We start from the raw sequence: 53,623 nt of genomic DNA, 5'->3' as shown, positions 1-53,623 counted from the left end.
ACAGAATGAAGACAGGTTCTCGTAACATGGATGGCCTCTAGCCCAATTCCCAGTGCAGTTCATGTTACCATTTGAAACCTGGTAAGCCTGGCCACTTCTGCATTCCCGTTGGTGTGCTGGTCTTTGAAATAACCATTCAGGGCTTACAACATTCTAGGGCTTCTCCAGCCTGCATCTCCAAGCCTTTCCAAATCCCTCTTATAAACCAATTTTAATGGCTTGAATACCGCATGGTCAGGTTTAGTCACAGCATTCGACTAAACCTTCTCTGGTTCTAATTTGCTGTATTGATTGTATCAAGGCTGTGATCAAATACCTAACAGAAACAACTTAAGCATTGTGTGTGTGTGTGTGTGTGTGTGTGTGTGTGTGTGTGTGTGTGTGTGTGTGTGTGTCACAGTTTCTAAGGATTTGGTCCATGGTTGCTTGGCCCATTCGCTTGGCCAAAGCATCAAGGAAGCAGAAGAGGAGCTTTTCACCTCATAACAGAAGGCACCCACGCTGGGACCTAAAGTTTCCAAAATCATGTCACCAGCTGGGAATCAACTATTTAACACAGGAAGCTGTGGGGGACATTTTATATTCAAACCGAAATAAAGGTTTTTCTTAAAGTTTTTTTAAAAATTATTATCACAAAGGTGATGTACAGAGGGGCTATGGTTACATAAGTCAGATAATGAGTATATTTCTTTTTGTACAGTGTTACCCTTTTCTTCACTCTCTCCCAGTTTAACTCTGGACCCCACCCACAAGTTGTATTGTTCATTTTCCCTTTGACTCTCCATCTCTATGCCACCCTTACTATCTCAAAGACAAGAAAACAAAAACAGTAACAAAGAAAGAACCTCTTTACAGTGTTTTATATCTGTGTAGGGTTAAGTTCTCTTGGGTTAGCAAGAAGCTTTGCTAAGAATAAGCTGCCTCAGTCCTATTCAGTTCAACTTTTCTGGACAAATTCCTTTACTTAGGATATAATTCCACATGCATACTAGAGAAAATATTCTGTCATTATGTCATTTTTTCCAAATGTGTTGATATCTGGGCTTGAACTCAGGACCTGGCTCTCTTGCTTAGCTTTTTCCACTCAAGGCTAGAGTTCTACTATTTGAGCCACACTTCCACTTTTAGCTTTTTGCTGGCTAATTGGAGATAAAAGTCTCATGGACTTTTCTGCCTGGGCTGCCTTCAGATCACAGAGACTGGTTTCAAGCATCTTGAATAGCTAGGATTACAGGCTTGAGCCCCACCTGGGTCTGTCATTATTTCTTGCTTTTGCTTCAGTTGTATGAGTTCCTTCCTCAGGAAGTTCGATAATTTCAGATATGATACATAGAAAATAAAGACCCATCACCCCTCTCTTCTTCATCATGTCCCTTACTTTGCTTTCCTCCTCTGCTTCTTTTTGAGTCTCATGCTCTGATTTACTTTTCTGTAGTGTCATCTTGGCTGCTTGTTGAACTACTGGAACTTTTCAATCCCCCTAGGATTCTGTTAAAAACATATTTTTTTAATTGCAAACCTAGGAGCATTTTCAGAAGTTCCATGATTACTTTCTTGTCTCCCTAATCCCACTCATCTTCTAGATGCACAAGGACTCATAAATTTCCAGTCAGGGGATTATAGGGATTTTATGCTTTTTATTGCCTTTGGCATCTTGAGTGTCCGTCAGAGGCTAGCTATGAAATTTAATCACTGAGTAGCAGAGTGCAGCCATGAGTTCTCTCCCATTCCTGGTACCAGTGGGTTGCCACTTACTGAACTATCTGTTAAACTGAAATCCATCTCCTCGTACCTCATCATACAGTTCTTGACCATGCTAAAGAAACAGAATCTCTAGAAAGAACAGCGCCCCACTGGGCCTGCCTCTAGGGCCTGCCAACTATAGACTGAGATGGCAATGTATGTGTGTGGGCACCCCTATCTGGTTGCTGTGGGGGATCCATTTCCTCCAATGTACACCCCCCAGGATAGAGGGCCCTGTTGAGCTCCAGTGCACCCTCAAGCTTTGGCTGGCTGACTCCCTCCTTTCTTCTTGGTTTTAGGAGCAAACTCCCTGGCATACCGTATGGATGGTTCTGGATTTTTTTTCAGCCCCGTGTCTTGCATTTAGTTGAACATTGCTTGTAATTCACAGAACCACCTCTGGGCTTTTCTTGCTGTTGTCTTAGGCCTAAAATTGTTATTATAAAGGTGATGTCCAGAGGGATTGCAGTTACATAAGTCTCTCCCAGGTTTTCTCTCCTGTCCCCACTCACAAGGTATAGGATTCGTTTCCATGTAGTGAGCACCACTGCTGTATTTGTTCGCCCATCGTCCCTCCATGTGTGTGCCTTGCCTTAGGGATTTTTCTGAGCGATTTGATAGCGATTGGTGGGGGTGGGGAGGGGCTCTTAACCAAGCATCATTTTAAATCTCTAGTCCTAAGAAACCTCCTAGGTAAGGAACTCTGGGGGGGTCACAGCTCACAAAGCACTGCAAGGAATGGAGGGAGATCAGAGCCTCCCTGGGATCCCTGGGGTGTGAGAACCGACACACAGTGCGTCACAGCACATTGTCACGTGCACCGGGTCTGAGGTGGGCTGTGGGCCGTGTTTCCCGGTCCTGACTCTCAGTAGGGACAAGGCAGAGGGCTTCAACCTCTGGAGTGCTCTGGCTTTGTTTACAAATCAAGGGATTGGTCTAGAAAGTTTCCAGTAGGCCTCCCACTCCAACATTCATCATTGCCTTTGAATGCTGTGATTCCGTGGGATAGTGCAGAAAATAGGGATCGGCTGACCCAGGGCTGACCGATGGGTTCTGGCACAGGAAGAACTCGGCCTCCCAGGGCCTGGCTTCCACGCCAGTCTCCTGCCTGTTGTTCCCAAGTCCTTCTTCTCTGGCTTGTCTCTTTATCTGTGAGGTCTCCTTCAAAGATGGCGGCCCGTGCACTGTGTACATGCGTACAGCGTGGGTCAGATCACCTTCCTGGTGAGTGTGTACACATCCAAGGAAACAGAAAAATGGATTTCGGGCTCCCTATTCACAAAACTTCCCTCTTTCTCCTGCGACTGATTCATGTGTTGAGCCATAGGCAGTCGGACATTGCCTCATTCTGGCAATGAGACATGTTCCTTCTGTTAGGCCAAGTTTAGACAAGGACTCCAGAGGCACAAGTGAGTAACTTCTGACACATCGGGGTATACAAAGACTCCCCTGGCTTCCAAGACTCCGGGGGGACCTGGCCTGGAGCCTCCTGTTCCCTCCAGGTGGATTATTTTTCTTGTATTCTGAATTCCAAACCTATTGCCTGGCAGGCAAAAATGAGTCAGAGCCCCTGGAAAGAGCTGCGGGGGGGGGGGGGGGAGGAAGGGATGGGAGCGGGGAGGGCTGTGGGTGGCACCCTGCTGTCTGACAGGGCTGAACTTAGGTGTGCCCTTTAGGGTAATGGGATAAAGATTTCAGAGCTCAAAACACTCCTGAGCTCTGCCCTTCCCACCATACTATTATGGGATATCTCCTTGCCCCCCTCCCACCAGGATAGAAGGGCCAGTTAGGTCACTGAGCAGATTACAAAACATGGCCCACACCAGACATGCAGGTTCATGCCAAATCCACTCCATAGGTGTAAATAACCTGATTGGCCGCTGACGGTCAGTGGAGTAGACAATACCAAGCTCTCCCACATTTGGTGGCTTCCTCCGGTGTTGTCTCCCAGGTCTCTTGTACCAGTCACTCGACCCTGTCTGCTTTCCTCTGTTTCCTGCACCAGTGGCCCCTATGTCCCCACCTGTGTCCCACCAGATTAAGAAGCCTGTCATCACCAGATACTCAGATGGTCTTGTAAAACTGAAAAATAGCTCAGGGTACGCTAAAGGGCTGAGAGGGTGATAGGCCTGAGAAGACAGCCAGATATGTCAGCGAAAACAGCCTCCATGCATGGTAAATATTTATTGAGCGTCTACTACGTACCAGGCATTCTTCTGCAGGCAAGGCATAAAGTAGTAAACAAAGCAAAAGGTTCTTACCCACGTGGAGTTTTCATGGGGTGGGGAGACATGCCATAAACAATCAGTAAGTCAAATTGTAGCAGCTGTTAGGACAATTAATATAGCTGGACAAGAGTGTTTAGTTAAGGCCCTTTAAAATGAGATCTGAATGACAGAAAGTTCTACCTGGCTTGCTTGAAATCCTCTAGCATGGGTTCAGGCTGTAGAAGAGAATACTGTTCTTAGCCACAGGATGGGGCGGGGTGGGGGGGGGACAGAATGGCTCCTTTGAGGCAGAAAGTCACAAATTCAGTCTCGACACCATTGAACAACTCTGCCTTGTCAGAGGCTTTTTTACTGTGTGTCAGTGGGTTGTCTGTGTCACATGATCTCCCTGACTCTGTTTCTCTCTTTGTATTGCTTTTATTCTCTTTTATACTAGAAGGCCCTTCCCATATACCCCTAGATTCAGAGGGTGGGGATCTCTGGTCTGGAACTCATGAAGGTCCCTACATCTTGGAGTAAAATTTTTTAAGTTTTATAAGTCTCTTGCAGTGTCTGGGGACCACACTACATCAGCGTCACTAGGGCAGGAAACCCTAAGCTAAGGACAAATATGGACCCTGGTCCTCATCTCTGGCCTTCTTTCACCTGTATGAACTCAGCCAGGACCTCAAGGGCTCACATTCACTAGCTTATTCTGGGGTCCTGGGGCCTGGTGAAGAAATCTCTCCTCAGGCCAATGCACTCTTTCTTCCCTTGGATCTCCTGAATGAGGCCATCAGAATAGTGCTTTTGTGTAGATTCAGGATGTTTTGACTCCCATCTGATACAGAATGGGCTTCAGGTTAAGCTAATCCCTGAACTCCAGCTGTACATGAAAGACCAGATACCATCCTCTCCTGACTGGGTCCTGAGTGCAGTAAGCATTGCTGTCTGCAGGAAGCTCTGAGCCCCAGGCTTCTCCTGAGGCTCCCGGTTCTTGTTTTGTAAGGCCACCTGTCCATTCTAACCAATATTCTCACTGGCTTTTGATTGTGTTGGCTTCCTCCCCACCGGAGAGAGTGATAACCTATCCCATATGAGCCACAGACATTCTTGGTGCAGATCTAGAGAACAATCACCCATCTTTCACATGGGCAGGGTTTGTAAGCATCATCATCATCATCTCAGCCTTCTCACCTCATTCATGTATTTCTAACCCTATGTTTTCATTTAGCTCTTCTCCATGCATGAGTGGATTATGTTTAGGACCCATAAATAGAACTGAATAGTCCATTTTCTTTCTCTTTTTTTGCCAGTCCTGGGGACTGAACTCAGGGCCTGAGCACTGGCCTTGGGCTTTCCTCAAGGCTAGGGCTCTACCACTTGAGCCACATCACCACTTCCGGCTTTTCTGTGCACGTGGTACTGAGGAATTGAGCCTGGGTCTTCATGCATACTTGGCAAGCACTCTACCACTAGGCCAAGTTCCCAGCCCAATAATCCATTTTCAAAGAGGGTCTGTTTGAAGAAATAGAAATTGCTCTAATTGAAGAAATACATCTCAAAATCTCTCAAACATTTTATGTTTTACTCCTGGAAAATTACAAGGGGGGGGGGTCTAAGGACATGCTCCACATCAGTTTTATACATGTACCTGATAGTTCACTGCTGCCAGCATGATTTTCTTCAAAACTCTTACCTTTTCCAAAATTCTTCAATAAACCTACAGCCACATGGCTTACCTTCTTCACTTATTTCCAGCTCCTCCCTCCAGTAACTTATTGTCTGTATCTGTGTAGCCCAATTTAGTAGTTATTAGAAAGGAGAATACTAAACATCTAAAAGATGCCTTTTGTTGTTGGTAGTGGTCATGGGGCTTGAACTCAAGGCCTGGCCACTGTCCCTGAGCTCTTTTTTGCTCAAGGCTAGCACTCTACCACTTTGAGCCACTTCCAGTTTTCTGGTGGTTAATTGAGGATAAGAATCTTGTGGATTTCTTGACTGGGCTGGGTTTGAACCACAGTCCTCAGATCTCAACCTCCTGAGTAGCTGGGATTATAGACATGAGCCACCAGCACCCAGCGAAAGGTGACTTCTCAACTTTTAGGCATTTAGGCTGAGGCAAAGACAGACACATACTGAGAAGGAAACAATACAGCTTATTGTTTCTTAAAACAACAACTGTAGAATGCCTAATAGCTTTAACTGTTGAAAAGATGGTGTTTTTCTTAATGTACTGAGTTTGAGTAACAATTTCACCTGTTGTGAATTTCACCTCTTGTTCATTTTTGTTATATGGCTACTAGAAAATGTTACATGAAGGGGCTCAGTGTATGGCTTAGTGGTAGAGCACATGCCCAGCGTGTGTGAGACTCTGGGTCTCATCTATGACCCCACAGAAACAAAGCAACAACAACAAAAAAGAAAAAGAGAGAGAGACGTTGGAATTACATGTGTAGCTCATGTTATATTTTGAGGGACAAGTGTTGTCTGAGATTACCGACAACTCCTTAGAAGTTTCCTTCTTTTCCTTCTTCATGTGTTATGATTTCTTCTGCGTTTAGTACCTCGATTCCAAAATATAGAAGCTCCCATTCGTGCCCTTAAAGAAATAAAACTTCTCAAATAGGAATGACAATGGAAAGAGGCCCTAGACTCTGTTTCATTGGTGAGAAGGCTCCTTCACTTCCCATAGTGTTCAATCCACAGAGCTCACATAAGACAGCTCCTTTTATTTCATTTTGACAAGCAGTGTTTTCCTACTTTTGTTTTCTTCGTCTGGGTGTCTAGCTATCCTTCCATCATCATCAACCACTTAAAATGTACCACGTTTTCTCTGTCTCCAAGAAGGTTGTCCTGAACCATGAAAGCCAGCCTGCCTGAACTCATGCTTCCCAGAAATTGTCTGAGTGTTGGAATACACAACCCAAAGCACTTGGTATAACCTTGCACTAAGAGGAAGAAAGTCAGGGCCAGGAGTTTGGCCTAGTGGTAGAGTGCTTGCGTAGCATGCACGAAGACCCAGGCTCAATTCCTCAGTACCACATACACAGAAAAGCCGGAAGTAGTGCTGTGGCTCAAGTGGTGGTGCCTTGAGGAAAGCCCATGGACAGTGCTTAGGCCATGAGTTCAAGCCCCAGGACTATCAAAAAAATAAAAGAGGAAAAAAGGTCACTGGGAAAATAATAAGGTAGTTTGTTCTAAGCTTTGAATGATTCTTATAATCTTTTAAGTCTGGTGTGTGTGTGTGTGTGTGTGTGTGTGTGTGTGTGTGTGATGGATTGGAAAGCAATGCACATTGACAGCTAACAGGAAACCTGCTCCAATGTCTGAGTGTTCACATATGTGAAACAAAAATTGAATGTGGGAAGAATGCATGCAGTCGAAACGAATCAGGGCTAATAAATGAAAGGGGATCTTCTACTTGGTAATTATTCTTCCCGGGTTAATAAGGAAGAGATTTATTCCGGCTGGCTGCAGTCAGAGATTTAAAAGCTAATTCCTTGTTGTTATCAACCTGTGGTTTTGAAAATCAGAAATGAACTTGAAAAGTGATTTCCTAGACTCTCTAAGAAAATTAGAGGGAGAAGATTTACTTAACTGTACTTCCTTCCTTCCTCCCTCCCTCCCTTCCTCCCTCTTTCCCTCCCTCCCTCCTTCCCCGCCTCGCTCCCTCTTTTTCTCTCCGTGTTTTTAGATGTATTCATACTGGAATTTGCAGTCTTGCATTTTTTTTTCTCAGGCCTGTACCTAGACCTAAATACACCCCACCTACTGTAGCTGGGGTGACAAGTACATGTCACTGTGCCCAGCCATTGGCTGAGAAGGAGGGCGGTCTCTCGAACTTTTGACCCTGGCTGGCCTTAAACTGTCTTTCTCCCAATCCCTCCAGCCCAAGTAGTCAGGATGTGAACCTCTTCATTCCTCTCCATATGAGTTTTTTGCCTATGTGCAACACATACACACACAATTCTAGGAACTATTTGTTAGTATCTGTGGTAGTTTTATGTAGTTAATAGTTCAGACAATTGCTTATGCGTATTTATTGAAAAAGAGGAAGTCAAGTGTTATGTAATTAAACAGACTCTCAACATTTACGCTGATATTTGGTAAGTTATTTCCTCTTCTTATTGTAAGTGTCTAATTCATGCTTTTCTCAATAAATGGCCAAACTGCAGCTCTCATCAGAAATTTTGGATTCCGTGTCTGCATGTTTAAGTTCTTGACTTTTGGAATCATTTTCTGAAAGTTCTTTTGTACACAAAGGCCAGCTCAGGATTGAGATACCTCCCTATGGCTTGTCTCCCCGGAGATGACTGTTCAGGCAGGTCTTCACAAGTTCCTCAGGGCCTGGCCCAGGAAGCTCTCTTTTTATTTTTCTCCTCTAAGGCGAAGTCCCTATATGAGAGCAAAGCCTGAACTAGAAGCTATACAGCCTACTGGAACCATTCCAGGCACTGAAGCAAAACTTATGGAGGAACCATGAAGTCACTTGGCTCTGGCCGGGACCCTGATGCCAATTGCACACAGCACAAAATCCCAGGGGGACAGGAACATCCTTTAAGGGCTTCCCCACCCCTCACTCTGAGGTGTTCACCCTCAGCCAGGTGGAACACTGGCCTGCATGTCTTTTAAGGATGTCCTAGGAAAATCTCCCAGAAGCCTCTGCAACTTACTCCAAGCCTGATGCTCAAATCCTAGGCCTGTGGGATGCTGTCTGAATAGCACACACCTAAGCACGACACGGAGAGACTGGCCCACTTGTACCTCTCTTAAATAACTCCTTTCTTAGGTTATGTGTGAGGAAAGCAGTGGTTTCAAATATTTCTCTTGGGATGGATGGCTTAGAAACTGAGATGATGATACTGGGGGAAAACTTATCTGGCTCTTTAATAAATCCTGCCACGTACCTAACAACTCTGATACGTGAGAAGATCTTAAGCATCATGCATATGGCAAGGCATGGTGTTCCACCCTTAGAATCCCTGCACTTAAGAGGCCAAGAGAGGAGGCTCTCAGGTACAAAACCAACCTGAGCTACATAGCAGGTTTAAGACCAATCAGGGCTATTTTGAGAGACTCACACAAAAAAGCCAAAGACTTGACTGTGGTCTAATTCCTGATACTTAGCAGGACCCTGTCCAAAACACAGGCTGGGGAGAGCCATGTTGAGAATGGATGTAAGTGAAGAAGGAGAGAGAGCCTGGATTCCAGAACCCTGGAAAGAAAGAAAAACACAGTCCCTCCCTGTGGGCGGCATCGCCACTGCTGCCTGAAGTTTGCAACTGGGAAATTACTTGATGATTTCCATAGCATGAAAGGAAAACGGGGGCAGCGGCCCAGCCCCAGATGAAAAGAACATTTCTCATGGACTTGAGTTGAGGCCAGACGCCGCCTTTCTGAGTAAGGAGGGAGCAGTGATCAGAGAACATGTCCTTTGAAGTTTGCTGTCCTTTCTGCCGATGTGGTAATGAGCCCATCCTGTTCCACTGAAGAGTAAGGCTGTTATTTAGAAGGAAGCCACCCTCACCCCCCTGCATGATCATGGCTGCCAATGAGAGAAAACGGGTTCCTTGTATAAAGGCAATGTTTATGTTCCAACGATCAATGCCATTTGTCTCCGTGATGGGTTTGCCCATTCCCCCTCAGACCTGCCTACAAACTTGACTTTCTCTGGGGATGAGAAAATCTTGCACATCCAGGATTCGGGCTAGCTGGGAGGGCTTGCCTCGGTTGCTAGCAGATGTTGCCCTTCAAAGACAACTAGCACTTTCAACTGGAGGACACCTACCTCTCAGAAGAGATAGAAAGTCCTACAGGAAGTCCTCTTCGGCATGGTGCAGGTTCCCAGGATAAAATCAGGAAATACTGAAGGTGCTGTGTAAGCAAAAAGTGTCCAGTGAGACAGACTTACTCGTCCCTCCTAGAATTAGATTTATAAGAGAAACGGCTGTCTAGAAGGCGGCTGGTTATATGTGGGTGTTGAATGAACAATGCGGCCATGCTATCTCTACCAGGCCTAAGTCTGTCTTGGCCATTGTTGACCCTGAGATTTGGCTGTACTTTGAGATCACAAAAGCATGGCACCTGCTCATCCAGCTGTGCTTACTTGTCCTGATCTAAGCACTTGACAGGTGCTAGCTCCTCCCCACAGCCCTCCACATATCGTTATGATACCCTACTTACACAGAATACTGACGCATAAAGAAATTTACCCAAGGCAGGTAAAGGAGAGGGACAAAGTATAGCAGAGGTTTTTTTGTTTGTTTGGTTTTTTAATGCATTGCATAGCAACGCATTCCCAAGTTTTTGAACAACAAAAAACTTTAATGTAAGTACACATTCATTTATTTAAATACATGATTTTAAAAATTATAGGTACATTTTTAAATGTGCTGGAGGGAGAATTGTTTGAGGAGGTGATTTGTGGACAACATATTTGAAGATCACTGATTCACAGCCAAACAGCCTTGACTCTTGGCTCAGTCCCTACGAGGTATTGGCCAAATCCACTGGATTTGGCCCTTTTTTGAGGCTCTGCCCCTTTTCTGTAAAAATGAGGACAAACATCCCTTCTTAGCAGGCTTGTTGAAAAAAATCAGATGAGACAGGCCAAGAAGTGGCTGGGCCTGCAGCCTGCTCTGGGTAAACGGTAAGTGTTACTAGCAGATTGGCATCTGGCAAGGTCATCTTTGCATGTGGTAGGTAGGAGCTCTTTGAAAGTGAATGCTTACCCCCCCCCTTAGTCATCGTTCCTTAGACATCTCATGGGTGGCAAGGAAGACAGGGAGCAGGCAGGTAATGTAGCCAGGTACCATGCCTCTGTGACCTTCTCTTTGCAAACTCCTTCAAAGAAATCTCTTAGCTCCTCCAGGAAGCCTTCCCTTTCCAATACCGATTCACAATGACCTTTGTCTTTTTACCATTTGACCGGCTCACACTGGGTACTTCATAAAGAAGGGGTTAATGAATGCAATCTCTGTCCTCTAGCAGTCGAGTAGAGAGATTGGCCGTACCACTGATTAGCACTGTGATGGGAACAGAACAGGGCTGCCCAGAGCAGGGGCTTCTGCTCGCCTGAGAACACCCAGGAGAGCCTGGAAGAAGCCAGAAAGTAGGACAAAGTGTTACTTGAATTCATGTTGGGTCCAGGGACCTGATGACATGTATGTTGTTGAACTTGATTTCTTGTCCTCTCTTGGCTCATCTTAGACCAGGACGTGTCTCTGAACAACCAAGGACCCTGTATATCGCTAGTGTTGACTGCTATAGTTACTTGACTATGTAATACTCACAGCCAAGTCTTTAACAACAACTCACTAATTGTTGAGCTTACTGGAAAAGGAGTCCTTTCAGGAACTTTTTGAGCTCATGTTGTATGCTCTCTGGACTTGGACAGGTGTGCATAGGATACAGTATGGCCACTGTGACCTATCAGAACCCCATCCTCACAGCCCTAGGACACAAAACTCCAGAAAGGAATGCTCTGAAATAACCTTTTATTCATGGTTTCAAAAATAATCAGAATTATTATAGGAGCCTTTCCCCTGCAAAAGATGGGGGGAGGGCGGTGCACCCCCAGGAACCCTGGGGTTGGGGCTCTGACTCTGTCACGAGAATGGTAATGGCGCAACTTGTTTCAGCCTGCATCTCTTCTTCTGGACCCCAGAAGAGCAGGCTCAGCAGCAGGAATGAAAGAGCTAGAGTTTCTAGTCAGACTCTGGCTTCATTGTGGGCAGGGCAGATCCAGTTACCCATGGAAAGCCTTTGCCTTCCTTGATGCTCCTTTGGCAATGTACGCTTTCCTCGTGTACTTAACACCCTTCAAGTTCACAAAATTAACTCCTGCAAAGGACTCAGGGAAAGAAAAAAAGCAACACCTGTGTTTACAGACAAATCAGACCCACCTGGGACTGGATATTCTTTTTATATCTGAATTGTGGGACATTCCTGGAAAACCAAAGTCCATGACATTCTAGGAAGCAGTTAAAAACTCCTTTGCTCTTTGTTTTTGTTTTGTTTTTGCTAGGCCTGGGGCTTGAACTCAGTGTCTGGGTACTATCCCTGAGCTTCTTTTGCTCAAGGCTAGTACTCTACCAACTTGAGTCACAGCACCACTTCTGGCATTTTCTATGTATGTGGTACTGAGGAATTGAACCCAGGGCTTCATGCATGCTAGGCAAGTACTCTACCACTAGGCCATGCTCCCAGCCCTCCCTCACTCTTAACACCATCTGAATGCCACAGCTGGCTCTGAAGTACTTGTTCATTGATACCTGTCTCCCTGACAACTGTACCCCCTATTTGTGTGCTGCAAGAGGTCACATTTCTGTCAGGCAACTTAGCTGTTTCCACTTTCAGAGTTGCTTTGCCCCCTGTGGCAAAGTCAGCAAATGAAAACAACACAAAACAAAAAAGAGCAGAAAGAGACTTGTCCAAAGCCAGAGGAGAAACAAAGCTGGGCCCAGCCAGCCTGGCACTCAAGATCGCAGGTTATACTTCCCAAGGTCTGTGCTCAAGGGTAAAGAGGATCACACACAGAGGCTAGCCTCTCCGATCGTGCCAGGACCTAGCACTTTCTAAGTTCTCTGCTGAAAGCAGGTCTGCTTGCCCTTTCATTTGTCTGTTTACCAAGATGTCTTCCCTGACAGATGCCAGGAATAACTGCCTCTCCACTCACCCTTCCAAACCCAGAGAGGAAATAAGTGTGCATCAGGCAAGGACAGGGGCCTGAGCTAATGACATCACGTGCGCCATTTCCAGTGTTGGGATGTGTGCATCCCAGATGCAGCTCCCATCTTATTTATTCTCTCAAATTCCTTCCACAAGCACAGAGTTTCCCACAACTTGGTTTAGGGGAGGAGGTATCTTGCTCTCATCCACTCTATGGCCTGTGCCAGGTAACCACTCAACAAGGGCCTGTGCTCCCAGCCCAGTGAGTCCCCTGAAAAGAAAACACAAACAAGCTGTGCTTCAGGGTAGGGGGCCAGTAGCCACCTGCTGTGTTAGCTTTGGGGAGGGGGAGGCAGGGGAGGCCAGAACTTTCATTAGTTATTGTCCTGGAGTTAATATCACGCCAGGCTCTCACATCTGGAAGCAGTTATGGAGAAAGAAGAGGCATGAGAGCCTGAGTCTCATGACCCTGCAGTCTTTTGCTGCCTCTATTTATTAATTCACTGGCTCAGAGTGATCAACTCAGTTCCCCCAAGTACATAATATGGGAACTAATGTAAAACGTAAGCCAGGACTGTCACATTGTGAGGAAGATGGGCCAAGGTCTTATTTCAGGGGCTTGGGTGGGTTTTGTATCTAAATAAACACGTGTTTGAAGTCGCCTGTTGGGTTGGACTTTAATCTTGAAGCCAAGCCTTCGTGAGCCCTGCCTTGAGCTCTGGGTCCCTCCCTGACCTTGGCAGGCTCAGCCGAATCTATCTCAAGGGCTGGATAGAATTTATACTTACTGGATTTGGTCATACAGGATCTGATATTTGCACATCATACAGACATACACTTGTCTCTTTCTTGTTTCCTTTAAATCATAAGCAACTGGGAGGTTCATAAGGAGCCTGAGCTGGGGCCTTCCTGTAACAGCAGCATAAATGTCTGTCTGGTTGCTGGTGGATGTCTGAAGATGTAAATAGGATCCATTACTCCTTGGGGCCTGCTTCAGGAATGTTTGGATTCTGAGTTTGAAAAATGGGTCTGTTTTGGAGAAGGACCTGATCAAGTGTTGGACACCTCAGAGACAAAAGGATAAAGGGATGATGTTAAATAGAAATAGCAGAGTGGCTTTTTCTTGGCCAATCAGAATGAAAGCCCTGAAAGGCAATTCTTTGAGGCATCACGCGTGTGTCTGGGGAGTTATAAAGTGCTATCAAGAACCAGGAAGGCAGCCCAGGGATCCTGACTCTAGTGCTAACCCAGCCTTGGGTCTCTGCTTGATGATTTGCAGTCTACCTTGCTGACTTGGCTTCCTTCTTAACCAGATGATGAATCACCTCTTCTGGGAAAAATCTGGGTCTCTCTGGCTCCGCCTCCTGACACTTTCCCTAAGCCCCCACCCTTGTCTGCACCACTGTGGGGCTGGTACTTCCCTTTGGAGATCTTTCTGCATATAGCCCGGTGTGAGGCACTGGTTTCATCGTATGTGCGCCTGGCTCCCTGCAGACCAAGGGCCTCCTGCCAGACCATGACTCACTCCTGTCTGGAAGCTGTGTGTAGCCCACTGCCGGCTCGTGACGTGAGCTCAGGCAAGTGTCGTGAGGGGGGTTGTCTGAGCACTGTAGTATTTTTAAATGGTTGAGTAATAGGACGGACACGACTTCTAATTTGACTGTTACAAAATGTGCAAACTAACTTGCATATACTTTTTCTGTGGAAGTTCACATTTACTCTGTTGTTGTCCTGCGATTTATAGATATAGATATAGATATAGATTACGCTGAACATTAATTAAAATGACTGTGCCATTAGTTTGGCTAATTCTGATGCAGATAAATGATAGCAGATCAGTAATTAAAGAAAGGGGTTCTTTTTTTTAAGGTACCTTGTGACACACACACACACACACACACACACACACACACACTTTCCACTTTTATTTTATACATTTTATGGCACTTTAAGAGAAACAGTGATGGCTTAGTATATATGCATCCATCCCTGATGTGAAATACATTAGGAAAGAAAACGATCTGCCTTGCCAACCCGAGAGTCAGATAGAGGTCATTACTTCATGTACAGAAGGCTGGAGAGGAGTCTAGACAACCCAAGCTGAGTGATGGAAGCTTGCTGGCTCCTGCTTCCTTCAGTGTGTTTAAGAATCCCACAGGAGCTGAGGCTGTAAATTCACACCTGGGGCCTAAGGGGGGAATGGTGGTGGTGGTTGTGGTGGTGGTGATGATGATGATGATGATGATGATGGATAGGATGGAGATGAAGAATGTTCCCTTGTCCATCTGCAGAAAGGGAGCAGGTGGTATTCATGCAATGAGCAACGTGAGAGCCCTTTCAAAAGACATGCAACTGTCTTATGTGGAGAGAGGGCTTGGCAGGCATGGGGTTGGGTAAGACCAGCCCCGGGGGGGTGGGCAGTCAAATGCTCCCTTCAAATGCTGACTCTTGGGTTTACCAGCTTAGTCACCATACTAGCAAGTTCCCTGCCTCTCCAGCCATTTCTACTTCATGTCTAAAACAGTGCAGAAAGCAACATCCAACCCCGGTGTTTAGCTCTCAGTGCTGGAAAGCTAGAGTTTTTTATTCATAGGTTCGAATGCTGTTTGTGTACACACCTGCGCAGGTCTACTTATCTCTTCTGATTGCATCCTGACCTCATTCTCCAACTCCACAATTCTTCCTCAGCATAGCCTGGTCCAGAGGAACTGTTAACTGTCTTCTTCACAATGCTTTCGTTCTTCACTGTGGGGCCCTGTGTGGTTTGTGCAGAGAACAGGGTTTCCCCCATTCATATCCCAGTGAGATATCAGGAGTCCCATGGATGGAAGGTTAAGAAGGAAAATGCTGGAGAAGGCAGGGGGAGGGGCTTGGTACAGGTAGCTGATACTTACGAATCTGCCCTTGGGCCTTGTCTTCTCGTCTGGACCTCAGAAGGGGAGTGGAGGGTCCAGAGCAGTCCAAAGTGGACATCTGAGGGCCCTCTATGAGATTTGATTTTTTTTTAATGAGATTCCTTTGTATTCTTTAATCCTGGACAAAAGCACTCTGGAACTAGATAATGTCAGGATTCAAAGATGTTAATTCATGCAGGTCACATGTTGTGACTCTTGTCTCTTGAGCTCTCTAGCCTGCCCTGATTGCCTTCTCTAGCCCAAGGTCCAGGGCATTCTCTGGTGCCGTGGATGGTGTCAGGATAAGAGAATATTTCTGGAAATGTTTAGACTCAAGCTGTCAGAAAAAAATGGCTGCAGAGCCAGCAATCACAACTGTTCCCCCTGCCTTCCTCGTGCTGGTCTCTGCCCAGGAAATGAAAGAGCTTTGTTCTACCCGGGCTGGATGTTGCACCCAGGTTGTGACGTTGGAAGCACTGATATGGGGAAATCTTGCTCCCCATTTATGCTGGAATTGGACCCCCACACCATGGAGCTCAGGTCAAAGCCTGGTTCATTTCAGCCTTTCCAGTCTCTCTCTGCCTGATCCAGAGGACTACGCCTAATCGTTTTGTCCAAGGCCTGCAGGACAGTGGTACTTAAAGCAGCATCCACCCAGGTCTTCGTCCAATCCGGGCTTCTCTCTGTAAGGAAGGGCCTCCCTAAATCCTGCCAGAAAGGACTCAGGGAAGACCTCTGAAAACCCAGTTGGCCAATCCCATCAGTGGATCTGCGACGATTGAGTCAGGGGCTATACCAGAATCACAGGAGCAAATGCATGTACTAAAGATGAAGACATACATTTGACTTCATAAAGGAGAGAGAGGCTCCATCAGTGGGAATGCCAGATAGAAAAGGTCAGCTGAGAAAACAGCAGCTCCAAAAGGCGAAGAAAGATGGGAGGTTGTCTCATAGTTTAAACAAACAGACAGAGAGCCTGGCTTTTCTTTCTTAAATAATACAGGCCATCGGTAATGTCCCAAGAGAGCACTTTTTTGGTAGACATATTTTAGGATGATACCACAGGCAAAATTGGCAAAGATGGATACCTCAGAGTGGAAGGATGCCAGGGGAGATGACGAAGATGTAGATGTTCAAGTGGTAGAGCGGGGAAGAGAAACCTAGAGGAGGAGTTTAGGAAGAACAGCTGTAGAATTTTTGTTGTTATTGGTGGTGGTGGTCCTGAGGCTTGAACTCAGGGCCTGCGTGCTATCCCTGAGCTTTTTTTGCTTAAAGCTAGCACTCTACAACTTTGAGCCACAGCTCCATGTGGGTGGTTTACTGGAGATGAGATCCTCTCAGGGAATTTCCTGTCCAGGGTTGGCTTTGAACCTCAATCCTCAGATCTCAGCCTCCTGAGTAGCTAGGAATCCAGGCATGAGCCACTGCACCCAGCCATCTGTAGAATGTTGGTGGTTGACCACATGTAAGGATCAGAAAGGAGCTGAAAGAGGCAAAGCTGAAATGCAGCCCCGAGTGGTACCATTGACAAGAACGGAGAACCAGAGGAGACGAGCCAGGGGGGATTTGCAACCTCCATGTGTCTTGGCACTGGGCTGTATCAACTTCTTTGAGGCTGTTGCCTGCCTTGTAAGAAAACCCCAAGGACGCAGAGGAAAGGGGTGGGGAATAGTTGACTCCACAAGCCAACAATTAACTGTGGGCATCACTCCACCAAAAATATTTGAGGTCAGTCAATTAAAGCATCCCCAACCCACCCACCCACCCAAAGAGCCTCTGGATACTTCGCAGATATTGTAGCATTGCCAAGTCAATACATCTCTTTTATGAAGCGTCAGTTTCCCTGGAAAACAAATTTGGCTTCTAACCAGCAAGTAACATTTGGCAAAGTTCTCATTCTGAAAAAAAAAAAAAGAGCTGAATTCTGACAGCTGCCCTGTTTCCATCCATTGGAAGGCCTGAAGCTAAGATTTTTTTTTTTTTTGTCACAAACCTGTGGCTCATCCTATCCCTCCTCCTTCTACCACCTTTGAGAGGGAAGAAGAATGGAAGACAGCTCAGACAGAACCCAGTTTTTTTTGACTCTGTTCATTGTGTGGCAAACACTGAGACAGTGAAACCTGGAGAGAAAAAAAAGCCACTTGGCAGACCCAGCTTGATATTTATTCACATAGGAGCAGGCCTCAGCATGAGCTGAGAGTTCTTCTGTACTTATTTCACTGGTAGAAATGTGCAAGCATATTTCTTTTTCCTTTCCTTTTCTTTTTCTCTTTCTTACCTTCTTTATTTTTCCCCCTTTCTTTTCTTTCTCCCTTCCTCTCCCTCTCTCTCTTTCCTTTCCCTTCCCTGTCTCTCCTTCCTTCCTTCCTTCCCCTCTTTCTTTCTCTGTCTCTCTGTCTCTGTCTCTCTCTGTCTCTGTCTGTCTCTCTGTCTCTGTCTCTCTCTCTGTCTCTGTCTGTCTCTCTGTCTCTGTCTCTGTCTCTCTCTCTGTCTCTGTCTGTCACTCTGTCTCTGTCTCTGTCTCTCTCTCTCTGTCTCTGTCTGTCTCCCTTTCTCCCTCTCTCTCTTTCCTTTCCCTTCCCTGTCTCTCCTTCCTTCCTTCCCCTCTTTCTTTCTCTGTCTCTCTGTCTCTGTCTCTCTCTGTCTCTGTCTGTCTCTCTGTCTCTGTCTCTCTCTCTCTGTCTCTGTCTGTCTCTCTGTCTCTGTCTGTCTGACTGTCTGTCTCTCTCTGTCTCTGTCTCTCTCTCTCTCTCTCTCTCTCGCTCTCTCTCTCTCTCTCTCCTTCTCTTTCTCTCTTTCTTTCTTTCATGCTGGTACTGGGGCTGGAACTCAGGGCCTATCCACTGTCCTTAGCTTTTTCTCTCAAGACTGGCACTCTACCCTTTGAACCATAGCTCCACTTCTGGGTCTGGCGTGAGCCACCAGTGTGTTTCTTTTTGGTCGATATAAACGTAAGGAGAATCTTACTCCCCTGACCCTGCAGGATTGGACTTCTCAAACTTTGATGTGGGCACACATGATGGATAGAGGGAATTTGGTAAAAATGCAGGATCATGATCAGTGGGGTCACTGCAGAGGGCCTGGGATTCCACACTTCTAGCAAGTTGGGAGGTAAGGTAGACACTGCAGTTTACGGACAGTTTAAGTGGGAAGGTTGTGGAAGATAGTTGAAAATAATCAAATCCTCCAAGACAGTACTATAACTGTCTCTTAATTTTAGTAACCTGGGATGTTTCTGTCTTGAGATAATTGCTCCATGTGAAATGTTGATCTAAGTATTGTGTGTTAACCAAGAATGGAATCCCTCTAAATGTGATTGTTAGACTCTTAATTTGGAGAACTCATGCTAAAACTCACTTTTCTTTCTCCCTATAAAGTCTCGAATTTTTAATACTCTCTAGGTAGCTTTATAAAGCAGATTTGAAAGGCTAAGTGTCCTTTGGAAATGTGTGTGTGTGTGTGTGTGTGTGTGTGTGTGTGTGTGTGTGTGTGTGTGTGTGTGTATGCTGGTCCCAAAGCTTGAACTCAGGACCTTGAGCTCTTCTTACTCAGCCTTCTTGCTCACAGCTAGCACTCCACCAACCACCAAAATGGATAGCATTTTGCGGGTTAAGTGCAGATGGAATCGTGCAGATTTTTCTGCCTTGGCTGGCTTTGAACTTTGATCCTCCAGGTTCTCAGCTTTCTGAGTAGCTGGGATTGCAGGCCAGGTGTGAGCCATAGGTATCCAAGCTGGAAATTATTTGGATAGTTCATCTAACTCTCCTGGTACTCACATAGTCACCGGGAAGCTTGAGGGGGTTGATTTTGATACAAATGCCACCAGCATTCCCCAAAAAACAGTTTTTCTTAGGGTTGCCTAAGGGGAACTTGTCAGAACCACTAATTCATCTTGATGCTTAAGGACTACTGCTACCAGGTTATTTTCAAAAACTAAATATTTTTTGGTGGTAACAGGGTTCACTCTGCACCCTCCCCAACACACACCAGCCCTTTATGCTTCTGTTATTTTTCAAATCAGTTTTTTTTCCACTTTTAATCAAGGCTGGCCTTCTCCCATCTTTTCCCCACCCCCTACCACCATGAACTCTCCTTAAACCACCCCCCACATAGTTGGATTACCGGCAGAGGCCACCACACCTGGCCTAAAAGCTAAACAGTTTCTGGTGACCCGCTATATGCCATGGAATGGGAAAGTACTCATTTTGCAAAGTACCTTAAAAAAAAAAAAAGTCTAGTAATTATTGCTCCAAACAAGCTTCTTTTTCTCTTGTTTAGATTTTCTACCAGGGAAAGAAAAATGTTAAAAGCCTCCTGAATGAAGGGTTTGATCTGTGCTTGCCCTGGCGTCCCTGGGGCTGAAGAGGCTGAAGAGGCCTTGTTCCCTTCTTTGTCCATCTCCAGAAGCAGCTGCTGAGGGGACAGAATGTTTTACGTCCACAGGCTTCTGCTTTTGAATGGTTCCAGAGAGGGGGCAGATGGGGCAGCATGAGGTAGAATTTTTTTTTTTTAAAGTATCTAAACAGTAACTGAAGTAGTACTGTAATCTCTTCACGGAGCTCATGGAAAAACTTGAGTCATCGAAGGTTAGTTTCACAGACACAGGGAATGGAATCCAGTGAGATCACGTGACTTCGCCCAGAGCTCCAACATCGAGGACTGTGGGTGCTTTCCAGTGTCTGAACTCAAGTTCAAAGAAAGTGTTTTTGCTCTCAGTCAATTCAGTGAGCATAACCCTGTATCTTCGTTCACTGCTGCATATACTGATTATTGGAGAACAGTAAGAATAATAGGAACTCATAAAGGTTGGCAGTTTGGGGGCTGAGTGTTTGGCCTGGTGGTAGAGTGCTTGCCTAGCATGCACAGAGACCTGGGTTTGATTCCACTCTACCACATACACAGAAAAAAGCCACAAGTGGTGCTGTGGCTCAAGTGGTAGAGCTCTAGCCTTGAGAAAGCCCAAGGACAGTGCTCAGGCCCTGAATTAAAGGTCCAGGACTGGCAAAAAAAAAAAAAAGATCGGCCATTTTACTTGAATTATATTGTGTAATCAACCCTAGAGGTTGTGAGGAAGGGTTTGTCATTGTCTTCAAGGCTGAATTCACTTCCTTTGAGGCCACATTAGAAAGGAGCAGGCAAGGCTGGTCTTAGAACGTTAGGTAACCTGTCTCTATACCAACTCCATTGTTCACTGGTTAACCCTGGCTCTGGGATCCAACTTCTCAGTTAAATTGCTAAAGACAATTTGTACTAGCGGAGGGTATACCCTTTATTTCAGGACCCCCAGGATCCTGCAGAGGGTTTCTTTCACCAGCAGTTCATACTTGAATGCCAGCCAGCTCACGGGGCAATAATGCTTTGGGCCTCTCCCCCCAGCCAATTAGCCTTGTGGGCTTATGTTTTCACTACCATCTGCCTCAATTCACATGAGTTGTATTCTCTTTCCTGAGAGTTGTTTTGGAGAAAAATCCTCTTATTCCTGACTTAAGTATAATATACTCAATAGCCCTTACCAGAGAGACCCAGCACAGAGAATCTCTCTCCCTTGTGTCAGGGATCCCACTGTCAAAAATGGCACCTCCAGCGTGTAACCCGGGGAGTGACTCATCTCACCCATCTGGAGATATGAGACCAGTAAGATAGGAGACACAGGCTGGGAGTTTGACCTAGTGCTAGCGTGTTCACCTAACATGCACAAATCCCTGGGTTCAATTCCTCAGGACCACATGTACAGAAAAAGGCAGATGTGGTCTGTGACTCAAGTGGCACAGCGCTAGTCTTGAGCAAAAAGTGTCCAAGGACAGTTCAAGCCCCAGGACTGGCAATGAGAGAGAGAGAGGGAGAGAGAGAGAGAGACAGAGAGAGAGAGGAGAGAGAGAGAGAGAGAGAGAGAGAGAGAGAGAGAGAGAGAGAGAGAGAGAGAGAGAGAGAGAGAGAGAGAGAGAAGAGCATTGGGTTAGGCATTCTCCAGAAGTTAAAAGATAGCCCCCAATCATTCTTTTATCTTTAGTGTAAAAGATATCAGGCTTGGGTTAAAATCAAAATGTTGTAAGGAACTTTCTCTGGTCTTATCTTCTCCAATCTCTTGAGTGCCAGTGATACGATCTCCTGGTGGTGACAGTGGCTCTCTGAAATTCTCTCCAGTGGCTTCTGAGTGTTTCTGATCCCTCTGTCCCTTCAGTGTCCCGTTCTTAACCATCTCAACTTCTCTAGGGAGCCAGTCTTCAGGGATACTGCATGTATATGTTCTGTGTGTTTGGGGCTTGAACTCAGAGCCTGGGCACTGGCTTTCACTTTATCTACCAACTCCTGCCTGCTCCTCTTTACTCACTCCATTGTTCCAAGGCAGGGCCTCTATGGTTCTCTGCGCTCAGGAATCTAACCCTCCAGCCTAAATCAGCCAGCCCCATTCTCCTGTGACTCCTAGCCCCTCCCTCTCATTGTCCCCTTCCTTCTCTGGCTTTTAGGCTTCATCTCACCTTTGTTCCATCAGATCTAGCATATCTCCAAGCCTCTCTTGACTTTGTCTCTCCCTCCTAACTCCTCCCTTCCATCCTCCCCTCTACATTCTTCTGCATCTCTCCATGCCATCTCCATCACCCATCTGGCCTTGCATGGATGAACCCCCAGTGGCCCCGTTGTTTCGGACACAGTGACCCCATCCCCATCTGTCTCACCCATAGTTTCCTCCTCCACTCTCTCCATTTCCACCTCCTCTGCCACCAGCACACCCTGGTCTCCCCTCTGGACCCACTCTCTGCCTGTGTCTCCCCTCCATCATGTCATCCCCGGCGTCTTGCTCCACAGGCTCTAGCCGGAGAGTGATGGCTCTCCATCCTGTACCCCTCGCTCGAGCCTCGCACCCGGCTCTCCTCACTCCTTGATTTTTTTTCTCCCAACGTACAGCTCTCAATGCGTCTTCACCTGTCCTGCTTTCCTTCAAGCTCCCACAGGCTCTTTTCCCGGCCACCTCATCTTCCTACCTCCCATCTTATGTCACGTGTTGCTTCTCAAAGCCTGCTTCAGACCCAGATCCCATCACCTGCTCGCCTCCTCCTCACCTGGAGGACACAGCCTGGACCTGGGCCCCCAGGAAAGCCCCTACCCTCCTTCTTTCTCTTGACTCACCCCTTCCTCTAGATGAGCTGCTGGCGTGTCCTAAAGGCATCCTCTACTCACCTGGCTAACACCTTTACATCCCTCACATGGCATGGCAGGTGTCACCTCCTGTCTAGGCCGGGTGCCTGCTCTGATTCCTGTGGCCACAGGGGACACTGCCACCCCTCTGAGGCCATGGCTGCTTGGGCCCACGGACTACCGCACAGTGCCAGTGGCTGGTGGGTGACCGCCGGGGGCTGAGATGAGAACTTCTGCCCACCCTGACTGTCCCTTCCCTTGCTTGCTCTGAGTTCTCCGGGGCAGCATGCTTCTGTAAAGCTTTCCCACGGGCTCCCCATCACCTCTTTGGCATGTGGGGCTGGCAGGAAGGTGAGGTCCCCACCCTCCTCCAAGAGCACCCTAGGGCTAAACAGATCCTCTCCTACATTTTGGGGGGTTTTTTTGGGGGGGTGGGGGAGGGCAGGGATACTGTGCACTCGACAAGTTCCCCACGGGTGCTCCTAAGAGCAAGCCCCACCCTTGAGTGTGGAACCATGCAGATGCCATTTCTGGTGGGACTGTGAGAGGGGAGGGAGGGGGGAGAGAGGGGGGCCCGTGAGAGGGGAGGGCTGGGCCGCCCAGGAGCCAGGCAGAAAGAATTCAATCGTATCTTATGCTCAGGAATGGGGTTGGGGGGGTGGTGAAGTGGATTGGGGCGCGGCCTGGGGGCGCTGGCTGGGAGGCGCCCAGCCACCCTCCCTCCTTCCCGCCCTCCCCGCCCCTCCGGGCCGCTCCCTCTCTCTCTCTCTCTCTCTCCTTGCTGCTTACTTAACCCCGTGCTCTGGGCTCCAGAGCTCTCACTTCCCCCGGACCCGCAGCTCCATCCACGCCGTGACCGGGCGCGCACAGTCTCTCCTCTCCATGGCGCTCCTCGTGCAGCTGCTGGCCGGTGTCCTGGCGCTGGCCCTGGGCCCCGCCGCCACCCTGGCCGGTCCCCCCAAGTCTCCCTACCAACTGGTGCTGCAGCACAGCCGACTCCGGGGCCGCCAGCACGGGTAAGCCGAGGGACAGGGTGGCCTGGGCTCCAGCGAGCCAGGGCACCTCGCTGGGGAGACAAAGCCCCAAGGGGATGCATGTGGGACCCCTGGAAGCAGGCAGACAGGGCAGGCAGGGCACACTGTAGGGGAGAGAGAGTGGGAGAGCTGACCAGCAACTCTCCCTTGTCAAACTCCGGACAGGACGCCCTCAGCCTTGGCTAGAGGTGGAAGGGGGGCGTTGGCAACTGCCAGCCACCAGGGGAAGAGAAATCCACTCTGCTGGGATCCCAGCCCAGCACAGCCCTACGGACACCAGGTGACCACTGTCCTCGAGGCTCCAGGTCCCTGTGCACCTGGCCCTGCCCTGCATCCACCACGGGGCAGTGCTCGCTGGACAGGCCAAGTGCAGCCTGGCCCCTCTTCCCGAGAAGAAAATAAACAGCGGAGGTAGTTGACAAAGTTGTTCTGTTCTTGTTCAGAAGGAGGCTATGGGCATAGTTTAAACTTTTGCAAGAAGAAAGAAAGAAAGAAAGAAAGAAAGAAAGAAAGAAAGAAAGAAAGACAGCAGAGCAGGAGAATGCATTTCCCCTTTACAGATGGGGAAACTGAGTCCTGAGAGGACACAGGACTTTCCTGCAATCCTATAGTATGTCCTGGGTGCCGGGATTGGAGTTTATCTCAAAGCAAAGCTAGGTTTAGAAAGGTGGAGCTGGTTTCCTTTGAGATTCTGAAGTTGCCTTGGCCCTATTTAAGAAGTCAGCTGGAAGTCTGCTGTGGTTAAGAGACCCAAGCAGAGGTGGGCACTCTTCCTCCATGCAGAAGCAGGCAGTGTCCTCTACCTCTCCTAGCTGGCCTTTGCTGCAGCTTCCAGCTGTGCCAGGCTCTAGGTAACGCTGTGTGTGGTAGAGTCAGTAGGGTTTACTCAGGAGAGGACCCAACACCATTGTACCCCAAGCAGAATGCCCAGCTCACCTCTTCCCCCCCAAAAAGCAAAAAGACTGGGTCTGTTTGTATTCAAATCCAGACTCATTGTTGAGGGCTGCAGAGTTGACTTCCCACACCTGGCTTAGGAACAGGTTCTCCTTTTGAGGGTGTCATTAATTACTTTGGTTTCTGCTGCCTGACACTTTGCACTCTCCTTTTGGCCTTTTAGGTGCTTAAGGCTTTGCAGGATGGGAACTGCTGGGTGCCAGGCTGGCAGAATGAAATCAAGCCAGGCCATGCCATCACCTCCTTCTGGAAGGAGGCATTCTCCAGGGGTGTTCAGGGGCCTTTAGGAAGTGAGAGAATCATCTTTGACTTTCATGTTGTGAACAGAGGGTGAAGGGACAGTGCCGAGGGTGCAGGCGATTGGCGAGCTTGGAGACAAAACGTGACATCAACTCCCCTTTGGTCCCTCCAGCTCACTTGCAGACTGAGGGTTTCTGTTCCTCTTGCCTCTCAACCTCTAAGTCAGGAGAAGGGATGCCTGCTTGCAGTACTGTCACAGGAATGGAATCTGCCCATCGCCAACAGTGAAGGGTGATCAAAGCATTGAGCGTTGTGCCAAGACCCATGTCTTCGGCAAACCTCCTCACCTCAGAGCCCAGAAGACACACTGGCCAGCTGGAAAAATAGAGCTTTTATTTTAAGAACCTTAAAAAAAAATATGAGCTTCGGATATTAGATCAACTGTTCCCCATATTCCTGCCAGCCAGTCCTCTTGGTAAACTTCTTGCAGAGCAGCTGGTTCAAAAAGAACAAAAACTGATTAAGAAGTTTACGAGCCAGGCATGGTGTCTCATGTTTGTAATGCCAGTCCTTAGGAAGCTGAGACAGTAGGATAACAAGTTCAAGGTTAGCCTAGGCAACTTAATAAGACCCTGTCTCAAAATTTAAAAAAAAAAAAAGGCCTGGAGATGTAGCTCAATGGTAAAATTCTCTCTTAGCAGGCATTAGGCCTTGAACTACATGGAAAATGATAAGGTGTTGGGAGGAGGGGATTCACTGCCTCCCCTGGGAAACTCTGGGTGCACAGACATGCACACGAAATGATTATAGGCACAGCTGCATTCACCGTGACATAACTGTCCCTGGAAATGCCACGAGACAGTCTGGCCTTGCACAGATGGGTGTGGATACACAACCTTGTTCAAGCTCCAATTCTTTATTCAGAGTGAGAACTGGTAGAAGGAAGTGTCAATGCTAGTTTAAGCACTGACACTCCCTCTAGTATGGGAGGGCAAAAATGATGGCTGTGTCTTGCTCCCAAGCAGCCCTTTTTCCCCTACCACCACCATCCTGACCCCCCATCTCCCCTCCCAGCAGCAGAGAAATCTATTGTCCTGTTCCCAGTTTATAGAGAGTGAACCTGCAGCTCAGTGACTTTACACAGATAGGAAGCTGGTGAGAAGTTAGCACTACCATGAGGTCTCTTGGTTCCCAGCAGTGTCTGTGTGCTTGTAAAGAAGAGGATGGTGGGGTTGGGGCGGGGCGGGGGTGGGGGATTACAACTGAAAGAGAATTACATGTAACCACATTCCTGAATACCAACAACCAAACAGTGGGTTGAACTTCCGTAAGCACTTGGTTTTGTGGTCCAGGATGAACAGTAAGGTCATTATAGGGGAGGTAGAAGGCCCCGAATTGGCTTTGCTCACTCTGATTACCCTTTAGGATAGATTTCCTGTGTACACAGCTCACAACCCACACCCACTCCCCACCCCAGTCCACTAACCTCTGCCCCTGTCACAGACAGAGACAGAGACAGAGACAATGAAAGGTTGAAGATCCACTCAAGACCAACATGTAGCAATGGTGTGGAATTTATGGAGAGGAATCATGAGAAACTCTTCTGGAATTTTTCATGTGTAGGACTCAGGGCTGGACAGTGGCTGACAGGAATCCTTCAGGGGCTGTTGAGGAACTCACTGGTGAATTCCTAGCCAACAAATAGATAAGTCAGGTGTGTAGCAAGCTGCTAGGGTCTGCTGGCATGTGTGTGTGTGTGTGTGTGTGTGTGTGTGTGTGTGTGTGTGTGTGTGTGTGTGCGCGCGTGCGCGCGTGCGTGTACTGATCTAGGGCTTGAACTCCGGGCCTGGACAATGTCCCTGAGCTTCTCTTGCTCAAAGCCAACATTCTATTATGTGAGCCACAGCTCCACTTTGGGCTTTTTCTGCGAAATTTGCTGGAGATAAGAGTCTCATAGACTTTCCTGCCCTGGCTGTCTTTGAACCATATCCTCAGATCTCAGCCACCTGCGTGTGAGCCACCAGCACCCAGCCAACCTTAAGTGCTTCTATCAGTTCCCAAAAGTCCTTGTTTCCTTTAGCCCACACACCTTTCCTATTGAACAAAAAGCTGGACCAGCGGCGATGCTCATATAGTAGAAGAGATAGGACAGAGAAGGAAAATGCTAGAATGAACAATTCCTCAGGAATCTGAGGAAGTTCCTAAAGTTTTAGGAACTGACCAGTGTGCCCAAAAGATGAAGGCAGGAGATGGGCGTTAGGTGTACCTGTCACTGAATAAGCTGTCTTCCTGAAAAATCCGATGGCATCGAAGATTATCTATGGACTGCATTTTAAAAGTAACCAGGGCCCTGATAATGAAGCCAGAGTCCATCTTTTGGATGATACTTCAAGTTCTCTGAGCACAGGGGTCTTACAAAAACTACTACTTGCTATTTTATTAATTTTCCCCACCCTCTTCAGTGCTGGAACTTGAACCAAGACCCTGGAGTATGCTAGGCGAGTTCTCGACCACTTGATTCATGGCCCCAGCATTTTGTTAATATTTGATTTTTGAGACAGGATCTCACTAACTTGGCCCATGCTGGCCTTTCAACAAGTTCATTCTGAGCCCCTATACCTGTGGTGTCACATCACCACCCCGCCCCAAGAGAATGTCAGCCACCAGCACAAGAGGATGTCTTGCCCTCTGGATTCTTTCTAGTCAGAGAAAGGAGACCCTCTTTGGGTTGTCCATCAAACCAGGGCTGCATCCCAGGCCCTGTGGTGCAAATGACAGTGTTCCAGGGTGGGGAGTGGAATTGAAGCTGGAGATCTAAGGATAACCAGCAGTTAACTGGGAAGGCACCCCTGTTATGGCCTTGACAGTCCCTGGCCACATGCCTAGCGTAGGGTGAATACTCATGATGCCTGGCTCTAGGAGCCAGGCAGCTGGTCTAGGCATGCAGAGTCTAGGGTGTGGAGTCCCTAGGGAGGAACTGTAGCCTCTTCTCCGTGACAGGGCCTGGGACACACACTGGGGTGCCACGTTTGGTCTGAGTCTGGAGTACAGATGTCAGGGGAAGGCCGAGGCCGTCTCTCAAAGCTGCTTTGCTTTAACATATCTACCACTTGGAGTTTGCTCAGTTGTCCCTAGACTGTCCTGCACGATCTAGAATTTTTCTTTAAGACGCTTTTAAAAAGTCGCATGCCCACATAGCACCACTACCCCAAGAAGGACACTCAACATGAAATTCTATCAAGGTGTGAGACACGGGCTTGAGCCATTTATTATTTGAGGAGGGCTAAGTAGATGGCATCCCCAGACTCTTCCCTCTGGGGCTGAGATGGAAATGCTGCCTCTCCTCCTCTCCAGACAGTTCTAATGACACGCTAACTACCTCGCTAATGCCATCACTCTTGTTTGCAGACCCAATGTGTGCGCTGTGCAGAAGGTCATTGGCACTAACAAAAAGTACTTCACCAACTGCAAGCAGTGGTACCAGAGGAAAATCTGTGGCAAATCAACGTGAGTAACAGGAATCACCCAAGACCAACCAGCCTGTTAGGGGTGGGGGTGGGAGGGTGGGAGGGTTGGTGTGCTGGCCACAGGCGCCCAGGCTAGCCAATCATGAAAAAGGCTGCCTACCGAGCCATGAAAATGCCTGTGCAAGTGTGCCAGGGAGTGTGTGCTCCAGGAGGGGCTGACCAATTGGATTTTGCATCTTTTTAAGAAGGTTGTGAATATGGTTTAGATTCCAAGAAGCATGAAACTTGTGTGTGTGTGTGTGTGTGTGTGTGTGTGTGTGTGTTTCTTGATCTTGACTATTTTAATGGCAAACAACCAACACATCTCTGGGAAAGAAAGCCTGTTAAACTTACCCAAATCCAAAGAAAACACCTGTAAAAGACCCCCAGGTACCTAAAAATATGCATATGTAGAGCCAGCATAGCACTTTAGGACATTGGCTCAACCTGGCTTTGCCACTTACCGGAGGTAGGTTTCATCTTTTAAAAATCCCTAGTGACCTCATCTGTAAAAGTGACGTAACAGATGATCCAGTCTTAGTATGTTGCTGTGGGGATTGAACGAAATAATGTAGTACACGAGAGAATAAATATGAGACCCGCCACATAGTACTTGTTCGGTAAACACTAGCTGCTACCATTACCCTGGCGTTTGGACCATACGCAAATAGAAGGTGTAAGGTGTGAACTGGGGACTCCCGTGGGGTATATGGGTGCCTCTGTGAGCAGGAAGGGAGCTGGCCTGGCCCTGCCCCCACTCCCCAGCAGCAACAGGACCACGGCCCCCGCCTCCCACTTCAGGGAGAACTCATAGCTGTGGGAACTAGGACATACCTCCCATGATTTAATAAGAAAAATGAAAAAAAAAAAACCCAGATGCTGAGCAATAACTTTTTGCTCCTTTGAATAAAAGGATTATGCAGCTTCTATACCATGCATCTTTTCTGTGACACCCAGGCTAAAAAAATAATTATGCATTTAGTACTGATTGCTTCCTTTGTGTGCATGCATTTTCTCCTCAAACAATTAATTACTTAATGAAACACAAAGCCGGGCTCCACATAATTGCTTCTTGGAAGATGACCCAAGGGCTAGTGCCAAGTGAATAGCTCATCTAGATCCGGGAGCCTAGATTTCAAAGAGCACCACCTTTTTTTTTTTTTTTTTTAAATGCACTAGGGCAGGTTTCTCTAAAAATAGGACCCAACCACTTGTAATGGCAAGCTGGCTTCAGGGCATACCTGCAGTTGCTGTTTCTTATGCTCCTGTATTGGGACACTAGCCCCAGGAGCTAACAGTAGCTTGGTGACATTTCTTGGCAGTCTCAGCAGACACGGTGGCTATTTTATGAGCCACGTTGGCTCAGCGGCCCTTGCTACCCGTATCTTTCTCCATGTGGGCCAAGACAAACACAAACCGGTAATCAAGGCCTCGCCTCTGGTGTGGATTTGGCTTGGAGAGCCGAGAAAGGCCAGCACCCCAGCACCAGGAATGGGAAGACAGGAATGGACATGTTGATAGAGGATTAGAGTCAAACAAGAACCTATACATGACCCAGTCCTGAGGGAAGGGGTGATCGTGTCCAAAATGACATGTACTCTTTACCTGACTTACATAACTGTAGCCCTTCTGTGCATCTACCTTTATAATCATAATTTAGAAAAATAGTAATAACCCAGTCCACCCTCTAGACCTGATCTCACAAAGCCCAAAGAAAAATATACTCATATCCAACTGTTTTGAGTAGCTTTAGAAAAAAAAAGAGGAAATGAGGATAGGAAAACATGAGTTGATTTTCTTTTTTGTAAATTCATGATCCAGGATGAGAGGTCCTTCCTAGAACATCGCGTGCTACCTCAGGAAGGTAAAGAACTCAGAGAGGATACAAGAGGGAGAGAACTCATCTTTGTTATTCCCCAAGAGCTAGGGGCAGATTTGTGGGGGCTCTGGTATAGGAGACATAGAGTCTTACGGGGGATTCGGGGTGCAGGTGATGTGGTCTTGAGGAAAGTGACTTTCGGGTGAAGATTAGGAAAGGCAAGCTTAGTGGACCAGGTGGAATGGACCAGGGGATTCTTGTTGTTGCTCCAGGGAAGAGGCTGGGAGCAGAAATTCCTATTGGAATGGAAGAGAGTAGAATGCCTTGAGGATCAGGCAGCACAGGCCGCCAGGGAGTGTGGGGAGAGCTTGAAAGCCGATAAGGAGCCCCAGGATGCAAACTTGGTGATGTGAAGTCACACAGTCACAGTGACAGGCCTGGCTTGAGACTGGAGCCTGCAGCCAGCCCCTTTGCTGCCATGAGGCTGCCCCTTCCTTCCTCCAGGGTCTCAGGTCTATCCTCAGCTCCTTATTCCTGAAGCAATCGAGAATGCTTTGGGGCCAAAAGCACCCAAGTCCTAGGTGTGCATAGAGGCACCACTAGTGGACCCTTATTGAATGACTGAGTGAATTTTTCTTACTTCGAAATTCACTTTAGCTTTTGTTTCAGATGTTAAAAGCAATGGGGTGACACAATCTATAGAGAGGGTTTGTGGGAGGCAGAGGGCATCCCTCTGGTGATTTCAGGCCTGACTTGATTGGTAGCCATCTTTTTTTTTTTTTTTTTAACATGTGGTGGCTTGAGAGTTGGTGCAGGAAATCATGGTCTCAAAGTCTGGCTGTTTCTCTGTGGTCTTGTTTTGTGTGAACTCAAGGAAAAGAGAAGCCAGCCATCATAGCAGGCCCTCGATACCGTTCAAACACCATGGTGGTGGCATGGAAAGGGGTAGCAGGAATGCCAGCAGATCAGGGTGACAGGAGTCCATTCCAGCGTCTTGAAATTATTTCACAAGCAATAGAATTGCACAAGCACAGAAGCTGTTACTCAGAGCCAAGACCAGCTAGCTGGCAGGAAGGACCCCTTCTGTTTTTTTCTAGTAGCAAGTGTGGCTTTGTCCAGGGACTAACGAGTGACACTTCCTCAATACTAGCTTAAAACGCAGAGACTGAGCTGCGGCTGAAACCAGCCCGGGTATGGTGGAGCTTTTCCATCCATCTGCAGATCAGTTTTTCCCAGAAGTCATTCTAGGCTGGGCATGTAGAGATATCTGATGGGAAGCTAAAGAGGTGCCATCTCTTTCCTGCACCCCATACTCTTGGTTCCAGGAGGAAAAAGGAGAAGATGGTGAGAATCCAGATAGGCCATCCCTGCCCGTTTCATCCCTCTGTTTCATACTGTCTGTGCAATCACCTAGGACTTCCAGGACATTCACTTCAAAGGTAGCAGAAATTAGTGTACACTCACCCTCCCTAAGAAGTCATGAAGTTTCTAGATCATTCTATAAATGAGAAGGCTGTGCAACTGACACAGGGTTTTGTTCTGTGGAGATCTTGGCTGAATGCTCTGCCATAAAGCACTCCTCAGACCTGTCCACGGTTCCTCAGCTACAAACTGAGTCCCTTACATCGAAACAGGGACTTGGTGATGAAGAATCTTGAGAGAGAAGATTATCCCAGATTATTTGGTGAGGCCAATGCTATCGTAAGAATCCTTGTAAGCTGGAAGGCGCATGGGCGAAATCAGACGAGCTGTGAGGTTGGATGTGACCAAAGACAAAGACTGCAGTGGCCTCTGGAAACCAGAGAAAGCAAGGAGTTGGTTTGCTTCTTCAGTAAGCTGCTTCTAGAAGGGACACGACCTGTGAAGATGTTAGCCTGGTGAGACCAACATCTGACTGTAACTTCCAGAATTGCGATGTAATACGTTTGCATTGGTTCATTCAGGCTGCCAACCACAAAGGTGAATACAACCCCCAGCCCATCTCTTCTGACTGTATCAGTATATGATAGGGGATTCTTGCCACTGGGATTTGATCAGCAATCCTGTAAGATTTTTTTTTTAAAGTTTCTGCCTGCAATATTTTGGCTTTGTTCTAGAAGGAGCTTGACAGCCAAGCACTGAGCAGCTGACAAGCCCTGTGCCTGTGTGAGCTTGTCCAGTCCTCAGAGTCATTCTGTGATTAAATACAGAGTGATTATTGGCCTGTTTGCATATAGGAAGGCTCTGGAAACCTAGACATCCAGCTTAAACCAGCCATGCACTGGTCGGTGTTGAGGTCAGCCCACTGTAGCCACTCCAGTATTCATGGGACAATTTACATAAGACCTGGGGAGAGACCTAGCTGACATCCACAAGTCCCCGAAATGCCCACCCACTCCACACAGCAATCACCACAGAAACATTCAGCTTTGTCACTTTTCAACTGCATCCCTAACCGAGCTGGTGGAAACCACAGTGGCAAGAGGCCTTGGCTGATGACAGACTCCTGGAGAAAAAGCTCTGATTTCCTCCAACTCTGCCCCCTCCATATACCCTGGGGCCTCCAAGACCAGCTCAGCTGTGTTTGGAAAGGTGTAGAAATGAACCCCTCTGGACCATGCAGTCTACAGGCCATCCCCTTGTCTGGACGTGATAGGTCTGTGTTTGTTCTGCAGCAGCCCTCCGAAAGCAAGACACGCTGAAGAGTTTGGCTTCTGTCACAGGACACTGGCTTCCAGGCTCCCATGCATTGCTTTCATCATTTTCTGCTGTCGACTTAATCCCCAGACACTTCACAGCCAGAAACATTGCCAAACGTACACGGCGAACTCTGAAGAGCGTGATTGCTTTAGCTTTATATTAACTTTGTGGAAAATAAGTGGAAGTGAGGTGGGAGAGAAGAGCTAGCATCCTAAATGCATAGATTCCAGGCTGCCATGAGATTTTGATCCCCTTTTTTTGGATGCCCTTCTAAATCAGGCACCTTTCCCCTTGCTTTTCTTCCTAAAACCTTTCCCCCCCCCCTCAGAAACTGCAACAAGATAATTAGTAGCTCATTGCCTTTGAGCATATATTTTTTTTTCAGACCTGAGGCTTTTGCTTGCTACATTGGGTCTGGCAAAGGAGAAGCCAGGGGCCTTTAAATCAGAGCAGCTTTGACCATGAGATAATGTCTAGATGTCAGTACAGCAGTCCACCTGGTGTGGAGAAACCTAGAGACTGCAGGAGACCTACAGGAGACTGCAGGTACCTCATGCGTAGCAGAGAGATGGTATGAAACCCAGCATCTAGGCTGACGAGAGTTCATCAGCCTTATTCCACCCTCAGCATCTGGCCAGAGATGAGGCAAGGGAGACCCAGAGTGGATAGGACAGGCCGCTGTCCAGACAGCCAGTTAAGGAAGTTCTGGGGCCAGGCAAGCGGATTTTGAGAAGGCGGGGTACTGTCAGGACACTGGAAGCAGAGACGCTGCCAGCTGCAGGACCATCTCCACCCACCCGGCTGCTCTCCAATCTCGGAGGACATGGCTGACCCTCAGGTTCTTAGAAATGGCAGACATGTTTGGCCAGGCAGCAGGAAGGCAGGGGAAGGAGGTGGTGACAGAGCATGAAGATTAGGAGAACCCTGCCTGGCACACAGCCAGCCAGGATAAAGCCTTTGGATGGAGGAGGCTCCATCTCTGCCGTGGAAGAAGGCTGTGGGTGCCATCTGCACGCCTGTGTGCACAAGTCTGGCACAGTTGAGGCCTGAGTGCTCCCATCCAAGAGGGCATATCCATGCCTAAGAAAAAGCTAAGCGGGGACCCCCTCCCCAGTGACTCATGCCTGTAATCCCTACTACTCAGGAGACTGAATTCTAAAAGACTGCAGTTTGAAGCCAGCCCAGGTAGAAAAGCAAGCATGAGAGTCTGTCTCAGATTAACTAGCAAAAGGCAGGGAAGGAAAGAAGAGAGGGAGGGAGAGAGGGAATACAGAGTGAGGGAGGGAAGATAGGAATGTTTGCATTCAGCCCTGGACCTACTAAGACTGTGCTCAAACTCCAGAATGTGAAAATTTGACTTTAAGTCTATCCTGGGTGAGTGGGAGGTATTCCTCAGAGCTCCCCGCCCCCTCTCTCTCTGTCTCTGTTTGTCAGTCCTGGGGCTTGAACTCTGAGCCTGGGCACTGTCTCTGAGCTCTTCAGCTCAAGGCAACCGCCCTGCCCCTACAGCCACACTCCCATTTCCCCTTTTTCTTTTTCTTTTTTTTCCCTAGTAATGGGCCTTAAACACAGGGCCTGAGCACTGTCCTTGGGCTTCGTCAAAGACAGAGCTCTACCACTTGAGCCACAGCACCATTTCCGGCTTTTATCTATGTTTGTGGTACCGAGGAATCAAACCTGGGTCTTTGTGCATGCTAAACAAGCCCTCTACCAGTAGGCCACACTCTCGGCCCCCACTTCCCCTTTTCCAGTGATTAATTGGAGATAATAGTCTCCCAGTCTTTCCCAGGCTGGTTTTGAACCATGATCCTCGGATCTCAGCCTCCTAAGTAGCTAGGATTACAGGTGTGAGCCACGGCGCCCGGCTGAGCTCCCTATTTCTTGCAATGAACTTCTCCGACTGGGATTCCCACTAAGTATGGCATTTGCAGAAGATATGTTTCAGCCTCTAGAGAGATGCTGGCTCTGCCCCATGATGGGCTCATCTGAGCTAGGAGAGGTGGAGGTTTTTAGCTTTCCCCATAAGTGATTTCAGAGCTTAAAACTGTGTCCTGCTGGTTATCCAAATGTGGAGAACCTTGCCAACTGGTTGCCTTCTAGAAAGATAGTGGAATGATGGATGAAAGGAGGTGGTTTTATATAAAAGCATAAAAACCATTATTATTGTCACTGTTGTCAGTGCTTTGATTTGAGCCACAGTCTCTGGTTCACTCAACTTGTTTGCTTGGTTGGTGCTCTACCATTTGAACCATGCTTCCAGGCTGACTTTTTGTTGTTGGTCTATTTTGGAGCTGGAGTCTCTTGTACTTTTCTTTCCAGGCTGGCTTGAACTCATAATCCTCTAGATTGTAGCCTCTAAATAGCTAGCTAGGATTATAGATATGAACCACCAGTGTCCATCCATTAAAAAAGTATTTTGATTGCTCAAAGATATTTTAATTTAAATGGAAAAGCAAGCGTCTTCAGCTCAGGGGTTTGGTTTTTATTTTCATTGTTAAGCTCGATTATGAAGATGGAAGCAAACCCAGTCTACCAGTCTGCATTCTGTACTTTGGGTTGTTAAATCAATTGGAAGAGCACGAGAGAGATTTAACTCCATGACCCATCACACACACACACACACACACACACACACACACACACACACACACACACACATACACACACACACACAGCATGTTCATCTATCTTACAGTTAAGGAGGCTGAGACCCAGAAGAAATGGGAGAGGCTGGGGATGTAGCTGGAACATAGCTAGAACTGGGCAGGGTAGGGGGAGATCTCTCTTCTCTTTACCTCTCCCTTTCTAGAATGCTGATATCAGAATTCCCATGCATTGTGCTAGAGGTCCATTCCAGAGAAATTACATTTCCTAGTCTCCTTACTGAGTGTATCACTGCAGTCTGGTTTCCCAGTTGGTTTTCTGCCTGCGGCCAGCTGTCAAAAGCAGTCTTTGAGGCTAAGGAAGAAAGGCAGGATGATCATGATAGACCAAACAATGTTCTGAGAAAACATTGTCCTGGTAGATTCTGCCTGAAGAGGACCCATGGACACACGAAGACGCATGAAGTACTCCTGACGTGTGTGTGTGTGTGTGTGTGTGTGTGTGTGTGTGTGTGTGTGTGTGTGTGTATCTGTATGTCTCTCTCTCATTACAGGGTCATCAGCTATGAGTGCTGTCCTGGATATGAAAAGGTCCCTGGAGAAAAAGGCTGTCCGGCAGGTGAGTGAACTGGGGAGCCTTGTCTGTGGGTAGACTGGAAGAGTGAAGTACAGAAGAGGGGCCGGCTCTGAATGGAGTTCCACAGGAGAGGATGAGGACATGGAGGATTAGGAGCTGGAAACCTTATGTCTTGCGAGCAGGTCCTTCTAACTCCTCAAAAAGATGATGGCACAAGCTAGGGTTCTCAGTGCCTGCAGCGCAGTCAGCCAATTCCCGCATCAATTCTGCACGAGATCAGATGGGATAACTTGGTCTCTGGCTGAGCCCCAAATGCCCCACCTCCTTCTGCATCTGAGCTTGGCCCGCGGGAATGTGGCAGGAGGAGCGTGGCCAGCCAGCCGGGCTTTCACAGAGACAGAGAAGGGAGCGGCAGATGGCCTTGACCTTAGCCTGAAGACAGTGTCATACTTACGGTCACAAGGAGAATATAGTTGTGTGTGTGCCATAGGTGGGGTCCTGCCATTACTGACCAAGTTAGAGGACAGGCAGGAGACTAGAAGACAGCCTAGAGAGGAATTCAAGCTCTGAAGCCTGCTTTCAGATCCTTTTTTAATTTTGTTGTGAAGTGGTTGTACAAAGAGGTTACACTTCCTTAAGTGGGTACAGTGGGTCAGTACCACCCCTTCCATCCTGCCCGATTCCCCCATCTCTACCCTCAAGTCACGGGGTTCCGTTCGTGCAGTCTGTGCATTGCGTAGAAACGAACGCTAGGTCTAAGAAGGCCTCTCTCAATTTCAGGACTCCTTAGAAAAAGAACATTTTAGGACCGGAAATGTGGCTTAGCAGTAGAGTACTCTCCTGGCATGCATGAAGTGCTAGGTTTGATTCTTCAGTACCATATACAAAGAAAAAGCCAGAAGTGGCACTGTGGCTCAAGTGGTAGAGTGCTAGCTTTGAGCAAAAGAAGCTCAGGGACAGTGCCCAGGCCCTGAGTTCAAGCCCCCAGGAATGGCAATAATAATAATAATAATAATAATAATAATTATTATTATTATTATGATCTACAAACACATGGTGTACCTCCATCTGAGTATAAGCTATCAGTTGCTTCTTGCAACTAGTATGACAGGTGTGTGATTAAGATGTCTATTCTTGAGGCACCTTCTTGCCTGCATTAGCTAAACGTCTACAAATAAGAGCTTTTCTCTGCTGTGTTAAAGTGATTAGAAATGGCCAGTGAGCTGGATCCATGCAGGGCACCATTTCCAAGGCATCTGCAGCCAGTGTGAGGCACCCCCAGCTTTAGCACCCACTGCTTGGTTCCTTTTAACCCAGAACCCAAGCCATCCGCTCCAGAAGAGAAAGGAGTGCAGGGGTGTTTGGGTAGCGTGGGAGTCCCTCCCCTACCCCCACCCCAACCCAGACCGATCCTTTTTCTGCCCTCTGCTGTTATAGCCCTTCCACTGTCAAACCTCTATGAGACCCTGGGCGTCGTCGGCTCCTCCACCACGCAGCTGTACACAGACCGCACGGAAAAGCTGAGGCCCGAGATGGAGGGGCCGGGTAGCTTCACCATCTTTGCTCCTAGTAATGAGGCCTGGGCTTCCCTGCCTGCGGTGAGATGACACCCCCCTCCCCCGCTCCCTTCTGCTCAGGGGAACTGCCTCAGTCTCCAGGGGTGGGTGTGGGTGCCCCCTAACCCACTATTTCAGGAAGCAGATGCAGCTGACGTATTCCTCACCAGGTTTCTTCTGGTACCCAGAGCCGAAGAGAGTTACAGACCCTGCCCCTCTTGGGGGCTCAGGGAACAGTGTTCCCCCCCCTTTCCTGAGCCAAGGTCCCACTGTCCTTCCTTCCAGGAAGTGCTGGACTCCCTGGTAAGCAACGTCAACATCGAGCTGCTCAATGCCCTCCGCTACCACATGGTGGATCGGCGCGTGCTGACGGATGAGCTGAAACACGGCATGTCGCTCACCTCCATGTACCAGAACTCCAACATCCAGATCCACCACTACCCCAACGGGGTAAGGGCATCCCCTGTCCCACAGCCCCAGCCCGGAGGCGGGGATGTTTTCTGGGCTGGCTTCTCCTGGATCCTCCTGTCCCATGGCAAGTGGAACCTATATTCTGGTGTTGGATATGAAAGCATTGTTTTCTCCTCTTGAGCACAGAGAAGCTTCCAGACTCTGTTGTGTGAATGCCTCGTTCTGGGGCTTGGACTCAGGGCCTGGGCACTGTTTCCCTGAGCTTTTTTCACTCAAGATTGGAATTCTGTGCCACTTGAACAGCGCCTTCATTTCTGGCTTTTTGAGGGGTAGTTCACTGGAAAGAAGCATCTCACAGACTCTCCTTCCCTGGCTGGCTTTGAACTGTGATCCTCAGATCTCAGCCTCCTACTCAGGAGCGAGGACGACAGGTGTGAGCCACCAGCCACATTCCCCCCTCCCCCCATGTAACGCTGTCCCTTCTCTCCTGGGCAGATTGTGACCGTCAACTGTGCCCGGCTGCTGAAGGCTGACCATCACGCCACCAATGGAGTGGTTCATCTCATTGATAAGGTTATCTCCACCATCACCAACAGCATCCAGCAGATCATCGAGATCGAGGACACCTTTGAGACCCTGCGGGTGAGGGTTCCATCCCAGGTCTGGCCTGGGGACACATGGCCTCCGGAGAGGGGATCACTTCTGTAGGAGAAGCATGCAGAGAAATATGGGAGAGCCACACATCAGTGCTCACCTCCCCCCATCCTGTGAAATGCCTGCCTGTCCTCTCCTCCATAAAGCTTTCATTTCTTTGGCTCCCCTTGGGGAAAAACTACCTGCAGCAAGACAGGGTCCTCTAAGGCCTGGGAAGGTGGAAGCAGGAAAAGGCCCCCCTTTTCCTCCAGATCTGCCTCTAATTCCTTGGTGCCCCAGACCAAGCAGAGAGGTGCAGTGTAAACTCAGGAGTCTGGGGGGTCCAACTTCTGGGGCCGGGGCAGGCATAAGGATACTGTCCCTTCCCCAGTGCCCAGCAGGCCTCTGCCTCACAACCGGAGGGGCAAGTGGGTGTTCCTCTTGGCAGAGGGAGCATGGAGGGGGAAGTAAACGCAGGCTGCCCTGTCAGGGGTTTTGTCCTGATTCGAGGAGAATGTCCTAACCACAAAGGACACAAGCGGAGTAAGGCGGCCCCTCCCTGGAGATCTCCAACACAGAGCCAAACACGCCGGGCTGGCTGGTCTCCGTGGGCCTCAGCAAGTGGGGGACAGCTCTTCATTGACTGTAGAGGACCCCAAAGGATCTAACTCTCCAAGCTCTTCTCTGCTTTTGCTTTGGGGTGGGGGTGGGGGGGGGCCTGCAAAGGCATACGGTGACCTCAAAGTCAGCGTCACATATTCTGATTCACAGCAGCTGGTCCTGTTGAGTAACCTCCCCTTACTATTTAGGTTTTTCCTTCCTTCTAACCCTTTGCCCATCTTTGCTTCTTCTGACACAGGGCTTAGGAAGCACCTGCTCCTTTCTGGAGATTGCTTCCTGTGCAAGAGTATTGAGTGCACAAGGAAGACGCGCTTTTTTTCTATCCACTGTGGAGTCCATATATGTGTGTGTGTGTATGTGTGTGTGTGTGTGTAATATATATATATATGATATATATGACATATATCATATATTGTGTATAAATACATGTATGTGTTCCCCCCTGGGGAGACAAATAAGACACAAATGAAAAACATAAGCCAGAAGCCATAACGCTGGGATAGGTATTGTCAGCAAGGTCAGTGGAGAGCAAAAGTTCCAGGACAGAGATAAAGGGAAGCGTGCCAGGCAGGCAGAAGGTGTCAGGGAGCTGTCTTGGGCACATGCTTCAGGGCTTTGCTGTGGGCAGAAGAGTCCCTCTCCATCCTGAGAACAGCAGGCAGCTGTGTCTGCTGTTAGAGGATCATCCTGGCTGCTCTGCCGAGTGTGTGGGGATCATGTGACCATGCTACCTGGCGTTCACACAGGGAATGGGAATTGAAGTTACTGGAAGGACAGCAAAAGCACAGATAGTAGACAGACTTTCATTCTTCTGGGGCCCAAGGGCAGACCGAAGTGGCCCACTTACCACCCAGAGGAATAGGAATCAAAGAAGCAATGAAAGAAGGAATGGCAGGGGCGGAGAGACGTGGAGGTAGAGAGGAAGAAAAGGCGTATTTATTAAATGCCTGAGAGATCGCCAGGATGCCTGAGGTACAGAGCAAGACTAGGCCATGGGTAAGTCAGGACTGGAGACGTATCTTCTCTTTTCCTCTTGGGCCGCTATGAGAGCAGAGGGAGGACTGGCCAGGCTGTAGAAGGACCTGGACCCTTTTGGGGAAACACTTCATCCTCCTTCATCCCCACAGGCTGCTGTGGCTGCCTCGGGACTCAACACCGTGCTAGAGGGCGAAGGCCAATACACGCTCTTGGCCCCAACCAATGAGGCCTTTGAGAAGATCCCTGCCGAGACGCTGAACCGGATCCTGGGTGACCCAGAGGCCCTGAGAGGTGAGTCTCCTCTGCTCCGGCTGCCACCTTCCTTGGATGGCCAGACTGAACCCAATGCTTCCTATGTCCACCCTTTAAGTCTGGCCAGAGGCCTTATGGGTAGGCCAACATTATAGTTAAAAACTCCCATTGTCAGTTCCATCCCTCAGCTGAGTTAGGCAAGGGCATGGAAGGCTGGGAAGGATCAAGCGTAGAAGGGAGTTGATGGGGGCAGCTCTGTCCTCCCCTCACCAGGTTACTTTCAACTCCATGACCTCTGAAGGACCTTGAGCACTAAGCTGTCTGACAAGCCCAGAGAACCCTGCATAACCCCAGTCACACTATTTCCCTCCAAATAGAATGTGGGGATGTCTTCATTTCTCTTGAATCTATTGAAACAGGCCTTGGCAAAGCACCCTGTCAGATGCCTAATGCCTTTCAGACACCCTATAAATTTAAAACATTCTCCTTCTGGCCAGGCAGGGAAGGGAAAGGGCCCATTTCTGAAAGCACAGATGGTATTTTCCCGACGTCCAAGTGTCTGTGGTGCCTCTAGAAATCTGTTCCATGCCAAGAACTTGGGTTGGACACAGTTCCATCTGTGCCTTCGAGGAATGATGGCCTCGTGGGTAGCAAGCTGGAACAGGTTGTTGGGATGTACTCTGGTGAGTGCATTGTAGGAAGGAGGGCAGAAGTGGGGGCTGTACAGTCGAGGGTGAGGGCTGGGGGCTCCAGCTTTCCTGGAGGAGGTGAGATGTAAATGCATCTCGGCACACTTTAGAGCTACTGCATTAGATTCCTACTACTGTATCAAGTACCAGCATATAAAGACAAAAGGTTGGCTTTGCTTTGGTTCCGTTTGGAAGTTTCAGTCTAGGGTCACTTGGCCTTCTTAAGACTACTCACTCAAAGCAGTTCCAAAGTCAGTGGGGGCCTGAGGGGAGGCAGAAGCCACCTAGATCCCAGGTCCTCTTAAAGGGCACTCCCCCTCCCCACAGTGCCTTTTAGACCCTACTTTTTTAAGATTTTCAGTCTCCCCCTAGAGCAGCAAGGCTTTGGGGGGACATTCCAGGCTTGAATTGTAAGTGCTCATTTAAAACATCTTCTGTACACGGCACAGGTTGAGTTATCAGCTCTTCTTATTCTAAACTAGAAGAAGAAAAAATAACCTCTAATTTAGGTCTTTTGCATATATGGTTTTATCCTACTCGGTACCTGGTTTGCTCTACCCAGTGCTATAGCTTCATGCTGGAAGGAAGCGGGGTGAGTCCACTGCTGAGTCTCCCATTATTTGGGGGCTGATAGGCAAGCAGGTAGCAGCTGCAGCCTGGCATGTGTTTCCTCAGAAGTGTGGCTCTCATTCCTGGTTCTGTTCGCCCTCTAAATAACCCTTGCAGATCACCTTTACCCCATCTCACCCTTAGGGCTTCAGTTTTCTTCTCTGAGAAGCAGAATTCCCCCATAGCATCATCTGTTGAGGTCTTGATTTGGTTTTGTTTCACGGCATTAGTGCTTGAACCCCGAGCCTCTTGCTTGCTAGGCAAATGCAATACCCATTGACCTAAGCTTCCTAACCCTCCCACAGACTCCTGCCCTCCTTTCTTTCTGTCTAGCTAAATTGGGTAAAGCACTGATTCTCAAAGCCAATTTCCAGTGCCCAGTGCAGGCCTCCACTTCTTCCCTCCCTTGACAGCTCAGCTTTGGCTCCCATACTTTAGGGACAGATTAAAACTCGCCTCTGTGATGAGGATTTAAGGCAGAGGGCCTTGGAGAACCTGCTTAGCCTGGGTTGGGGGTGAGGGCACACCCCCTCCCGTGGTCCTTGGGGCTTCATCTGTGCAGATACCTGTAAGCGCCTTCTTAGCCTCTCCTCCAAATGTAACACCTGGAGAAGTAGATAAGCAGCTGTATTTATTATTTACAGGTATGGTGGGTGGGGTGGGAAAAAGGCCCCACATTTCTAGACAGACTGGCAGCTAACAGATCTTTGGGTAAAAATGAATAAAACATGGTCAAGTTGAGGAAATATTTCAAAACTGTCCTTCAATATAGTTTTTACCTTTTCCTGCCACATTTTACCTGTTTTAGCAAGGTCACTAGATTTAAAAGAGTATGCTCACTTGAGGCTTTTTTTTCTCTCTGAATAAGAGAGAAATAAGAGAATTGAGCTTGCAGTTCAGTGCTAACATTCGTTGGGCGTAATCTCTTTGGTCAAGCTGCAAGCTCAGTGCTTTGCCTATCAGGTCTAGAAGACAAACGCTACTGTCATGTGCTCTCATGAAGAAGATGAAGCTCAAAGAGTCTTGCCAGGGCCCCAACCTGGCAGGTAGCCATGGGATTCGAGCTCAGGCAGGCTGACCACAGAGCCCCAGCTCTGATTTTAGAAGGTAGCAAGCTGGAGAAAAACCGGATCTGGACCTCTGACCGCATTGGGGGATTGACCCAAATGCTCTGCCACCCCCAGACCTACTGAACAATCACATTCTGAAGTCAGCCATGTGTGCCGAGGCCATTGTGGCAGGGCTGTCCATGGAGACCCTGGAGGGCACCACGCTGGAAGTGGGCTGCAGCGGGGATCAGCTGACCATCAACGGAAAGGCCGTCATCTCCAACAAAGACGTCCTGGCCACCAATGGTGTGATTCACTTCATCGATGAACTGCTCATCCCAGATTCAGGTAAGCTGGGTCCCGAGGGCCCTGCTCCTGCCCAGGTTTCCATCCTTCCTGCCATCCCTAGTGACGAGGGAAGGGGGAATTCCTTCAGGGTACTTTCCTGCCTGTCACGGAGTGCAGGTCAGATTGAGAAGATGTTTGAGCTCCAATCACATCAGCGCTATCTTAGAGGCAGCACTGGGAGTCACTGAAGGTCCCCAGAGCCCATTCAGATCTGCCGGTGGTGGCTGAGCACAAAGGCCCATTCCCTGACCCCAGAGCATTTGCTCTCAGTAGTGTCCAAGCCATCCCAGAGTCAGTGACCCACAGAGGATGACTGGCTGGACTTTGACTCCGCTTCCATTTGGCCCAGCAGAGAAAGACTCCCCAGGAAAAGCAAAACTCTTCAGGTGGGAGTGGTCAGTGGCCTGGTAAACTCTGCAGTCACCCACACAGGCAATGTGGCCCTGACCCCATCCTGGCCAGCTCTGCGCTCTGCCAGCTGTGCATTTACTTCATTCTCCAGTGGTTAGCTGACACAAACCCGCTGGGTCCCCACAGTGGTTAGGGGGTTTGTTGACACACAGATGTTGTTCCTGCCGTAGAGTTACATGCTGTGGGGTGCACAGATGATAAGTGCAAACAACACCATCAACTTTTGAACCCCTTCTTTCCTTCCCATAGCCAAGACCCTGTTTGAGTTGGCTGCAGAATCGGACGTTTCCACAACCGTTGACCTTATCAGGCAAGCTGGCCTGAGCACACATCTCTCTGGAAATGAGCGGTTGACGCTCCTGGCCCCCCTGAATTCTGTATTCAAAGGTAACATGGGGACCAAAGCACCCTGTTAGTTCCCCGCCCCCACCCCTCAACAGCCACCTCTATGAAATTCTTTCTGTTCTACCACATCCATGGAGGGCAGGCCTTCCAACAAACTCAGCTAATTGTGACTCCGGCAGAAACTTCAGACTTACCATTGTTTGGTTTGCAAGAGCCAAGAATGCATTGGGGGACTTTCTGCCTAGGAACTCAAGGCTTTGCATCTGCCCTTTCTGTTTGCAAGGTCAAGTAGCCATGAGTAGGCAGGGAGGATCGGCTGATCTGGAGCCACACACACGGCTGGGAAGGAGCCAAGTAATGTGCATGTCTCCTCTTTCCTCTCAGGGTGAAACCCCAAGAGTCCTTGATTACCTATAACTTTGTACTTTTTGCAGAAAAATGTAAGATGTTTGGAAATAGGCATAGCTCCACTCACTTTCTCAGTCTCCACTTCCAGCTCGAAGAAGGGCAGCCTTTCACCTTATTTATCTCTCATCATCCTCTTCGCCCTGGGTGGGGGAGCCAATTACCCTGGTCCTACCTGCCCCTTGTCTTACAGATGGAGTCCCTAGCATTGACGCCCAAATGAAGAATTTACTTCTGAACCACATAGTAAAAGACCAACTGGCCTCGAAATACTTATACCACGGACAGACTTTGGACACATTGGGTGGCAAGAAATTGAGAGTGTTTGTTTACCGTAATGTAAGTTCTGAGTTCTCAAGTCATGCTCTTTCTTTGGTTCAACTCTTAAGAAGTGGATGTCGGGTTTGGTTTCTGGTTTTGGTCAGCTGTGGAGCTTGAACTCAGGGCCTAGGTGCTGCCTCTGTACTCTGGGGCTCAAGGCTAGGACTCTACCACTTTGAATCACAGCACCCCTTCCGGTTTTCTGGTGGTTCATTGGAGATAAGAGTCTTATAGACTTTCAGGCCCGACTGACTTTGAACTGGGATCCTCAGATCTCAGCCTCCTGAGTAGCTAGGATGGCAGGTGTGAGAACCACCAGTTCCTGGTTGTGGAAATTTTATTCGTAAAAAAAAAATTAATTAAAATAACATAAAATAGTAAAAAAATAATAATGAAAAAATAGTCCTCCTTAAGCAGGAACTTACATAATCTATAAAGAAGTAACTTCTTGCTAAATGAGATTCTGCAGAAGGGTTAGAATATCCTTTTGTGGGTGTTCTGTAAAATAAACCCCACACATGTCTGAATAGTTAGGAATAAGTCTAGTTTAAAGCTCAGAGAAACGAACACATGGGAGGAGAGATGGAGATTTTCTGTCCTTCCAGGATTCTATGAACAGAAGCCCCCCACCTTGACAGAATCACAGCCTCCTCCTATTCCAACAAGATTCCCTTTCCTTGCCCATGTCTCTTCTCTGTCTTCAAATCCCCATCTAAGGGCTGGGAGTTTGGCCTAGCAGTAGAGTGCTTGCCTAGCATGCACAAAGACCCAGGTTCGATTCCTCGGTACCATATACACAGAAAAAGCTGAAAGTGGTACTGTGGTTCAAGTGATAGAGCTCTAGCCTTGAGAAAGCCCAAGGACAATACTCAGGCTACTGAGTTCAAACCCCAGGTAGGAGTAACAACGACAACAAAAAAGTCCCCATCTATATTGGGGTATCTAAAAAGAAGCTCAACTCAACTTTGTTCAGGCCTGGGATTAACCAACTCTATTTGGCTAAAAGTTGTCATCTATGGCACCAAAATATCAAAGGCTTCCGTCATCGATCATGCTCAGTAGACTCAATCATTGTGAGGCCTCTGTGTGCCTTTTCCTTGAGGAAGACATTTTTTTTTAATGGTTTTTTGTCCTAAAAGGGGGGGGAAAACCATGATGGCGCAGGCTTCGTGATATACTATCATACACACACTCGCCAGCCTTCGGCCATCAACACAGCCCTGAACCAACCAGGAGACCTCTGCCTGGGAGGACAGGTAACCAGCTAGCTGTTCCTCAGTGTGTCCCTCTTCCACGCAGAGCCTGTGCATTGAGAACAGCTGCATTGCCGCTCACGACAAGAGGGGGCGCTATGGGACCTTGTTCACCATAGACCGGATGCTGACCCCCCCAATGGGAACCGTCATGGATATCCTGAAAGGGGACAATCGCTTTAGGTAACCAGTCTCTCCTGGAGTGTGGCTTCTGCCTAATAGAGATGATGAGGAGATATCAGATTTGGATAATCAAGGCCAGCCTGGGTCAAAGGGTGACCCTGTGCTGAGGGTTACCTGATAGAGCTAGTGATGCAGCCAGGCTTAGGGAAGGGAGAAGATGAAACCTTGGGCAGGAAAGCAGGATTCCTCCCAGGAGTGTAATCCTCCTATAATGGGAAGCAGGGGGAGAAAGAGTAAGGGGGGGGGCATTTTCTTAAATTATGAAAGCCCAAAGAAAACATCACTCTGTCACTGGAAAGTCCCCCCATGAGTTGGGAGCAGGTGGTTTTGAAGCTGGGGTATTAGTTCACCTCCCTCTCTTGCTCTTTCTCTTCCTGGTTCCCTTGCTCACCCACTGTAGATGCTGCCTTCCAGCTACCTGTGGGCACAAGAGGACCACATCCTCTTTGTCCCCTCCCCCCCCCCAGGACTCATTCCCAGGGTCAGCCAGTCTCTGAATCAGTCGTGGCTCTCACTCCCTCTGGACTCTGACTTCTGGTCACTCATCTAAGTGTGATGTTTATCTGAATGTAAAGGGAAGAAGGGCAAACTGCTTCCCTCCTTTACCTGGGAGGGATGTGAAGAAAAACGAAACAAAACAAAATGAGAGCGTGCCATACTCCCAGCAGGTGATGCTTCCCCTATGTGTTCACAGCATGCTGGTGGCTGCCATTCAGTCTGCAGGCCTGACAGAGACCCTCAACCGAGAAGGGGTCTACACAGTCTTTGCTCCCACAAACGAAGCCTTCCAAGCCATGCCGCCAGAAGAACTGAACAAACTCTTGGGTAAAAACTAGCTTAAGTAACATGTAAAAAGAAAAATTAATTCTTTTTCCAAAGTCATCACCCATCAGGGCCCTCTGCGGGAAAGAGCTGGCATGTGACAAAGGGGTTAACGGAGGGAATTTATTCATGAGATCATTTGTAGAAGGGTGAGAGGATTTCAGGGACTGGCAGACAGCCAAGACATCAGAGGCTGACAGTGGTGGAAAGGAGGGGTAGGAGCGAGTACAGGAAACAGGGAAGGGCTTGGACAAAGGGCTCAGAAAGCTATCAGAGTCTTTCTGATGAGTACCTCATCCTCTCCGGCCTCCCTCAGTCCAGGTCTTCCATCGGCTGATTCCTGGAGGGCAGAATGACCAGATGTTGCAATTCATAGAGCTCAGGATCCTAGTCATGGGCCTGGGAAATGTCATTTAAGAATGTTGTGTGCTCATGTACTTGGGTACCTGGTTTACCTGGAGGCACTTTGAATCCTAGCTCTGGCACTTACCAGGTGGGTGAGCTCTGGCAAATGGCTGAACCTGCCAGGAACTCGGCTAACTCATACCTTCCATCCTCACTCCTCAGGAGGCTGAGATCTGAGGATCTCAGCAGTTCAAAGCCAGCCTAGGATGGAAAGCCAATGAGGTTTTTGTGTCCAGTTAACCGCCCCCAAAACAACCAGAAGTAGAGGTACGACTCAAGAGGTAGAGCACCAGCTTTGAGCAAAAAGCTAAGGGACAGTGCCCCAGGCCCCCTGAGTTCAAGCTCTAATATTAAAACAACAGCAACAACAAAAATCCCAAACCTGAGCCCATTAGGAAAAGGAGATGGCAACATCCCTTGCTGTCTGTGATAAGGACGGAATGAGTGGGGGTACACATTCTCAGAAACTATAATGGTATTGAGGTGAGCCATGAGGCTGAGGGCGAGGAGGGTCAAAGACGCATGCCCACAAGTGACACATCCCCTCTCATGGCAAATTGAGTGAGGAGGACAAAGAGGACCAAGAAAGAACCTTAGCCAAACCTCAGGATGCATATTGTTTACACCTCCCTTCTCGCAGGAGAACGGAGGGCTCAGGTTGCTGTCAGTTCTGAGCTGAATTTGTGTCCTGTTTAATTTTCTTTATTATTAAATGAATGCCTGTGTCTGACGTTGACATAGTTTTCCGGAGAAGAAGGGGAGAAATTTGCTCTGAACATAAACTTTCCATCCTCTCTCAAGCCCTGCAGGAGTGAATTCTTATTTCCCGAGGTGACCTGTACCCGCTCAGATTTCTCCTTACTTTCAGTTGCGTGGGGAGAGGAAGATGGGAGAGAGAGGAAACTTCCCAAACATTCCTCCTCTCCAGGCCTGAAGAATGGGGGCTGCCCTACCCTCACCCCCTGTAAGAGGTCTAGAAAGAAGAATGGACCCCCAGCATATTCAGGCAATATTGCCATTTGTGGATGTTTGGAAACCACTTGGTATCCCTGACTCTCCCACTCCCTGGCACCAGATATGAGCTCATCCCTAACCAAGTGAACTCCTGAAAAAGTTTGCAGACATCCAGGAAGGAGCCCTGAGGGAAATGAAGCATCAGCTGGTGATCCAGGGGCAGCTGGCAGCATTAGGCCCTGGAAATGGCCTGTGTACCTTTATGAGCAATTAGATGCTTTCTCCAGCTGTGGGGGGGGGAGGGGAGGGTCTGATGTGAGCTGGAAGGAATGCCACGCTGAGTGGGGGTACTGGAAAGGGAATCCCCCCTGGGCCCTGACCCCATCAGTTCCATGGCTGCTCTAGAGCACAGCTGTTGCCTCTTTCAAGCCCCCCCCTCTCCCCCATTGAGGATATGGCCAGTGGAATATGCATCTGAGGGCAGAATGTGTAAATATTTCACTCTTGTGTTATGGCCGGCAGGAGCCAGCCAGGCCGATGATGAAGCATCCCAGATGGTGGAGCTGGGAAGGTCCCTGGATTTCCATGGCAAATATTTAGCTCATTAAAACACAAGTCATGCCCGGGGAGGAATATGGATTAACTCCTCAGCTGCCGGGAAAGCTCACTGCTTAACTCGGCCCCGCAGGGCCAGGCCGGGGTCACAGTCTTGTGCCTTGTGTCTGCTGACCTGTGAGCTGGGTACATAATAGGTGCTCAGTGAGTGTTTATACTTGTGCGTGGAAATTTCCATCTTTGAGCCTGCCACTTGCACCTTCTCCTCTGGGCCCTCCCCTGCTGGTTCCAACCTGGGGATTCCATCTGCCTTTTCTTCCCACAACCCTGCAGGAAATGCAAAGGAACTTGCCAACATCCTAAAATACCACGTCGGCGATGAAATCCTGGTTAGTGGAGGCATCGGGGCCCTGGTGAGGCTGAAGTCCCTCCAAGGAGACAAGCTGGAAGTCAGCTCGGTGAGTGTGCCAGCAGAGCCAAAAGTCTGGCTGTGCATTGCAGGGCACATCTCTCTAGGACTGACAGGAATCACAAAGAAGAAAAAGAGAAAAAAAGGAAGCTCTTCAGGGAAATCACGCCAGACTGCAATTAGATATAAGAACTTCCAGATATTTCCAGAATATAAAGCATCAACTTAGCATCTGGGAGAGGCCCTGTAGGAGACAGCAGGCAATTACCTGTGTGTGCGTCTCCCTCAGGCAATCGGTCCCCTAGCCAATCCCTGCTCCGGTTCCCTATACATGGTGCTCCATGAGACTCCACCATGAGTCAGAGCATCCCCAGAGGGTCCTGGGCTCCCATTGCAGCTCTGTGAGTGGAGGATGCAATTCTATCTGTGCCCAGCACATCTGTGAGGGTGGGGGTGGAGAACCAGCCTAGCTCCCTCACTGCCCAGGGGAGACCACCCATCTCCCTGAAGATGGTCATCTTAGGATGTGGCTGGCTGCAGACCCCTGCTCCTCTCTGATTGTGAGCCTCCTGGCTCACTTGTTTTTCTTGGGAGCATAGGTAAAACATGTTGGGATGGAGAGAGGCATTTCTGGTGTTGTCCTACCTGTCTCAGACACACAAATAGTTTAGGAAGGCCTGGATTTGAGTCTCCTACATAGATTTCCACTGAGGGAAGCGTAAGCCAGGCATCTTGAAAAAGTAGAAAGAGCCTCTGTGCAGATCAGAAGGCCCACCTTCTAGTCCCAGCTTAATGGGGGCGGACACTGTGCCCCTCGAATCTCTGTTTCCACTTCTGATCAGAAACAATAACACTGGCGCTCCTTCGGGCTGCACTGCTGTGGGGATCGAGTGCTGAGCCAATAAGAGAAGGAAGGTCTACAGAGAGCAGGGACTAGGCCTCTCCCCCTGGTCTGTCCTCAGCAGTTACACAGATAAAGTAAGTCTGTTGTTACACTTAATAACCATCCTCTCTTTTCCTCCCAGAAAAACAATGTAGTGAATGTCAACAAGGAGCCTGTTGCCGAAACCGACATCATGGCCACAAACGGTGTGATCTACGCTATCAACAGCATTCTGCAGCCTCCAGGTGAGACACCTCCCCCACCCCGTATCTCATCCTTGAGACTCAGAGCCTAGGCCTTCTCTTCATGTGGTGGCATGTGCTGCATAGAAAAACTGTCTTACACTGCCTGGGAGTTTGGCCTAGTGGTAGAGTGCTTGCCTAGCATGCACAAAGGCCCGGGTTCAATTCCTTAGTACCACATACATAGAAAAAAAAAAAGCTGGAAGTGTTGCTGTGGCTCAAGTGGTAGAGCTCTAGCCTTGAGAAAGTCCAAGGACAGTGCTCAGGCCCTGCGTTCAAGCCCCAGGACTGGTCAAAGAAAAAGAAAAACTGTCCTACACGAAGGTAAGAATAAGCTGAAAACCTGACCGCCACGTAGTCCCCATGTGGCTGGCTTGCCTGCAGCTGACTGAAAAGTGAATCGATGTCTTCAAAGGCTACACCCTGAGTGTGGGTGGCTCACGTCTGGAATCCTAGCTACTCAGGAGGCTGAGATCTGAGGATCATGGTTCAAAGCCGGCCTGGACAGGAAAGGATGTGAGACTCATCTCTAATGAGCCATCAAGAAGTCAGAAGTGGAGCGGTGGCCTAAGCGACAGGGTGTTAGCCTTGAGCACCAAAGCTCAGGGACAGTGCCCAGGCCTTGAGTTCAAGCTCTAGAAGTGGCATGAAAGGAAGGAAGGGAGGGAGGGAGGGAGGGAGGGAGGGAGGGACTAAGGAAGGAAGGAAGGAAGGAAGGAAGGAAGGAAGGAAGGAAGGAAGGAAGGAGGGAGGGAAGGAAGAACGGACGAACAAGGAAGGCAGGCAAAGACACTATACCAAAGGGCTTGACGGCATGGCTCTTCTTGCTGAATGTCCCGTTGTCTCCACCCCACCCCACCCCACCGGCCCCAGTGGTCTGCTTGTGTGTGCACCTTGCACGCTGGTCTCAGACACCATTCCTATGCAGACAGAAGTTGACCCTAGCTCCCAGTTCTTCTCCTCTGGTCTCCTTTCACTCCTTGAGCCCACCATCCCTCACTTGTACACTCACCTTCCTCTGAGCCAAATTCCACCATGAGTAATGAAGTTATACAGGGGGAAAAAAAAGACTTCACTGGGAAATGGGAGCCAGGAATCCTGGCAGTGCCTCCCAGCTATGCCTGCTGGGAATGCCTTGCTAGAGGTTCCACTCTCCCCAGAGTTGACCTTTTCCATCTTCTCTAGCCAATCGGCCTCAGGAACGAGGGGATGAGCTGGCCGACTCTGCCCTGGAAATCTTCCGGCAGGCATCAGCGTTCTCCAGGGTAAGCTGCCTGTTAGGGTTGGGCCCAGACGGGGCAGCCTTGGGGCTTCTGCTTGGGCTCGAGCATTTGTTTGTTTTATTTGTTTTCTTAGCAAGCATGATGGTGTACAAAGCCACTCCAGAAACAGTGAATTTTCACAAGAAAACCTAATTCCTTGTGTTTTCTTCCAGGCTGCCCAGAGGTCTGTGCGGCTAGGTGAGTCTCCCTGGCATTTTTTGGGGGGCGGGTGGGGGGTCTCTGTAGTCCCTTCTGGGCCCTATCCCCAGCGCACCCAAGAATTCCAACAGCTGTACATAGATTAGAGCATCGTGGTTTGGCAGAACAAGCCTGGCCTTTTGGCATCAGATCAGTAGGGTGGATTGGGGTCAGATGCAGGGGGGAAAAAATGCAGTTTCCTTCTCAGTTAGAGAAAGATAATCAAAATAACAGCCTTCTGAGGGGTGAATGTGAGTTTTGGCTTTGGGTCTGTGGGAATATTGCACGGTGCCTGGCAGGAACCCACAGTAGAGATGTGGTTCCGAGCTGATAGCTGTAGAAAACACACCTGATTGTCAGGAAAGTAGAGAAGTCCACAAACCACCCACTACCCCCGGTGAGCACAGGAGAGCATGGCGGAAGCCCCTTGGCTCTTGTCTTCAAGATGACATCTTGACATCAGGTGATATCACTGTGGCTCTTTCACTAATGTACCCCCCCCCTTCTTTTCAGCCCCTGTCTATCAGAGGTTATTGGAGAGGATGAAGCATTAGCACGAAGGGCAGGAGGAATGCAGGCAGCAGCTCTTTCCACCAGTGCTTTCCGGTTACCAAAGAGACCATTTGAATGTTTTGGAAACCAAAGATCACACTTCAACAGACCTGGGCTGAACCACAGTGAGATCCCAACCTTGGATGGGGAAGAGGGAGGCAGGGAGAAAGATGCTTTTTTTATTGTTTATTTTTTGGGTTCCCCCCACACACACACACCCAAACATGGATGGTTGTTAATGCCCATTGCATGGATATCATGATCTGATCCTCACATCTAAAAAGAAACCATCCCAAATGTGGCAATTTCCTGACCTTGCCGAGTGCCTGGAAAAGGGAAGATCATGGATCTTATACAAAAAAAAAAAGTGAACCAAGCAATCCAGCATATTCTTTGGAAATCCTGATTTTGTAGCACTCTCGCACAGCTGGAGAAATGGCATCATTTATAAGCTATGAGTCGAACTGTTTCTGTCAAATGTGTCTTGCATCCACACGTGGCTTTTTATGTGGGCCCTGGCCAGGTAGAAATGAAAGAAAAAGAGTAGTGGAGCCCAGACTTCCCCAGTGTGACGGAGCCATGGTGTGTTTGTGATAATAAAAACGAAAAGAAATGTATGCCTGTGTGGACGGGACTGTGCCAGCCTGGGAATCAGAGGCAGAGTCTGCTCTTCGGGAAGGGGCCGCCACTCTTCTGTTACCTTCCAGCCCACCCAGGAGCCACAATTCTCTAAGGGAACTGTGACAGAGGACCCTCACATACCCATATAGCTAATGGGGATCTGAATCTGTCCTTGAACCTCTGTCCACCCTGGAGTGCCAACTCCCAGCCCTGTAACCCCTCCTCCCATTCAGAACCATCTTCCTTCCGGTGTTTTGATCCCCTTGGTGGTGGGTTTTGGATTGCTTACCCTATCAATCTATCTATCTATCTATCTACCATCTATATCTATCTATCTTGCTATCTATATACATGTATATATATACGAATATATATACATATATATTCCAAGAACCATTGGTAACAGAGAGAATGACCAAGCTTGAGCCTCCAATCCAAGTCTCCTAACTCCTAAAAGACTTGTCAGGAGACAAGTCTAGGCTTCCCAGGTTCTGTGCCAACCCATGTTCACACCCTCTCCCTGCGTCTTTGATGGCTGTTGTCTAGACAGGGCCCCCATCACCCTGATGGGGGGATGCTGTATGTCTGGA

At 48.5% G+C, this 53,623-nt stretch overlaps 1 protein-coding gene across 1 annotated transcript; it reads left to right on the top strand.

Moving 5' to 3' along the window:
- The first annotated feature begins 23,520 nt into the window (after positions 1 to 23,520).
- On the top strand, positions 23,521 to 52,909 carry Tgfbi (transforming growth factor beta induced). The gene is made up of 17 exons (XM_090325385.1): positions 23,521 to 23,670; positions 28,291 to 28,389; positions 36,044 to 36,108; positions 37,504 to 37,664; positions 37,908 to 38,072; positions 38,529 to 38,675; positions 40,415 to 40,556; positions 43,000 to 43,212; positions 43,873 to 44,010; positions 44,567 to 44,712; positions 45,994 to 46,130; positions 46,825 to 46,955; positions 49,200 to 49,324; positions 50,301 to 50,403; positions 51,586 to 51,665; positions 51,836 to 51,860; positions 52,374 to 52,909. The coding sequence occupies exons 1-17, from the start codon at positions 23,537 to 23,539 to the stop codon at positions 52,412 to 52,414; spliced, it is 2,052 nt and encodes a 683-aa protein (XP_090181511.1). The 5' UTR covers positions 23,521 to 23,536; the 3' UTR covers positions 52,415 to 52,909.
- Positions 52,910 to 53,623: the final 714 nt, after the last annotated feature.

This window comes from Megascapheus bottae, chromosome 38 (genome assembly GCF_031878675.1).
Source record: "Megascapheus bottae isolate mThoBot1 chromosome 38, mThoBot2.hap1, whole genome shotgun sequence".
NCBI lineage: Eukaryota > Metazoa > Chordata > Mammalia > Rodentia > Geomyidae > Megascapheus > Megascapheus bottae.
This window is presented reverse-complemented; position numbering and strand designations above follow the sequence as displayed.

Excerpts from the sequence above, each read along its gene's own strand:
- Tgfbi (XM_090325385.1), top strand. The coding sequence starts at position 23,537 with ATGGCGCTCCTCGTGCAGCTGCTGGCCGGTGTCCTGGCGCTGGCCCTG. Across the intron at positions 44,011-44,566 it reads CCTGAATTCTGTATTCAAAG|ATGGAGTCCCTAGCATTGAC; the intron begins GTAACATGGGGA and ends CTTGTCTTACAG. Across the intron at positions 51,861-52,373 it reads CCAGAGGTCTGTGCGGCTAG|CCCCTGTCTATCAGAGGTTA; the intron begins GTGAGTCTCCCT and ends CCTTCTTTTCAG.